The following is a 72,089-nucleotide window of genomic DNA, read 5'->3' on the forward strand; positions in this document are numbered from 1 at the left end:
ACAAACATGAATCACACACACACACACACACACACACACACCTATCTATATCTCTATCTATAAATGTTATATATAGATTGTTGTAATTGAGTTTGCTGACGCTAATGGAAATGACACAGTTGACTTCTAAGAAGCTCTTTGATAGGCTCCAGTAGGGTGGAGTCCATGATCTCTGATTCATATCAGTCTCGAGCTGCCGTTTGTTCTCCGTGCTGGAGAGTAACTCCCGTTTTCATTCATCCATCCATTCTTTTTGGCTTTATTCATATCCGCAGGGATGCGCCAAGCCGTAAACGCGTGTGCGAGTTTGATCTTGTGACTTCACTCTTCCTCATAGTTAATGGTCTCGCTGACGTCACCGAGGTGGAACGAGTTAAAGACGCTGCTGACGCCGATCCCGCCGTAGTGTGAGTCAGTTCACGTAAAGGAAAGAATGAGGGATCTGTCGTGTGATTTCGCCACATTAAGCCTGGAGCGCTGCGCGGCGTCTTGGAGAGAATACAGTGCATGGCATTCAAAAGTTTAGTTCTCAGCCCGCTATCATTAGCCCAAGATCATCACAGCATTTATGACGGCCTGTAAACTACAAGATCTTTACAGAACTTCTTTTAAATGAGTGCAATCTAGCAAGATAGCCGTTTGCGTTCTGATTTAGAGTAAGATGGTGGCGGTTTTAACTTGACAGAGAATCTGATGATTGCAAAGATGATTCATTATGGAAAATGTCGAAGCGGCCGGCACTGTTTGTCCTCCCTCGTCTCTTTATCTTGCTCGGCTCATGCTATACTTATTCAAGTGTCTGACAGGGCTGATTTTTTCTCTTTTTTTTTTTTTTGGTACTAGTCACTATTTTTGTGTGCATTTCTTTTCTATAAATATCCAGATGTGGGCAGTTTAGGTGGAGACCATGATTTGAGCAATGAGAACATAAATGTCAGCCCTCACCGCTGTTCACTGCCCACCGCGACACACACCGCTTATATATTAGTGTGTGCGAGTTGCATACATTTGTGTTATGTTTTATATTTTTACTGTAAAGAAACAAATTTATTGATCTGCCTTTAAGTAAAATATCTTAAAACAAGATAAATGTAAAGTGTAAGGTAATAAAACAGCTTAAAATTGAATTACATTTCTATTAAGAATTATTACACATTTTTATGAGATATTTAAGTATAATACATTTTAAACATAATAAATTATGCAAAGGTAACCTTGTGTAAAAAAAAAAACTATCAAAAAAAAAAAATAAATAAATAAATAAATTAATATATATATATATATATATATATATATTTTTTTCTCTAGTAAAATATCTAAAAATTGTACAATAATAAGTGTACAATAATAAGACTTACTCTTTGGAAATAATTTCTAAATTTATTATTATTATTATTATACATTTCCTGGGTGAGAATAAACTCAATTTGCTTAAACCACTATGTTATCTTATGTCAGTGCTGTAACGGCGTTTCTTCTCCAATTTAAAGAAAAAAGATATCGGAGCTCCTCAGAGATCTAAACCCTATAGGATATGTTCCTCACATGTCAAGTTAATGTATAAAGGAAGTGCAGTCAGCACACTGACCAATAAATCAGATCAAGATCAAATGTTATGGCATAAGTGTTAGAGTTTAACAGGAAGGAAGCTAGAACAGGCTGCCATACTAGGACTAGCCTTTTCTTTACGATGCTTACTTTTTGCAAAAAATCTCCTGTATTTGCGAAGTAATGATAAGCATTTCTTTAAAGTCGCAAGTAATGCAATTTCGGCATAATTTTTAATATTTTAAATAATAATCACTGTTATTATGAAAATGCAACGTGACATAACACAGGTACATACGTTTCAGTATATATATTGCATTATTCATACATCCATACATGATTTATGATTAATAGCTGTATATTACATAATCATTAATGATTATATTGGATGAATTTGTAATGCATTGTGAAAGACAATCAGATATATGGCCGGTTTGCTTTGCAACGCTGTATTGGCGCTTTATGAAGAAACGGAGTAGAAAGAATACTAGTCAAGTGAGCACCGTTGAGCTTTCTTGGCATTTCATCATTAAGTTTTTGTCTTTTAAAGGCTGTATTTCCGTATGACTCACTCAAAAAGCAAGTTAGTTATGTAGCGTGAAATTCACCTGTGGATTCAACAGCGTTGTGTTTTAAAGGGACTGGATTCTTTCCCATTACTCTAGTAAACAGAAAGCAAGCTACGCCGTTAATCTTTTTGAGGGATGTTTATGTCCCCCCCCACTTTTTTATTTTTTTTTTTCCACCACCAAAACAGAGTTGCTTTTCCAGACGCCAGCATCTGATCGTCGCAGAAGCTCTCGGAAAACACGGTAATGGGAATCCATGCTGCGGCTCGGCCTCCGTGTGTTTGCCTTAGCCCGTAGTGATTCGCCAATCTTAGCTGCGAATATTTACGGTAAGTACCTGTTATTATTAGCCTTCGCCGCTGTTTATTTTCTCAGCGCAGCTGAAAGTCATGCTGAGAAAAACTGCATAAGCGACCACACGTGAAAATTGCGTTTGATGGGTATTGTAGGGCAGTAAGACGAGAGAGAGAGAGAGAGAGAGAGAGAGAGAGAGAGAGAGAGAGAGAGAGAGAGAGAGAGAGAGAGAGAGAGAGAGAGAGAGAGAGAGAGAGAGAGAGCTGACCCCGGCCTCGATGGCTCTAGATGTCGTGGGAGAGCACACTTACTTCAGCAGTTCCCCAAACCCTTCAGAAACCACTTCAAACGTGTGCATGTGAAGCAGCAAGACTAGTCTCCATCCAGCTAACGTATGAAAGCTCGTCTTCTCTCTGTTTTTTTTGACAGCGTAAAGGTCAGTCGTGAAACAAAGAAACACTTTTTTTTTTTTCTGGCTAGGTGTAAGGTGCATCGCACTCAACTGCATTTTTGGCTTTTTCAGTAAAGGCTTTTTTAATTTTTTTTGGTAAAAATACCTCGCATTGTCAAAACAAATAATTAAATAATTTAAGTGTAACATACGAGTTGTCCCATCCAAGCACCCAAGAATTAGACAATGGAGGATATAATATTATTCTATATTTTATTTTGCATTAATCGTTTGACGGCAATAACACATTTTATACATTTTATCAATCGTATTGGATAAAAATAGCCATAATTTTTACCCCTACGATAATGCATTATCCCTTAAACACACAATATAAAATATAATTTTGATAATGAGGTAAAAACAAGCTTATTTTGCTTGATATTGATTTCTTGTTTTTGGAGAAACATATCATATTTTGCTGTACTACTATATTTAGCAAATAATAAAATATAATAATATTATTATAAAAAATAATATATATTTTTTTAAGAGTTTAGTCTATGTATAATAAAAAATTATATTAAAAAAATTCTTATTTAATTTTAAAAGTTTTATTTATTGTTAATTTTTTTTTTTTATATAGGTCTACTGAAAAACAGGCTTTTTTCCCACTTTCTTGATCCAAAAATAATTGTAATGCATTTCATGTCTTGTTTAATACGGCTTTATCATTTATTTGACTGTAATCTTCATACTGTTGACACATTCGTAAGGCCCCTAAGACGTTTACATTAGAGTTTCCCACCGAAAAGCTTTTTCCCACAGTGTGTACCGTACTCCTTCCCTCTCGCATGGAGCAAGTGTTTGAATCACTCCAGGCCAAGTGTTACGTTTATCCAGATGCGTTTTCTATAAAACCTCATGTAGGGATGAGAATCGGCGTTCGAGTCAGTGCAGGACCGGAGTCCATTAGGAGAATCCCAAGAACCGTTCTCCGGCGGGGGCCCTTGAAAAGTGGGCCGAGGTAGGGAGGGGGGGGGTCTCTGGAGAAACTGTGATTGGAAGCAGATGTTGGCCCGAGAAAAGCCATAGAGGAGGTGGGGAGGTTTCGGAAAATTCTCAGGCCTCGGTCTTCACTTTCTGGGCCCTGCCTCCGTCGGCCAATCGCAGGACAGCGGCGTCCTGTTTGAAGGGCGTAAGGAGCGTCCCGATTGGTCGAGAGGCCGGCCGTGGGCACAGGGAGCAGATGTCCTGGGAAAGGCGTGCTAACTCCCAAACCAAGCCCAGTAAACGAGAAGTGAAAACATTCGATGCGGAGCAGAGTTTGCGTTCAGCCAGCTGCGTTACATACGCACTTGTGCAAACATGCGCCTGGGATCGTACGTTGCGGTTTATAAATCTACGCGATGGCGACTGCATGAGCACATTTTTCTTGTAAATACCAAATATCACATTATTGATGTGGCTTTTGCAGGCGCTGCAAGAGACCGGCACTTGCCTTTTTTATAACCATACGAGCATAATAAATGCAGTTCATGGTGAGCGCTGACATGCTTTTAAAGCCGGAGTGTCAGGTATCGAATGCGCTGCAGATCTTCGGCTGACTTTTTGGCTCCGGCCCAACAAACACGCTCGCCTCTCATTGTACCTGTCTGGGGGTTTATAAGCCGCCGTGCCTTCTGAAACAAAAATCAATCAGCATTCTTGACGGAAAGTCCACATTACCATCTGAAGACGTCTCCATTTCCCGTCTCGAATGCCAGGTCCTCAGCTTTTGGCCCTTCGTGAATCCGGCGTGCCCCGGCGAGGGTGCTCTCATCCGGGCAGGGGTCCGTGTGAGTCGCCGGCTCATGACGGGAGACCCAGACAAGGACAAGTGTAATAAAAATGCAAATCGCAGGCAAAGCTTGGGCGACCCAAGCCACGACCCCCTCCCTACACCCGTATAATACACTTCCCACCGGTGGCTAAATCTGGGTCAGGATGTCTTCGCTCAGACTGAGGAACATGAGAGAGAGAGAAATCAAAGTGTCTGACTGAAATGACATTTTAGAAGCTCTTTGTTGTTTCCTCTTTAATCATATTTAAATGTAAAAACAAATTGGCCTCACAATAGGACAAAAAATAATATATTTACTGTGAATATAAATGAGTAGATTAACCCATAAATGTCCAATTTTTCTGATTTATTTTTATCTTTATTTATTTTACTAGTAATTTGAATGATGCACTTTTATTCGTTCATTCCATCAAATTAATTTAATAATTAGTTTGTTTGTAATAAATTGCTATGGAAGATTTATATTTTTATATATATATATATTTATATATATATATATATATATATATATATATAAAATGCAATTTTGGCCTATACCTAAATATTTATTGTGAACATAGATTAACCAATTAATGGCCAAAATTAAAAACAATTTAACCTGTGATTGTCTTAATAATAATTTTGTGCTCTGTGAGTCATTTTAAATAAGCTCAAAATATTATTTTGAATTGCTTTTAAAATAGTAAATATAATGCACACAATTTTAAACGAATAAATTAATTATATTAATAAGGTCTTTTATTATTTTATATTATTTACCAATGAGACCCACAATAGTGTAAATTAACAGTTTGCTTGGAGACACAAATGGAGTGGATTAACCCATTAATGCCAAAGGTTTGTATATGTATGTATTTAATTCATTTTTTGGCATTTCTATTCCAATTAGAAATATTTGTAATTTTTTTTTTTTATTTGCATTGGAACAGAATAGCTAATATCTGATAAATCAGTAGACCAGCACATTAATGTGTTAATTTTAAATAGATGACTACAATGATTTCCAATTGGAATATTTGATAAAGCAAACAAATCATGTGCGATTTTGAGTAAGTCAATATTTCTAGATGGGGGGCAGTTGGCACCTTCTCCAAAGGTTTACAGTAAATGAGTTAAAATAAAGATGATAATTTGTAAGCAGATCATGAGTCATCGCTGAAGCCATGAGAAGAGAGAGAGATCAGACACTGATAGTCCAATAGGATCAGTTATGGGGCCGTAATGAAGTCCCAAGACAGTGTTACTGATCCCTGGTAATATTGACCCGAACCAGATTCGACCGTTCAGGACAATGAGCCCAGAATAGAAAACTCTGTTATGAAGAGGACGTTGGGGAACCAGGAATGGGCTCGTATTTCACAAGCTCTGGCGTAATGGAACCAGTGAGAGGAGCTTAACATGCGTCATGAGGGCCATCTCTCTCTCCGGCTCCTCACGGGGATACATGGCGCATTTTGTGGGATGCTTTATCACAACAGGATTTTGGAGCGCATCTCCACCGACGGGAGCAGGCGCTAGTGACATGAACATCGTTCACGCGTTCAGCCAGATGTCGTTAGATGTGTTTGCATGCATTCGAAGATTCAGATTAAGTTGGCGTGATCAGAATTGGAGGAATCGATTGTGAAATTGTTCCTAGAGCCACGCAATGGATGCTGCGCAGTGAATGGGTGCCGTCAGAAACATCACAACACTTCCCATCGCTCCTGTCCATCCGTTTAACATCTTCTGATGTCAGAAGCTGCGTGTTTGTAGGAAGCGAGTCCATCAAGATGCGTCCAACCCATGGTTCTGTCTAAAATACAATTCCATAATCTATAATATGCTCTTGCGTTAAAATCCACCAACATATTTGTTTAGCATTGTTGGACTGTTTTGTGTTATATAGTTGTTCCTTGGAGTGCCGTGGATTGTTGTGATGTTTTTATCAGCTGCTTGGGCCCTCATTCTGACGGCACCCATTCACTGCAGAGCATCCATGTGTTCCAACAGACCGGGTGATTTATTCCTTTACCGTTTAACCTGAACTTTATTATTACAACTGCAACTGTGTTTTTTTTTTGTTTTTTTTTTATTCTTTCTTACTTTTCGACCATGCGTTCACCTGTTCTGGTTATGTTTCTAGTTGTGTGTGTGTGTGTGTGTGTGTGCCCACTGCTTCAAACTTTAAAAATAGTCATTATACACGCAATTCTGTTTGCTGCTGATGCTGCAGGATTTCACTCACTTTAATTTAGCATTTTGGGAATTTGTCTGCTTGCACTACGATGCAGGAGACAGCAATAGACTTTAACATAAATATTTGTGTTCAGACTCCACACACTCCTCCATCTCCTGCATAGGATGCTTAAAACTGTGTGTGTGTGTGTGTGTGTGTGTGTGTGTGTGTGTGTGTGTGTGTGTGTACTGGGTATTTATCACATTATGGGGACCAAATGTCCCCACAAGGACAGGAATAGCAGTAAATTTTGACCTTGTGGAGCCTTTTTTTAGGTCCCCTGGAGGAAACAAGCTTATAAAAGATACAGGATTTATTTATTGAAAATGTAAAAATGTGAGTAGTTTCCTGTAAGAGGTAGGTTTAGCTGTAGGACAATAACACGTACAGTCTGTACAGTATAAAAACCATTACACCTATGGAGAGTCCCCATAAAACACAATATGTGTGTGTGTGTGTGTGTGTGTGTGTGTGTGTGTGTGTGTGTGTGTGCGCGTGTACTAGAGAGAGACGGATAAATTCTTCAACAGTCTGCAGGCATAAGACATCACCTAACTTCACCACTTATGACACTTTTGCACTTGCAAAGAGTTTTTTTTTTTTTTTTTTTTTTTTTTCTCTCTTTCTTTCTCTGCATTTCTTTCGTTTTTTTCACTTAACCGTAATGGAAAATTACCTCAGTCAGATATGAAAATTACCCTTTTGAAATCCCCAACTGTAGGTGCCTTCAAACCCACAAATACACCGTGTTTGTGTAACCTGACAACCATTTTCAGCATTATTCAACTGCGTAGTGCTCGTCAAACACACGCTGAAAAATCGTGTTATATTTGTAATTACACGCATATTGAAGGTACCTATCAAAGGCATTGTTTTTAGCACCAGATTCTTTATGAATATGTGATCAAGTGCTCCAGTGTGTGTGTGTGTGTGTGTGTGTGTGTGTGTGTGTGTGTGTGTGTATGGGTGAAGTATGTGAAGACTGTTGCATGCACATCTAAGCAGACAAAGGTGAAGGTAGGAACCACCTGCAAACCTGAACCTGCTGAATGATGTCTGAAACACACAGGCTTTGAGCAGTGTGCGTGTGTGTGTGTGTGTGTGTGTGTGTGTGTGTGTGTGGTCAGCTGTGGACATTAACAGATTTCTTAAAGAGGATAAAACCTATAAAAAGAATAGTTGAGTCATTTACTCATCCTCAAGTAGTTCCAAAGCTGTGTGAAAGTCTTTGGTCTGACGAACACAGAAGAAGATATTTTGAAAAAAGTTTGAAACCTGGCTGTTTTGGTCACCATTGACTTTCATAGTAGGAAAACTGGGAGTCAGTGGTGACCAAAAACAGGGCTTTTTTCAAAATATCTTCCATTGTGACCAGAACGAAGACTTGATAAGAGGAATTTTCGTTTTTTTGGTCCACTATTCCTTTAAGGCAAGACACTACAGATAAAATCAGTTGTTTCCATAACTTTTTTAAATAATGCATTGCATTGCGTTGTTAAAAACATTACATGTCATCAAAATGAAACAATTTTGAACCATACTTTAGTTTTTTAGCTATCTGTTGTGTGTGTGTGTGTGTGTGTGTGTGTGTGTGTGTGTGTGTGTGTGTGTTCCAATTAATCCCAATTAAACTGCAGTTGGTACACTATGATTAGGATAAAACTAGCTCAAAACTACAAACTTAGTAACACAAAAAAAGATTTTTTAAAATGTATCCGTTTGTTTTTGCAAATACTAACTTTTCATAATTAGATAATCCCTCACTTGCATATTTAGCGTAACATTTGAGAAAATGTATAATAACAACAAAAACTACTGTTGTAGTGTACTGTAGAAAGCGTGGTAGCCTTTATAGGTCTTTAACGTGTTTTTAAAGAGATATATTGCTTATTGTTCGCTGATCTCGCTCAGGCCACCATTACTTTAAGCCCCATGATTTAAAAAGTATTCATATATAAAAACTTTTAGAATATGTATGAGACGAAGGATTTTGTGCCGACCAACAAAAACAGCTGGAATGAAAATGTGACACGTCATCAAATTGCACAGAATGCCCTGAATGTTTTATGTGCAATTGTCAAAGGCAGAAAGTGCGTACCGAAATACAATATGTGTCTAAACAGAGAATGCTGATTGGCAGAATATCACACCACCGTGACCGAGTAACACGATTTATCGACTCAGAACACAGACATTTCCAGACCTAGTTACCAAAAGACAACAGCGTGCGCAAGTAGTGCACACAAAATAACATAAAAAGTCTCTTTTTTTTTTTTTTTTTTTTTTTTTGACCTGTGCTCTGATTTTGCACAACCCACCAACTCTTTCTTTCCACAGAAGCGAGACTCGCATTTTAAGCTAAATTGTGAAATCTGTCACTTGTACCTGGTGAATCCCCGGCGAGGTCGACTTCAGAAAGCAGGCATGGACAACGAGGCACAAACCTTTGAAAAGTAAGAACCAGAAATAAAGGGGAGAAATGTAGAAATGTGTGTGACTCCCAATGGCACATCAATAGTCTATGTGTGTGGATGTATCCATGAACTACTCGCATATATAAGAAAAGGATAATTATATAACACTTAAATGCCTGATATTGTCTCTTTCTAGTCTCACCATGTACTCAAATGTACTTATTTATATATATATATATATATATATGTATGTATGTATAATGTATATGTGTAAATAAAAACGATGTTAAAAGGTCAACTAAATTGATTTTAAATGCACCCAGTGTACCTTTTTTTACCCCTAAAATACACATTAATACCCTTTAAAGATATTTTTATTAGTAGGTTTTGAAATGATTGGCCCAACCTTTTATTCTGAGTGCGTCGCCTCTTTTAGACCTGATGCTTTGGCAGTATAAACCCATATTTGTATAGTCAAGAAAGAGTCTTTGGAGCTTCACGGAGAGGACAGACAGGCATAAAAAGAAGAGACGGCCCTTGTAATTTGTAATTTATTGTGCTGAGGTTCCTTATGAATGGTCTCAGTGTGCCCGTCTTAATTCTCGCGTCAAAGGCCTTTATTCAGGGCCATCGCTGCGCAACATATTCCCGTCCCCTTCCTCAGAAGAGCCCGCGGTGAGCGTACGACAGCCAGAGATCTTTAAGTGTGAGAATCAAAAGCAGCGGCCTGTCTTTCCGTGATGCGATGATGAAGAACTGCAGCTGTGGTATTTATGATGATTAGCAATGAAAGAATCGAGCTGCTCATTTAACCAAGTCTCATAATAAACAAAACCACAAATCTGCCGCAGTCTGCAGCGCTGCAAGGTGACGATAACACGGTGTGTGTGTGTGTGTGTGCGCGCAACTTCATACCTGTGTTTGTGCAAGCGTCGGGTTGCTATGGGTGTGTCTTCCTTCTCACTTCTTTGATTCAGCATTATTGGCCAAAGATCCATTTTGAAATAACGAAGAGGCGTGCGAATCATTTTCTCCACATATATTTTAATAACATAACAATTTAAAGTACAATAAGAAATAGAAGCTACTGTTTATAAAACTCTCCAGCAGAACATAATGATGGGCCAGCATCAGCCTTATCTATACAGAACTGTATAAGCAGACAGGTCTTTGAATTCATTCCAATTTTTTTTTTTTTTTTTACTCTTATTTTATTTTTTTTTCATTTCTTATAAAAGACAATTCGCTACATTTTTTTGTCCTGCGCTACCTTTTTATTTATTCACTTATTTTTAACCCACGAAAGCACCAGCTGTCTGCATCTCATATTTCAAAGTTTATAAAATATAAATTATTGAAAAATATCAAAATGTCTGTGAACTAAATACATTAAAATTCTCATTTTACCAAAAAAAAAAAAAAAAAAAAAATATAGAAATATAAAACATACAAAATAAGGCAAAATTGTGGGGGGGAAATAAAAACGACACTCGTCGATACGAAAAAAAGTGTGTGTATCTGTCAAAAGTGTTCATTTTTCACACAAAATGCATCACTTTTGCAACTCTTACAATCAGGACAAAGACTGCGTTGTGATTTGGACCTTGTCAAATAAAACAAAAAAAAAAAAAGGCATGCCGCTGGCTTTATCAAGCTCCCGCTTATTCCACACAGACTTTTTTACCACTATATAAACTGCTTGTTTAGGTGATGTAGCACTTCAGCTGTTGTTCATGGCAGGACTGAAACCAGCTCATCTCTTACTCTGAGCTCTCACGAACGTGTTGGCAGTTTATCGCCATTTTATGAAATGTTATCTGTAAAAATAGACAATTCCAAAAGCTACGCCGATCGGGATGGGTAGCGTGTTCTGCCACTGTAAACAATACGGTTTGTTTTCTTAGAAGAGCGTGCTTTACTTCGGCTTTTCCCACGAGGTCTTGCGTACGAGACCCTTCCCACACAGAGAAGAAAACACAAACTGAATCCGACCTCCATTCACTGGTAAGACGTTTCACGTGCGCTGACTAAAATACTGCATTTATCGAATGGGAAACGCACTCCCACGTCGGATCGGGCCACTTTTCTGTTAGCCTGTCGTAGCGCGCGCCATCGTCTTTTAAAGCTGCCTGAAGTATCGGCGCGATCCGGTCCTTCCTTTCTGACAATAACACTTTCACGAACCACCTGGAAAATGGAATCGAGTCCTTCGTTTCCGCCGCCACATCCATCGGTCCAGACGCATGCCGAAGTGTGCGTTTGTTCGACGTGGCTAAGCAGAAGGCCTCGCTTTTATGGCTTTCGGTTGAGTCTAGCGCTGCCAGAAAACCGTTTGAGGCCATTTTTCTCCCACACCTTTCAGTCGACCTTGAGAAAACGCAGCGAGCTCATAAAGGCGGTGCGCTATATTAAGGCGAAACTTTACGAAAAAAACCATTCGCGTACAAACAAACCGAGGCAAGACATGTCTTTTTGTCTTGATACGAGCGATAAAACGACACCTCGTTCTCACCACAAGCGTGTCACCGTTGAGAAGCCAACGGCCGCTTTCATTTGCGTCTCTCACTCACACTCTCAGTTTGACTGAGGTACGTCTCTTTCAACTGAAAAGGGCGAGACTCTGGTATCTCTCTTGATCTGGTGATCAAAAACGGCGTCTTCGGCTATGGACACTGTGGTAAGAGCAAGCCATAACCGAGCGTGACCTTAAAAGAAGCGAGAGAGAGCGCACACACACACACACACACACACACACACTTCAATAAACCTTCATATGAAACGTACAAAACGGCGCAATCTCTGTCCGGACAAATTAATACTGACACATATAGATCTTTTTAAGAAACCATAAAAAAATAAAAAAACTTTTTTTTGTTATTTCGGTCCGGCTGAGAACTCATCCTCGTGGCTGGGTATGCAAGGAGACAGAAACAGTAAGCAACTCAATTGTAAATATTTCTGCGATTATTCCTCTTGTCTCTAATTTTGGCAACGTGTTTAATAACATGAGCGATCAGTCCGAGAAACGTCCGTCTCATTGTCCTCTGTTCCTTCCCGGTGTTTGTGCTACTGGGTCAAAACGGCCGTTCTACCTGGACCTTCCCGCAGAGCTATAAACAATACAGACGCGCAAAGTCTACGGATTCTAAACTTTGGTAAATGTTTTGACGCTTCCTCTCTTTTTTTTTTTGTTTTTTTGTTCTTTTGGTCCCTTGTGAGCTCAAGACTCAAGACTGGAGCACGACTAAGTGTTAAGATGGAATGCGATTGGGCCCAAAAAATGGACGCCCCGTTTTCTTTTCCAGGGTCTATTTTTCTATTTCCGGCGTTCTGAGTTTACTCGTCCGTGTCGGGCTTGACGTCTAACATGGTGTGCAGCTCTTCGGGAGTGTATCCCAGCAGGCTTTTCAAGTCACACACGAAGCGGTAGACGTAGCGCTTGCCGGACGTCTTGTGGATGATGTTTTTGTCGTAGTAGTAGCGCAGGCCGCGACTCAACTTCTCGTAGTTCATCTTGGGCTTGTTTTTCCTCTTGCCCCATCTGCGGGCCACCTACGGGTCAGAGAGACACGGGTCAGGCTCGTGAACACACACACACACACACACACACACACACACACTCACGCAACGTTCATAAAATCAATTGAGACTAACACGGTTCTGCTGGTTTACTTGGCGATTGTATCAGATACTACTAAAGAAAGACAGCTGATAAATGGCACTGTGTGGTTGATGTGTGAAGAACAGCAGCCAGCTACACACTCATTTAATATTTGCATTAACCCAGCTAGCTACCCTTTAATAACTCTATTTTCATACTTTACTCATGAATCGTTGCGTTATTTATAAACCGGTTATTTAGGAGTCGTCAGTGTCTAATAGGAACATTTATAAAGCCTACATAAATAACGAATACATTGTTAATAATGTTAATAAAGCATAGAGCAAATATTATGGTTAAGTCAGGTAGTTATAAAGCATTTTAGTAGTTGCCAGCCATCTGTTTTTGTGAGCTCTGTGTATACCATGTAAAGCATTTGTAAAGGAGATTTAAAGGCTCATTTTTCTTCCAAACAGAAAACTTTTTCCTCTGTAGATAAATTAAAAACTAACCTCTGCAATTTAATAGAAATTTAATTTAATTTAATAAAAAAATAATAAGATAATAAAAATAAATTAAATTAAATTAAATTACATTTTGTAATAAATTGCAAAGGTTAGTTTTTCATTTATACATTAAATAAAAAAATATATATATTTTTTTTTATTTAATTTAATTTAATGGATAAATGAAAAACTTACCACTAAAATTTAAGAGAAAATGAAATGAAATTTAATTTAATATTTTATTTAATTTTATTCAATTTTATTTTTTGGTCTAACCCTCCCCGACTGTTTAATGTGTACCGGCTCACCTCATCAGGGTCAGAAAGCTTGAACTCCCAGCCGTCTCCAGTCCAGCTGATGAAGGACTGGCAGGATTTGTCCGTCAAGAGCTCCAACAGAAACTGCCAGAGCTGGATGGGTCCGCTGCCTAAACAGAGAAACAACACCACCACTTAAATAAAGTCCCATGCAGGACGTTCACAACAAAATCTCCGCACCACATATCAAAGCAGCGGGTTGTCATTGCCATTCGAGATTTTTCCTACAGTATTAGTGCATTAAGTGTGCGTATCCCGGCCCGAGCCGAGTCTCGCATGCCATTAGCTTTATGTCACTCTGCACGAAAACAGAGACGGCTGAGACACAATGGAGTATTGACTGGCTACTGCTCAGACTGCATGTCCTGCTTGAGCTTTGGACTCTTTATGTGAATTCCAAAGCGCTGACATCATTTGGATTTTGCCCCAAGGCTAAATATCTGGCGGATAAATGTGTTTGATCACGCAGGCCATGATGTATATGTCTGCATGTCGCCCGGGTGTATCTGAAAGCACACATGTGTGTGATGTCGACATGTGTGTGAACGACTGTGTGGGTGTGAGAGAACGAAGCCCTTGGTGGACATCTGCAAACCGGGAGGCTTTTCTCACAGGCTCCGACAACGGGGGGGTCAACTTTAAAGACTTTCTGCACGGTCGCATATTTAAGGAGACATCTGAAATATTGCAAACGTGCATCTTATTGCATCTGATTGTGTGAAGCGCGGAGGGTTAATGCGGTCGTGTTGACCTACAGCGCGAGATCTATCCTGCAAGGGCTTCGCAGCGTGTAGACGGCAGCAGAGCAGCCTGTGCACACGTCTAGATAAGCTTTGCTTTTTTTTTTCTTCATCTTGTGGTTTGCGTGCATTAAAATGAACCGTCATTTCATATCACACCTGCTGCAAAACAAGAGTGAAGAGAGAAACAAATTTCCCTTGTAGAAGTCCTGCTAATTTAGGGATACACAATATATAGGTACCATATTGATTATCGCTTTACTTTTTTTTCCCCATCATTGGGCTTTCAATATTTGACAATTCAATTGTGCATGCTCATTTCCCCTATTTTTTACATTTAGAATACTTCTGACGTCATTTCAAAACAAAATCAGTATAAAAAAATAAAAATTATTTATATATATATATATATATATATATATATATATATATATATATATATATATATATATATATATATATATATATATAGTGCTTTTATGGGCTTTATATAAATAATAAAGCACAAAAAGAACAGTATTTTTCTTTTTATTCTGTATAATTCGATTAAACAAAGTTGCATGTAAAAATTAAATGTATGTATTTGTATGTATATGTGTGTGTTTGTAGTTATTGTTTGTTATTAAGTATTATCGGTATTATTATTATACTATAAAAATTTGTGTTACTATGAGGAAGTATTTAAAATTATTTTATTTTTTACATTTTAATTTAATTTAAACAGTCGTATAGCGCTTTGATTACTATCATGTTTCAGTAATCAGGAATAATAAAATAATAATAAAATACACTTAATTGGGCAGAATTTGATTATTAGTGCAACCCAAATTTTCAATTTTAGGGATTATTCAGAAGACATTGTGTCGCATAATGTCACATCATTACTTTAAGCGTAAACTGTATGCCGCATCTCTTCAGTTATATTATTCGGTTGGTGCTCTGGGCGGGAAAGGAGCGCACATGCAAAATACATGGCGATAACAGCAGGCACAATTCATTCTTAGTGAATTCCCCGCTGCGCGTTACATCCAGCTAAAAATATCTTGCTGATAATGCAATAAAACACTAATGCAATTCTGAAACGGATTATCTCATCAACAATTCAACAGTTCATTCCAACCCTCTCCCTCTCTGTCTGCCTGCCTCTTTTGGTCTCCATCTAAACATATGAATCACTAAAATCACTCGTCGGGATCAATGTAGTAATCTGTTTATGTAGGTAAATGCATTAAAACGCATTCCATAAGCTCGGCTACCGTAACACGCCCTCGTCAGACCCAGAGCAGCCCGGGAACGGAAAGCAATCAGTCTGTCCTCCACACGCCTGAACCAAACCCTCAGACTGACAGACAAATCCACCGCCGACTTTCAGCGGAGCTTTAAAAGTGCATTAAGGCCACTTTGCTTCACGCGAGTGCACGATCGCAGCAAGCGAAGGCGAGGATTTCTGAAAACGACTCGGATCGCTAACACAGAGCTTAAAAGGAGTCGTTCCGGACCCGTGTGACTTTTTTAACGATGTCTGGCAGAACTTTCGCTCTCGATTATTAACATGGGTTAAGAGGAATGAGCACCTAATACACCAAATTCGTTGTTAAAATCGAAATGGGCCTAAGCTAGCATTGATGCATTACTATTATAAAGTGCTACCAAAGCAGTTATGCTAAACGGCATTGGTTCTCGAGCGTTTTACGATCGTAATGTTTCAGAAGGGCCAAGCACAGTCATGTTTATAGTTTTTTTGAGCACCCAGTCCCTTCACTTTCACTACACGAAGGGGAAAAAAAACCAGCACGAGCTTTCTTCTAAACGTCCTTTTGTGGTCCACGAGTAAATGATGACAGAGTTGTATTTTTCTCGTCGCGCCGTCCCTTTAATGTGTGCGCGCGTCTTTATAAGGAAGTTAAAAATCAGCCGTCGCTGAAGAAAGTGTGCTGCGGTGCTGCGGTCGCGCTGCTCTCCTCACAGATCTGATGGATTTGTACGTGCGTGTGTGATTAATGATGACAAACACGAAAACCTCAGAGCTCTGCGAGCGAATAGATCTTTTTTGTCACTTGCTGTCTTTATCTGCCTCATCTCTGAACTCCGAAGGCCGTTGCGTTGACGCCGTGGCAAACGCTCCTAGGTTTGTCCATTATAGACGTGTGTTTCGCAGTATTCCTCGTGCATGCGCGAAACATGACTAGTACGTAGAGCTGAGCATGGATGGCATCCCACTCAGGTACAAGAATAACGGGTTCAAAGCAACCTTAGCTTCCCAAAATAGAAATGCGCACGTTCCTTTACGGTAGGGAAGCGTTTTCGGATATATACGTTTGAGACATATGGCACAAGGTTAAAAAAGCCCCTCGAAGATGGGCCGATAAAGGAGCTCTCATCTTAAGTGCACAGGGCTGCTATCACTTGGCGCTGAACCTTCTGTTGCCAAGACGACCTGGGAAATGGGTTGAGATGTGGGCCGCAGATAAGCAGCGCGAGATGAAAACAGCAGCAGAAGAAACGGAGAGCCGGAGCGCGTGTTTTGATGTGAAGAGGCCGGGGTGTGGCGTGTTTGCTGGTAGACTTTCTTACAGTCGTGTAACAAACGCGGCTCTGCGGTTAGCAGGTGCAGCGATGCCTTCAAAACTGGTGCACGACTCCCGCATGCAACCGTGAACGACTCCAAATGCTTGCCGATTCCTTTCTTTCATCATTGTCACTGTATGCTTATTATATGGCATGCTATCCATATATGGAATAGCGCTGTATGATATTTGATATTACATGGAATATACCTGCAATATGACATGGATACGATTTCTGATTTAAAAGACACGTAACATAATGCGATATGCAATAACTCATCATATGTTACTTGGTATGATATGTAATATATGGCATGTAGCATGATATATAAATATGATATGGTATGCAATAAGATATACATTATGACTTTTGATATAAAGATAAACGTGTTTTTTTATATAATATGGTATGCAATAAGATTATGACTTACAACGTTGAATAACATTCTTCGATATGATATAATGTAAAGCGTATTGTATGATATGCGATATTTAAAATGTGATATAAATAACATCATATGCTGTTTGATGTGATATGAGCATCACGCAGTTTTTGATATATACGGCATATGACGCAGTGTGTTACATAATATACAATAACATGTGACTTCTGATATATGGATTTATTTGATATAGTGTATAATATGAGTTTTTTATATCATACGTTCATGGAATTTCATGCACTTGCCATGGTAATAATATGATATCCAAAAATAAAAGTCAAACTTTAAAGAATACCAACATTGTAAACATCGCCATGCGACGTAATGCAGCACGCTCGTCTTTTTTAATAGTATAACAGGACTAACGTCACTTCAGTTGTTGCGTATGAGTGAAACTACGTCTGAAGGCACTGGCTTTTGGTCTTGTGCTTGTTTGAATTCTGACTCATTTAGGTGTGTTCATCAGTAGGTTGTGTGACGAGTGAATGCTGACCTGTGTAGCCAGCGAGCGCAGCCGCGGGGATGACCGGTTTGTCCTTGCTGAGGTCCGAGCGCTCCCGTACGTAGTCTTTGAAGGTACCCTTTGGTTTGTGTCCGTGCAGTGCGGTGGGATAGTCCTCCGAGTCGAAGCTGTCGTACGAGGGAACTCTCTGTAGGCTGTTGAATGACGACTGACTGCTCCAGGACTGCGTCAGTCTGTCGCAGCTCTCGAAGCTGTCAATGCTCTCAAACGAATCTTGACCTCCCAGCTTACCTGCGGTGGAGATTTCGATGGCGTTAAACATCATTCATAGTCAAGCTGCTGCATGCCACGCAATCAAACAGACAAGAGTTTAGATCTGATGTAGTACGGAAAAGAGGAGCATGCGCATTCTCCTAAACATAGAAAATAGATATAGTGTGGTGGCTTTTAAAACCAAAAGGCTTTTCCTTCAAAATATCAGCGTCCTTATTTCTAAAGACATGCATAAAATGCTCAGTTACAAAACCAAAATAATAAATGTAAGTCGATGTACTAAAAAAACGAAACCTGGAAATAAATGAATCCATATAGTCACACACAAAACAAAATGAATATAAATCACACATTAAATGTAATCATAAAAAGTGATAAATAAATAATAATAATAAAATAATATTATTATAATCTCAACTATGCAAAGAAAACACTAAAATGTTCCTGAATTTGAATGTACAACAATCTTTGAAATGTAAAAAAAAAAAGTTTTGAAATATGCAGGTATTCAATTAATTTCAGTGACGTATTTAATGCAAGGTTGACTGTTTGCAAATATATTATTATTAATGAATATTACCTTGCTACACATTCGAACATTTTCATATAAATTTTGGAATTTATAAATTACGATTTCTTCTTCACTTCTTGCATAGCATGAATGGACTTTCGGATCAAATCAGATTGTAAGCGTGTTTTATAAATGAGGCCCCTGGCCTTTATTTCCACCTATGAACCCGGGGTCTTTGGTTACAGAAGGTGCAAAGTTTGGCAGCTACAGCAGCCAGAGACGTTCACAAGCGGTCTACACCCAACCACGTGGAAAAATCCAAAACTGGTCCACACCACACTATGTTTCTCTTACACGATTTCCATGTGGAAATATTTGGGTTTTCTCTAATTGGAAGAAAATCAAAACAAATTGCTTCTCTATTTTTGGCCAAGCAGGAGATAAAAGGCCGGTCTCGACTGAACGTCAATTACAGAATGAAAGATAATACAGAGCTGGGACTGATCCTGAAATCCTCGATTGAAAAATTGAAGCCACATGCGAGTTTGGTGGCACCGCAAATACTTTCCCACGCAGGAAAAACACAGCGCCGTTGCCAAAGCTGGGATTTACGTACCTAGAGGGCGAAAACCCAAATCTCTGCGTTGTTCGAAAATATACAAGTGACTTTAACCGAATCGCAATCATTTGTTCAGCTGCATGAGGGTTACTCGGGAGGGTTTATTCGAAACCAGACGTACGTGAGGTGAAGTTACTTCGTGAGAAACCGAAACGCTCGTTTCACGCTTTGCACCTCTCGCTCCTTACGAGAACCTCGGGTTCACAAAAACACCTCGTACCCCAGTAATGTAACCTCACGCGGACGCCTCGACACAAAAGAGAGCTACCAGCGCTCTGTGGCTTCGAACATCTCTCACTTTGAAGCAAACAGCTTTGTTTTTCTCTGCTTTTCCCCACCGCAGTTGAGAGCATCTCAAGATGTTAAGAGAGATCGTGTAAGATAGAACCACAAATAAACCCAACGGTCGGCTTCATTCCCTGGCAATGCATGCATAGCTGCAGTAATGCGAGATGAGAGCGGCGTTTTGGAGACCACACACTGCTGATCACTGCTGGGGTGATGGGGATCAATTTTAAGCCCCGATGGGAGACGGTAAACACGCATCTAAGACCAGAGGAATTAGCTTTCGCCTCGTTTATACCGTATTATATGTTCCCCAACCACCGTGACAGGTTGCCATGCAAAATTATCAAAAACTTCCTCAACTCTATTATATTTCGTTGTTATTATTATTTGAAATCATTGTTTGGGCTTTGCTATTGGTCAGCATGTCGGTTTTTGGGTTTTACAAATATTTAACCACTGAAAAGCATTCAAAACTAAACCTTCTAACACCATTGGATCCGTAAACTGTCAGTCAAACCTCAACTCTGCCCCACAATTTTATTATAAAAAACTCCCATTCTAATAATAGTCATCTAAAACCTTGTCAACTCCATTTGAGTATGATTTTCAGAAAGTAAGTACAAGTGTCTGATCATATGTAAAGCCAAAATACCAGCTCTGAAGATGCACATTATTACTGGGAGAGAAAAATAGTAATATATATATATATTAGGGGTGCAACGATTCGCGTATCGTGTATCGTACAATTCATGGTCATTTTCCAAATCATAGTGATCATCCCTATCCCCTTGTTAGGGTAGACTTGAGTGAGCAGAGCACATGCGTGTCATTATTTAGTCGTTTGAAATGCACTTGTCAAAGGGAGCGACGTAATTTCCTCATTATTTTCAGCTGGGATGTTCCCATGACAACGAGCACAGCACGATGTGAGTCATCACATGTCTGTTTATTGTTGTTACCATAACCGTAGCAAATAAAATTTTTATATTTATTCATTTTTAATATGCTAAAACATAAAAAACTAACATAAAATGTAATTTTATGCAATGAATCCATCCCTTAACGAATCCGCCGGTCGCACACAGTGTTGCGTTCGTTGTCATGGGAACATCCCAGCTGAAAATAATGAGGAAATTACATCGCTCCCTTTGACAAGTGCATTCCAAACGACTGAATAATGAGACACACATGCTCTGTTCACTCCAAAGTCCCCACTAACAAGGGGATAAGGATGATCACTTTGATGTGTATGTGTGTAATTAATATACATACACACATACATTTTTTGGTAAACCTTAGTGGTCGTTAAATTTTTTACATATCAAAACTGCAACGCAGATCTAGTCCTAGCATAAACAACGCAGTTTCATTTGCATCGAAAAAGCGTGACCTTTGGCTCATACTCACCTCTGCTAATGCGACCCACGCACATGTTGTCGGGTGACACAACTTCCTGTTTGACTGAAAAGTAGTCTCCCTGCAGCGGATTGAGAGGCGTGTCTCGCAGTATAACGCCGGGATACTCGTTCTCGTATTTGAGAGACAGCAGGTCTTCTGAGCTGATCGGGTGCAGGGTCTGGTAGGACTCTGTGATGAAGCTCGGCTCTGAGTATTCTGACGGAGGAACGCACTGAGGATGTTCAATGCCATAGTCTGCAGGAAGGAACGGCAGAGAGAGGACAAATTTAAAAGAAGAGTATTTGAGTAGACATTTTCCATAAAATGAAATAGAGACCAGACAGGGTTGGCACCAGGGCAATTATTAGTATTTTCTAAATTTTTATATATATATATATATATATATATATATATATATATATAATATATATATATATATATATATATATATATATATATATATATATATATATATATATATATATATATATATATATATATACATAATATATATATATATATATATATATATATATATATATATATATATATATATATAATATAAATGTGTGCGTGTGTTGTGTATATATTTATTACATGTATATAAAATTTTTACTTAACTTTTTTTTATCTAGTTGCCAAAAAAGTAAAATAACTAAAAACTTAATAAAAACTATAAAATGAGTCAAAAAAAAAGTCAAATTTATTTTAATTAAAATAAAAACAAAATATAAATCAAGCTATACTGCAAACTAAACATAAACAAACACTATTATATTATACCAATTGGTGTGCACTACAAAATTATTTCATTACTAATGGCCAAAAATAAGAAAAAATCGGATGCTTTAATGAATTAATTAACCTTTAGTACCGTGTCTGATTTCAGACGTGCATTAGAGGTAAGCATGATGTATTGCTTACAATATTGGCTAAAATCAGAGATTATTTATTGTATCAGTCTATATTAGATTTTTTTTTAAATTGTGTTTTTCAAGATTTATATCCAGGGTACTTCTCCAATCATCTCATTCTCTCACTGACAGTTCATTTATAAAACACTAATAACGCTGTCACTATGCAAATATATAAATATTAGTGAGTGTTAGAAAACACTGATACTAATACTTAATGTAAAATAAATATCTATTTTCCACACCGTATATATTATAATGATTCTTATATTCACTTATAGCATTGAAAACAACTGATTTAATATTTTTATTTATTTATTTTAGCTATTTAGACAAAATATTTAATCCCTAATAAATTCCACTCTTGAACCAGGGGTTCGTGCAACAACTTTCTGTATTAATAAGGTAAGAATTGAATGACGTAAGTGCTAGTTAATGCAGAAATTTTATGAATGAACTTTTCCTTTAAAGGAGGCGTTAAATGATTTCTTTAACTGCCTTCACTTCCAGACAACATCTAGTAGAGTCATGACTGAAGCGCTGACGCAAACCGAAAGAAAGGACAGATGCTCACTGAAGAAGTAGTCGGAGGGGTAACGGGATTCCTGGAAACTGGAGGTCAGGCTGTTGACAGGAAAATGCTTCGGGTCTTCTGTGTGAAGTAAAAGGACACACATCACTGAACCCAGGCATACTTTTAAAGAAGAGCTGGTTGTATAACAGATTAGATCGTGTGAGGCAGTGCAACAGAAACTGCTTTGAAATGCAGTGGAATTGACTCGAAATGTGAAACCTCATGCATGCTTCCAGTATTTGACACGACAAATCATAGCTAAAGATGTAAAGATTGTAAAAGTCTCCTTATGAATGACAATACAGCACGAGATTCTAATGGGATGATCTGTATTCAGAGTTTTGGAAATATCTGTCAAATTTTATATTATTATGTATTAAATTTATATTACTGTGTGAAGTTTCTAAGTTGAAGTATGTATAGTACTCTGTACACACACACACACACACTGAATAAATATGAATGTAATATATATTAAAATGAAGATGATGGCCATTAAAAAAGTAGTATTTTTCTTTTTAACTAAAACCGAAAACATAAAAATGCATATTAATTAATAAAATAAATATTAATAATATTGACGGTGTCTGTGAGGATGTCTACCTTTCTGCAGCATCTCTAAATGCTCCCAGAGGATGTCGCCTACAAAGTCAGGTGCCAGATCCAGAAACCTGTCTTTGCCCAGAGCGCAGAGGTTGGCTCCGTCCATGCTGAACTTATGGAAGTCCACGTTCTTCAGACTGAACTCGTTTACTGTCCAGGTCAACCATTCTCTAACATGGGCCTCTGTCCACTCGCGGGGGTCTAGAGAAGAGAAAGAGACAGATGCCATTTATATTTTATGACCTATATCGTGCAGGTTGCATCATATTAAAGAAAGACACAGTATGTTTCAAGCATGCCATGCCCATAAACTATCAAGACACTAATATAGTGTACTTGTAGTGCTGATGCATGCAATATTAGTCACAGGTCCAGCGGCTCGTGTGAAATTATCAGCTGATTCCCTATAAATGTGATGCCATGATGAGAGGAACTGAAACAGCTGTAATTTTAGCCTACAGACCCACACACTAACTCTCTCTCTCTCTCTCTTTCTCTCTTTCTGCTGTGCATGCTCCACTGCTACTATTTCCAGACAGATGCAGACCCGACACAGACTTCAGCCTCCCCAGACACAGCAAGTAAAGCCATCCTGCGGTCTGACATAGTTTGGGAAGCATAATTCATAACCTCTGCTGTTTCAGAGTGCCATGTGCCTATCTAGCAAGATCTCTTTTTAGGCAATCTGATTGTGGTCATTTCAAAAACAGCCTAGTGCTACAGAATACTGAGCCAGGAACTTTCCCTAAAAGAGAGAGAGATGCAAGTGCTGTAGAGTTGGACCTTTTGGGATGGAGAGCCGCTGTTGCTCCCTGGTGAAGCCGCTGAATGTGGCCAGAAGAGCCTGAGACATCATTTCTTTACTTCCTGGAGTCAATAAAGGCACATCCGCACACTCCAGATCTGTTGGACCAAACACAGAAACATATGTCACCACGTAGTCTGAGATTAACTGCAGATATACTGTATTATACCAACAAAAAAAAAAAACATCTGAAAGGCAAAAATAACTTTAGAAAAAAATTAGAAACAAACAATCAAAAAGTAAAATAATTGAAAAATAAGTCAAATAGAATCAATTAAAAATAACATATTTAATTAAAAAAAATAATTATGGTAGCACTTTTTTTAACCATTTAACCATTTTTTTACCATTTTGATTAATATTCTGTTGACAGTAACTTTCAGTAGAGTATAAGTAGACTGTCTGTATATTATCTCTGCTAAAAAAACTTATTCTAACCTTAACCCTACCAGTCTACTAATACTCTGTTAACACTCTACTGAAAAATAGTTGACACGTTGACACTACGTTCCAAGTCAAAATCCAACAACAAAAAATAAATACATCCTACGTTCCCAAAAATGAAATAAAACCCCATTTAATTTCCACAAAATGACTCTCAAGACCAGACGTAAGTCAATCAGTGTGAAGAATGACATCAAATACAGCGAGAAAACCAGCAGCGGCAGCATCAAAACACTCAAAACGTAGTTATCCTGCAGGCCTACACACATCAACCACCTCCAACCTGACCTCCTAGACCGCTGCTCAGAGCCAAGGACAGCGTGCAAACACCCAGGTCAGATGCACCGATGACCACCTTCCCAATCCCTTCCGCCCAGCAAGCCGCCCCATTTCCGTCTCCAGCCGCAGACAGATGGGCCTCTGTTGGCAGGGGTCAATAGTTAGGGGTCAGAGGTCGCGGCAGAGGGGTGATGATGTCACAGCAGGCCGCGGGCCGCCGAACAGACAGCTCAGTGTTTAAAAGCTCGCCCTCTTTGCTCGTGGGCACCCGGCAGGACACAGAGAGGGCTTTGATGAGTTAAACAGTGCCCGATGACTTCCACTGATCCAATTAGGACTGCCGGGGTGGTGGTTCGAGAGAAAAAGAGGGGTAGGAAAAAACCCTGAGGGTTTGAAGAATGTCACAAAGCCGAGCGAAGAATTCGCTGAAGGGACAGTAATGCGATCAAACACAGAAAGGTGCGGGGTGGTTCTACTATTACTGGTGGCTGTACTGTGACTCAGGCGCGATGAATTTGTCCGGGAGCTAAATGCACAGTCCAGACTGTGGAAAGCCAACACTTTGTGTCTTTTCTTTTTTTTTTTTTTTCTTCGCCGTCTGTGACTGCTTTTCTACTGACACCCAGATGTTCTGGCATCTCCGCGCGGTTTTGAAACTGCCAGCCCTGGGCGCCGTATGGGTTCGCGTTCGCTGTTGTCGATCCACATCACGACATAACCCAGCCAGGAATGCACAACAGCTGTCCCTCCTAACCTCCTCCCGATCTGCAACCCCGCTTGGCTCAAACAGGGTAGGACTTGCGGTGATGCATTACGCCGAGCGTCTAAATGGAGAAGAACAATGCAGCGCTCTCGTGTGATTCGATTAGAGCGAGATGCTGCAGTCTCCATTTACAGTGTTTAATTGCGCATTAGAGAGGCCATTCTACCAGCTGGACGTCAGCGGCTTCATTCAATGCAGAAGCGAGGCCCATTTTCACATTAGATGATACAGGGCCAGAACTGGCGAGACAGACTCCGGAAGATGCAAGTGCAAACGTTCCTTTTTTCTTAGCAAAGAAAGCATTTTTTGTTCGAACACAAATATAAACACACAAATCGTGAAGGTTTTTCATTAGTGACACATGCGAAGTGCTTTCTGAAAAACCTAAACCAAAAAACAGCCTGGTAATTTGAAATGGTTGCTTATTTAGATGAAATTAGAAGTCGAACGACAGCTCATTCAGTGCTTTCAGGGGATTCTATGGAAATTACGTATCTTTCTGTTAATCTATAAAGTATCTGGTTCACTTGCATTATGTTGCATGCTCACTTGGAGAACACCGTCTATCTACAAGGACACCTGAAGCGAAAGGATGGTGAGCTGTTTTCAAAGAAAAGCTTTACATCATCAGATCTAATCTGCATGCTGCATGTACCGAAAGAGATGGAAGATGCATTCTGCGAGTGCGGACGTTAACATTATCATTGGCCAATCACAGTCAAACATGCTCTGCCTGCTCGCATATTCCACTGGAAATCCAATTCATTTTATTGAATCTGTCCGTTCTGAAGGTTCATGTCGATAAATTCATTTGATCAAATAAACAATTCACAAATTCACTGATTCGTTTCAACCTCTGAAGATAAATGAGTTTAATGTTCAACACAAGATTTTTACTCGAAGCTTGTGTGTAATGCATTATCAAGGGTTATTAAAAGATAAAACTAATTATAATTATCATACTACAATGTGCACTTTAGTATAAATAATTATAATCAACAATGAATTGATATTAATAATCTCTCATTAGATTATAAATGGAATTACGAGGCTACAAACTACTTTTATAGTGCGTCAAGTATTAATTTCAAGAGTTAAATCCCTTAAATACCTGAAATGTAGAAACCCTTTTTTTTTTTTTTTTTTACTGTAGCTTGACTGACGTCTGTAAATGGTGGTTAAACTTCAAATCAGCTTTGCACGTTTGATCACATAGAAATTTCAACATTATGTTCTTCTGTGAAGCGAATAAATCATTAGCTCGGCATGTGAGGTTCGATGAATGAAACAAGCATTAATTGCCATAGAAATCAACTAAACATCGCCAATAGCCATAGATTTCAATACTTGATAATTCTGTCTACTGAACCGCGTTAGGCAGAAAAATATTTGGTCCGAGCCGTACAGTCCCACACGGAAAACCTTCTTATCGTACGGAAACAGTGCAGGTGTGTATTGGGCGGTGTGGATGAGCGCAAATCGTCCCGTTTCAGCTCTGTGCATTAGTCAGGGGGCTGTGAAATTGCGATTATGGTCATGAGGCCCTGGTGGTCTCATGGAGTCGGGTGTGGCGGGGAGGGGTCGGCTGATTCACTTATCTGTAATGTGAGAGCATCCGAGACAACATGAATGGAGTCCCTGAAGGGATGACATCACTGCTGGCATGAGCACAGGTCTCCGCCCATCCAGTCCATTCAGTGTTTTCCATAACATGTTCAGTGATTTAATGACATGCGCGCATCTAGCCAGGACCGTTCTACTGCCTTACAGATCACACATTGATGATAGTGTTAATAGTCCGTTCTAAGATTAGACACACTTCAAAGAACTGTGTGTCTGCATTTATGTGTGTGTGAGGGGTCTGTCTTAAATGCGTGAGAGACAGCGAGTGGGTGTGTAATAAAAGCCAAATAGCTCATTCGAGGCCCTCAATAGTCTGGATGGTATTTGAGCTTCTGAATGCTTTCTTGTGCTTGGTGTATTTGTGTCTGTATGTCAAATTAACATATCTTACCCCGCATGCGTTTCCTTTTTTCGCTTGCTTTCTCTTTCAGTTCGAAGACGCATATGCCATCAAATTCCAGTCTGAAAATAAAGTCATTTGAGAATGTGGAGCTCAGTAGAAAGGACAAAAAAAAAAATCCTCAAACCCCGCAAAAAATTATGCACGGTCGCAGCAGGGTGTCAGGGTGGCCCATAAAACACCTTCAGTTCTTTATCTCTTGCCCTATCTTTCTCAGAGCGTGTGACAGCGAGACTGTTAAACCTGGCCCGCATGAAGGAGGGCCATTCACGCAGAAGGTCCACGCTGAACAAGGCACGGTCAAGGGTGGGGGATCCAGTGAGAGAAGTGCTTGTTCTGCCCACTGTTTAGATTTCCATCTGAAAGCATGCAGACCGGGCCGGGCCGAGACAGGAATAGCAGCAGCCCACGATCGAGCTCCCAAAAGGCAGCGCAGAGTCCGTCCACCCTGCCCGGGTCACGCTTCGGGGGCTTTCCTGCCCTGGAACACTGTGGCTATTCTTAGAGACCCAGCCAGTGGGTGCCCCGGGTTCACTAGATGGTCTCGCACACATCACCGTGTCACATCAGGCATTTAAACTACAATTACTGAAAGCTGACTTTAAAATTGGCTATATTTGCTCATAATATCACACTATTGTACCTAAATCTGAAGTGTTTGTATTACCACAATCTAGGTCTGATCAATTGTTCTTTTTTTCTGCACTCATGCCCGCAGTTGCTATGCATCTCAGATATAGATATAGTGATGCTACCATGCATACTGCAAAGTAAAGTGGAGGCGTTTTGCAGCATGCAAATTGTGAGAACATAACTACATTGCAGAAGTGAACACCTCTAAAAGACCACGAGTGCACTTGGATCAGTGCAATCATACTGTTTAGATTTCTGAACAAACAAATGCTCATCTTGACAAACAGTTTACTCTTTCAGTGACATTCTTCCTAGAAACCTCCAATAACCTCCTGTTAGTGTACCTGAAATTGCAGCACTTGAAGATGGAGGGTGGGGTGGGGGGGCATGTTTCCAACAGTAGATATAAATGCGTCCAAAAGAATTTTGATCAAAGCAAATTCATACATGAGCAGTCAGTCATGCCTGAGCTAAGTTTATGAGCAAGCAGCTTTCAGTATCAGGGAAATGAAGGACGGAAAGCTCTGCATGCAATTAGCAAGCTAATGGCTAATGGTTTCTGCTATTGTGGAACCAGCCGATGGCCAACAGATGCATTCGCGGTAAATGAATTCCCCACAGACCACATTGTTTTTATGTATCGTGCCACACATTCCTGCCTTGTTTTACGGTCGCTAATGTGGACGGAATTTTTGTGAGTTTGTTCTGTATTTGTGACCTAAAAACCAGTGTGCCTTTGAGTTCAGCTCTAAATGGACCAATTACACAATTAACTGTACGTAGAGAAGTACCACTGCTGTAGCAATGAAAAGAGTTCACAAGCCCAAAATAGATGAATGGATGGCTGGAAAAGATGATGCACAATTGTTCTGAAATCCACATCGAACCGCACAGCACAACGGTGTGCTAACACATCATCAAAGTGACTAAAGCGACACATCATTTCAGTACAATCCTCTATGGTGACAAATGTCAACATCAAGTGTGTCAGAAAGCAAAAGCAGAAAGGCATGCCAAAATTAAGTAAGGAACAGTTTAAAATGCTTTAAACACGGTTTCATTTGCACACTCTCACAAGCTAAAAAAAAAATCTGACTAAATATGGTTTTATGAGAAAGGGGTGAGTTGTCAAATCCCCCCATGCACAACTTTTTGCAAGTGAACAATGTCAAAGACTGGCCCTCATTACGACCGCCTCTTGGATCTGATCCAGACACCTACACAACGCCTTTAACTGCTCTCGTCTCTAAATCGCCTGAGCAGAGCCTCTCTGTCAAAAAAATGTAGATAGCAGGGAGAAGGTTGAACGAGAAAGAGTCCCAGCTGTGGCGGCTCTTGTGACTGCCAAGGATCGTGTGCCTTCTATTCAGCTGTACATCAAGTAGCACTCACAAACCGAGAGAGACGGTAAAGCTAGCCACAGCCAAACACCTGGACCTCAGAGAACAGCTTAAGATCTCACATGTAACCTGACTGGTAGCCAAGAGGCGTTCAGTCAATGTGCCTCTAAGGTAGGAACTGTGTTCAAAGAGGTGAGACAAAAGTAGGATAATTACAAAACCAGCTCTGACTACTGAGCCCTAAAACAGGTGACTTGGTGAAAGCGCATACACCGACGGGAGACTGGAATCTGGGAACAGGTCTTCCTCTACCTCCCTGAGTTGTGAGACACATAGCCAGACCCAGTCGGGATGCCGCTCTGATCTCAAAAGCAGATCTGACGCCACCCTCTGCGTTGTGTTTGGTAGACATCTGCAAAACAGCCACAGTGAAATACAAAAGTGGCATGGAAAGACAGGCACCGGTCCGGCTAGCTTACTCACCTCAAGGGCCTCCCACCACCCAGGAGGCGGTCTAGAGCCCACCAGAGAGCCTCGGAGGGGCTGGGTAGGGCTAATGTCTTATGGGAGGAGGGGTGGGTGCTGGAGTCAGCACGGCAGGGACTGTGACTCAGTAATTAGCCTGTAGCACGCGGCAGGGATGAGAAGACAGCACTAGGCAGACGCCACATCAGGGGCCAGGGAGACGAGGCAAGAGCCCATGTGGCCCGCAGACGGTAGAGAGACAAACGCAGGGAAAAAAAGAGACATGGAACACAGGGGAGAAAATGGGTGCTGTAAAATGCTGGAAAAAAAATACACTGTGGTTGTTATTTCTTCCCTGCTTTGGGACATGCTGTGTCTTTTGCTTTTGTTTTGGTCTTTTGAAGTTCAGAGAAGCAGGGCCAGAGATAACTATTGGGAAGACTTTAAACTTCAACACAGCGAAGTGGGTCAGAATGGCTTTCACAAGTATGCTACAGTGCTGACGTACGGTTCAATCATTCTGACGCATGTAACGATTCGGAAAACGTTTGTTTGTGCCATTAGCTTGTGCCAATAACTCGAAGGAATAAAGGCTAGGACCTCCCTTCACCCTTTGATGACTACACTTTAAAGGGAACAATAAAAACCTGTGTTCACCAGAAAGAATTTTTGACAGGGGAGTCATGTAGCCAGTGGACATTCTGCAAAGGGGGAGTCATTCACAACAGTAGGCAAGACACTGTGATCTAACTGTGTTTCATCGTAGCCTCAAGGAGTTAGTCTGGTGAAGTGTCAAATATGAAGTTGTTTCTATACCCTACACCTCACAATAGTAAATTCTTTTCGAAGTGACTCATACACTGTTGAGCAAACTATAAAACCCCACATCAGACTAGCCTTGATTGCCAGGGTCCGTATTTGCACAGCTATCAGATAAGCAAGGCATGCTTAGGCCTGGTGAAATTGTGAAGGGTCTGACATTACAGAAACCTATGTGTTATGCAACTCGAGAATCCAGGCCATTTTTTCAAATACACCCTTGAAGATGACTGTCTGCTTGAATTATCATCTCTTCACACTTGTATACTTCTGCATTAGTGTTTAGTATGTGGTATCTAAAGCAAGGGTGTACGAGCGGAGCCTAGCAGGGGATCGGGATGAGAGAGAGCGCAGTGTCTTAATCAGATAAACGCCGGCAATGGGCAGCCCACCCAATCCTCAGACATTCCTGTCACTCGCTGAACCCTGAGACGGACACAGAGTGAGAGAGAAGGAGAAAGGGAAGACCTGATACCCTCATCAAGGGTTATTTCTCTAGGCCGAAATGAGTGGGAGGTGAACCCTGGCTGTCTCTCTTGTTGTTGCTGACTCATTTCACTGTGCTAAGTAGTCTTTGGGCAAAGATGAAAGGAGTGACCCCGTTGTCAAGCATTTTGACTACGCCCCTTTCAAAGCAAAGCTCTCAGAAGATGCTGAAGACTTCTGGCACAGCAAAAGCGTCTGGGTAGGAGCAGCATTAGCCATTTTGGTAGCAGATGTTACATGGGTTTACCTCTGAATCGTGTTGTTATAAAAGCCTTATGGTCAAACTTGTGAAGCAAGCTTTTCCTGCTTCCAGGCTATCTGTGTGTTCTTGGAGATAACTCCATACGCAATCTTATTTTAGCAGTTCCATTAATGAATGTAAGTGTGTTTATCGAAGCTGTCCTGTTCTTGTGTAGGTCCCATTGTCTCTTCATGCACTACATGTCTCCGGGGTAAATCAGATAATCTTGACTGAACTCTAAACAACTTTTGTGTGACTCTTGATTGAATTCAACCATTCATCACTTTTGTATAAACAGAGTCAAAAAGCAAATGGGGGTTGGGGGGTAAGGCGGGCTTGTTTTTGCACTAGCCGTTGTCTTCAAGACACAGCTTGCTTGTCTTGATTTAAGACCCAATACAAACTGGGATCAGGTGCTTAATGTCCACGGCCTCTCTGTATTAACGACGCGTGCACGCTAGAAACTATCATTCGTGCCAGTCTGCCTGAGCTTTACACTCCTACTAGCACTTTGCGCTGAACAGGGGACCCACAAGGTGCACATACCCATTCTTCCAGAAGACTAAAGCAGCAGACCAGCAGTAAACATGTCTTACGTGGATCGTGCAGTCTCTGCCAGTGCACTCCGTTCACCCTGGCCTGAACATTCACGGTTGACTGAACTCGAGGGAGCTCGTCTTGAGAAATTGTTTTGCAAGATAGCACGATATTTTGGCAACCCCCGCTGCAAGTATCAGCACTTTTTTTTTTTCTTAACAGCACACAACTGTTTTTCCATGCGAGGAGAAAGCTTGTGCATGTGTGTTGGAGAGTGTCTGCGCGTGGTCATGTGCCAGTGCATTTGTAAATGTAAACTCTGCGACTGTGTGTGAAAAGAGAGCAGGCCCATGCGCATGAGAGAATATGCAAGCGTGGTAATGATTCATATCACATCTTGCACATCACGCTGGAGTCATTATTTTTTAGCTTTCATTCTGACATGCTTGCAAAGGTGAATGCCTTTTTCCATGGTGTATTAACAGCTGGTTGTGTGTGTGTGTGTGTGTGACAGGTTGGGAGTCAGAATCCTGAGTATAACCACCAGCTGTGGTCGAAGCCAGTCAGCATTTTATCGTAGGGAAAACTAGCGGCCACTGAACTCACTCTGCCCTTCCGGGCCAAAGAAGAGGGTCATATTCTTAAAGAGTCCACTGGGCAGAGACATGTGCTAACATCCCACTTGCACGCCCGTTGCTTTTTTTTCCAGTCTTCAGGAGTACAGTGGGGGAGTGTGAGACTGCTGACTGCTTAACCAGCATGGCATCTTTCCTCCCTCTCTCCCTCCCTTCGCCCCTCCTGAGCCGGGCTGGGTCAGCAGTGGGGGTTAATGGATGTGGTATGAATGGACAGTGAAGCAGCATCATGACAAACTTCATTCAGTTGACACTGACCACTCTTTCGCCAAAAGGGAAATTCCCTGCCATGACATGCATGTGTGAGATTGCACAAGCACACTCAAATCAAAACACAAAGAAAGAAAGAAAGATGAAACTTTAATCACGCAGTAACAAGGAGGCCCGTAATATTCGCATAAAAGGACAGAAAGCCCAGGGCTCAGCCAATGACCAAATAATGAACTTAGACTAAATGCACAAGAACATTAGGATGACGCAATATTCTGAAAGTCAGCTTGAAACGAAAATAATCGCTCTTGTAGTTAAAATTCAAGCCTGCTGGTCATGCATGAAATGAAACACGACTATGTAAAGCGGTAAAGTGTGTCATGTCATGAGGCCATGTGTGACAGTCAACATCAGCCTGGCGTCAGACTCATGTACAGTATTCGCTAAACGATTGCATTGCTCTCATTCTTGCACCACAGCAATAAAAAGTCTGCATAGCTCTTCAACCGACTGAAAATACTATACGGTCTGAATACACTAATGAAACGACACGGTGCCCCTTTAATCTTGCGGGTAACATTTGTGACATCAATTTTCAGAGTTGTAAACTATAAATAAAAATGAGGAATGACCACATTTCGTAAGAACATTTATACATGACTGGTAGAAGTAGTCACATGACCAGAGGTGTTTCATTCCAATCTGAATGCTCCATAAAAGCAAGAATGTAAAACATGTTACAATACAAACACCGTTTAACTCTGATTTCTACAACGCATTAGCGCTGTCTCATGATCAGAATGCATGCAAATATGTCTGTGGTCATATATGCGGCCAGTGGGACAAAAATAAATGATCTCAATATGTATAACATAATAAAAACAGAGGAAAAAGGAGGGTCACAAATGCAACAAAGTAAAATGTATGCATTCTTGTATTAATTAATACCCTTTCCCACAACTGCCGGATAATACAACATTGTCTCAGTCTATTGTATGCAACTTTATGTTGGGTCTGACTGAACAACTAAGCAGTTTTCCCTCCCTCCTTGAACACATAAAACGTTCACTTACTTGGCCGAAAGGCTAGAAGTAAACTACGTGTGCTCACTTAGCTGTGTAAAAACCAAATAGGTTAGAATTAACATATTACATAATAAAAATTTTTTTTTGTATAGCATCGATTCAACGGCTGGCACATCTGGAGCGCCGCGTGCAGGCTGTTATACCTGTCTATCACTCGCTGATCAAAAACATTTGATGTTGCAACGAGTTTCGCCTCGAATTTCTGCCTGACATCAAAACGATGACTGCAAGCTACATTATTTCGATTTCAGCGCACAGACGTTACCTCAGCGTGCACAAAAGTTACTCATAACTGACCGGACAAGTGACGAACGCGCGTTTAGCAATCATCTGAAATCAAAACAAGAAGGGTGAGAAACGACCGGAGCACTTACCGTCTACTTTTTCAGATTTTATTATAGTTAACGGCTTAATATCGACAGCTGCCGTCATTGTCACGCATTCAATGTGCAAAGTCTGTTTGTATGTTTTTAGTCCCAAACGTGTCCTCCAAAGTCCGTCGGTGCGCTTTGAGTTTCTTAGAAATGACACAGGTTTTCCCTTAACAGGATCCGATCTCTGAAGTATCGGAGCGTCTCTTTTCCTCCCTCTGTCTTTCTCCGTTCTATCTCAATCACTCTTTCATTCCCTCCCTCTGTTAGTTACCCCGGTCCAGGGCGGTTCTGTGTGCGGCGCGGAAGAGGCTGATCCGCGTAAAGGGGCGGCGTTACACGATGCTTCAATTCAATTACGCTCCGCTCTGCCGTCTCTCTCTGGACGCGACCGGTGACGCGACGCACGCGACGCACGCGACGCCGGAGCGTTACAGATGCGCGTCGTTTCTGAACGTCCGCTGAAGCAGCTGTGAGCTCAGAGCTAACAGGTCAGCTACGGCAAAATGGGTGATAGACGTGTGTGTGTGTGTGTGTGTGTTTCTCCATTGATATAAAAATGTATGTATCTATTTGCACATACACATACATTTACACACACACACACCGTACAACTAGTCTGAAACAGCGTTTATGTATGTAAAGATTACCTCTGTCGGTAAGATTCCACTTAAAATTGTATTTTATTAAGCAAAATCATTCATATAAAATGTATTATTTAACAGATCGATTTTATATTGGTTATGTAAAGTCTTCCTCCCTCAGAACCTAATGGTTTTGCTTGTTAAAATAATGTTTTATTCAAAAATTATTATGTCAATTTGTAATAATAATAATAATAATAATAATAATAATAATAAACATTTTATAATGACAATAATACATATTTTATTATTATTATTATTATTATTATTATTATTATTATTATTATATTCATATGTAATTATATTGTTATATATAATACAAAATTATTTTTATTTTTATTATTATTTTTATTTTTATAATTATTATTATATTCATATGTAATTATATTGTTATTATTATTATTATTATTATTATATATATAATTATTATTAATAGTAGTAGTAGTAGTAGTAGTAGTAGTAGTAGTAGTAGTATTCATTTAATTTGCAAAGATAGTGATAATGCACTTTGGAACAGATGCCCCTTTGGTCTCGGTCTACTCTTTTTCCTTGCACTGTATGTTTAAGAGCCAGATGAAAATTTACCAGTCATTCCAATCAGCACACACCTTCTTGTTTTCTATTGGCTGCGCGCAAGACCTCGGTACACGGTTTCCCACGATTGTGTGTCCTATGTAAATACAGTTATGCCACAGCTGAAAAATCAGTGTAAACACTTCTCAAATGTGGCTTTTGCATCCCCACCCCTTCTTTTAGCACCAATGAGAAGGAGCGTTGCATTTAAGCGTTCGGTCACCAGGGATCACGAAGCTGTGATTACGGCGGACCTGGAAAAGAGTCTGGTCATTTCTTGGGCACAGTCACCACTTGAATGGTTATGGGAACTTCCCATTTGTTAATTTCGCTTACCGTTAGGGGCTTATTCAACACAGAGAAGCCCAAAGAGAGCAGTTTCACAAAGAACGCATCTCGTCCATTATCTGTGCGAATAGTCTTGAGCAATTTCTTTAGACTCAAAAAAAAAAACCAACACACATGTTGCCTAACTGCACTGATGCAATACACCGCTGAAAGTGTCACATCACCATAATAGCCCGCAAACACCCATGCACTCAGATGTGGTGTTCTTCAGCGATTTCAAAAGGTGGACGCAGGCTGACCTCCAAATGATAAATACGACACACCTCACTCTCTCAAGGAAAAGCTGCCAAGGGCAAGAAAACTATTCAGTCTATTTAAAAACACAGATAAACAGTGTAATCCGCGCTGGCTCGTGTTTTAGCATCCCATTCGTCATCGTGAATGGCTGAAGCTACGCTCAGCTGAACTCGGTGGAAGCAACCGAAGACGGTAAAGAGACACGTCTCCCGTCTGGCTAATAGTCTGCAAATGATCTGAAAGTAACGAGTGCTCTCATAACCTCGACCCAGCCCTCATAAACACCTCAGCGTATTTCCTGCCCACCTTGACTAGATCAGTAAAAACCCAGCTTTGGACTTTACAGAGGATCCACTCGCCACACCGAGCCCAACTTTCAGACACCTCTAATTAAAAAAAATAAATACACTTTTTTTGCATTAGACAGCACTCAAACGTCAGCAAATGCGTACCTGGTTGGTTTTGATTCGGGTTGTGAACGGTTCAGATTAAACATTTTAAGTGAATCAACTTGAGCAAAGACTGAATCTTTTTGTTTCATTGATGATTACTTAATGTTTTTGAAAGAAAACCGTTATGCTACTAAATACTGAGGTTCTTATTCAGCATCGATGGTTCCATAAAGTACCTTTAACATCCATGGAGCTTTTCTATTCTAGGTTCTTCTGATTTTTCAAATGTTCTTCCCGTTAATGGCTTTCGGCTTGAATATATATTTAAAATGTAAGTTTGCTGAATTTTCCAATCAATCCTTCAGAAATCATTCTAATACAATAAAGGTGCTTCACGACACCATAGAAGAACCTTTTGGTCTAAATGGCTCCATAAAGAACCTTCAACATGTTTCGTAAAAAGGTTATTTGTGGCGAAAAATAGTGAGAAAGAGATGGTTCTTTTAAAAAAACATTTGACTGATTGGTAAAGAAAAAGGTTTATTCCATAGCATCGTTGTGAAGCACCTTTTAAGCACCTTGAACCCATTACCGTGAATTAATATTGGTGCAAAAGTGTATTGTATATATTAAAAAAAGGATACGAACAATTCAAATCACCCGACTTGTGTATTTGAGCAAAGCCTGTCTTCAAAGTCTCTTCCGCTCACCAAAGCAGCAATTACTTGATTAAAAATACCGTGAACATCAGTTTATGCGAATAGGCCTATATGTTAAAATGTAATTTACTGCTGTGATCAAAGCTTTCCCGATCTTCATTGTCACATGAATCATTCTACTATGCCGATTCGCCTCTCAATTCTAATTAGCGTTTAAAGAATTTCACTATATTTGCATTAAAGCGACTCGAACGTATATATCTGGTAGCTTCGACTCGTGTTGTGAACAGCTGAAATTCAATTTCAGAAATCGAATCACCCTACTTACGGATTTGAGCAAAGATTGACTCGCGTCTAAAAGGAGGTGAATGGAGGCGGAGGGACGAGGGCCTGCGACTGCGTTAACTTAATTAGTTTCCATGGTAACAGATTGCCTCTGCAATTTTCATGCGCGGATCAGCTCGTTTCCTAAGTGGAGCCCAACGGTTTTGACAACTGTGGGAACGGTTGCCTAGAACACTTAGCTACGTCACGGGCCGATTCGTGCGTTTCCGTAAAACTAATTCTGACCTCCCGGATTTTCCACAAAGAGCTTCGGCGATGGAAAGCTGAGGTAAGAAACGCGACCAGGCCAGGTCTTCGCGTTCAGAATAACCCTATTAGCCGGGTCAATACCGGGCTGCGAGCACGGCTCTGCACATCTGCGAGCGCCGCTGAGAGGCCGGGGAGCCAGCGTTATTGATTAGCTATGGATTTTTAAACAGGGATTCTTCAGAGTGTCCATTAAGCTGTCTGGATAGTGTTTCATCCGACAGATATGAGCGATTATGGAAATGGCCGAGCCTTTATGGGGCTTCTGTGGTCGCAAGAACCCGTCAATGAGAGCTGGGAGGGGGAAGGGATCTTAATGGAAGGAGGAGATCTTGCACTTCTCCCCCTTCTGTCAGTCACTCATTCACTCGTTCTCTCGACCCCCTCTCACTGCTCCGCTTTGTTTTAAGTCTTAATGAGCTCCTTGTATGTACTTTTAAAAGGACAGCGCAGGCTCCCTTGCGCCCAGAGGCGGCCATTAAGACTAATGGGGTTGCTGACTAATATCAGAGCCAGAGGTTGCTGAGTGGCCCTTTTTCTCCTTTTAAGAAAGGACGCCTACGTCCGGCCTGCAGACTGTCACGGTTTTGTTGCTTTCTTTTCAGTTTCATAATCTGTTTTGGCTCTGTTGTATCATGCGTGATCGGATGGGTCTGTTTTCACATATATTACACTACTGGTCGAATAATTTAGGATTTGATAGAATGCAAGCAAGCAAACAAAAATCATATATTTTGTGAAATATTATAATAAAAAAAAAAAAAATATATATATATATATATATATATATATATATATATATATATATATATATATATATATATATATATATATATATATATATATATATGCATTTTAACACATATTGACATAAAAATAATCCTAAAAAAATTAACAATATTATTGATTTTACTGCATTTTTTAATCAAATAAATGCAGTTTTTGTAAACAGAAAGCACATTTAAAAAATTTTAATTATTCTAACTTTGTCGAACACATCATTGAGCGCTCAGTGTGTATTCGTCATGGTCTTGTTGGCCGCCGCATTATAGGATGGAAAACTGTTGCGTACAAACCGGCTGGGATAAGTACCCAAATACCAGCTGGAAGGTAAAAGGATTTCTCAGAAACCTCCTCGAGGTAGCCAGCGCTTCTGGAATTATACGAAATCCTGCAAGAACACGGGGGGAGTCTTGGTCTCGATTCATAAAATCGAAATTCATTCATTCTCCAGCTTGTCGCAAGCAACATCAGAAGTTGTTGACTCCCCAAAACAAGCAGTCTCCAGGATACGGTGAAGGAAAAACACGTCTCTCGCTCCCTGGCCCGTCACACTTACTGGAAGCATGTGCTTTGCCTCAGAACTGTTCATAGTTGTATGGGAATTTACCCCGAGGAGGGGAATCAGGCTGTGTTAAGGAGTTCATTATGCTGGAGGAAGACCCAGCTTCTCTGATCGCTGCCACTGTGCTGTTGTCATGGTTTCGGTGGTTATGAGGTATCAGAAGAGCTGAGCAGCGCAACATCTGTATAACGACATCCATCACGAATCAAGCCACGGGTGCTAACAAGATGAGTTTGTGCTGGGAACGGCCGAAAATACCATATCATTTATAAATAATTCATATCGGTCACAGTTTGTTTCGCCAAAAGTTACCAAAAAAAAGTTTTAAATATCCATTCCTGTTTTTGGGATAATGCGGTACATTACATTTCAATTTGTTAAAAATAAGCTGTAATGAAGTACATTTTTTAAACTTAGTTTATTACATTGATTTATTTCATGTAATAAATAAAAAAGTAAAAACAAAAGGAACATTTTAAAATTTGATCAAATTTGTTAAAACGGAAAATATGATATCGGTAGTAAATATCCAGTATCTATATCATGATAAAAAAAGAAAAAAAGTCCCAGCTGAAACATTTCGGCAAAATAAAGTCACACCGAGGGATTGTTACTGACTTTCTCACAGTGATACTGATCATGAAACAATGTAACATTCACACATCAACACACACACACATAAACATGTAGCAGACACACTTGTCTTTGTGTATTGCTGGTGTGTGTGTGTGTGTGTGTGTGTGTGTGTGTGTGTGTGTGTGTGTGTGTGTGTGTGTGTGTGTGTTTGGTGAATTAATGAGGACCCTGGACAGCAGATGGGGGTTTACCAGCGGCGTCCCAAACCGGTGGGGAGGGGGACTTCTTGAACAAAAGCTAAGCTCTTTCTTATCAATTAGCACTGCTAAAAAGCACATCTCTCTCCTCCATTAGCTCCACCACGTGTCTGCTATTCACCCCATTGTGTGGCAAATTAAATTACATCCCTCCATCTCGCCCTCTCAAGTCCTCCTCTCTCTTGGCGTCTCTGCCCCCAGTCGTTCTGTCCTCACACACACACACACACACACACACATGCACGCACGCAACAGGCCACATGCTGCTCCTCAGTCCATTGATCTGACAGGTCAGAGGCCGCTGGCCTATTCAGTCCATCATATACTGCAGGAATGCCGCAATACACGGGCAGCGTGCATTCAGTGTCCTGACCCATGTTATTCCAAATCTGTATGACTTTCATGGTTCTGTGCGACATGTAATGAGAACTTAGGCAGAATGTCCGAGACGCTCTTTTCCATGCAGATAACACGGACGGGGATTTAGCCACAAGTACGGCAGCCCACAAAGGGATTTACTCTCACGTCTTACGAATCAGTTACAGATGCCTCAAGCGAAGTTTCACACGAGCCTTTAAGAAAAATAAGTGCACTGTAGCATACTTAAAATACTTACACAAATAATATATGCTTAGTTTCAAAAGACAATTCATTTCTTGTCATTTAAAGTTAAAGAAAATGCATTATAGTTTAAATGCATACTGAATGCAGTTAGTTAAACTTACAGTAAAGGTGTAAGACTTTAGACATAAAATACTTTCAGGGCCATAAAACAGAGATCAAGTGCTCTTAGATGTCATCAAAATATCTTAATTTGTTGTCTGAAGATGAATGAAAGTTTTGAAAAGCATGAGCAAAACTTTTTTTATTTTTTATTTTGGGGTGAACTATCCCTTTCAGATCTTTTATTTTCTACAGATGGACAAAATGTCAACGTTTGAGTGAACTGTTCCTTTAATTATGCAAATTAAGAATGTTCCTCTTGTGTAATTGTTGCCTATACATTTGATTTTGTAACACCGTAACATGGATCGCCTTTGCGAAAAACCGTAATGAAGAAATAAAATGATCTGGAGGGGAACTGAAGTTAGTTTCGACACTTGACCTCGCAAAGTGGAGCTGTAGTCCTAAACTTTCACTCATGCGCATTTGCGGCTAAAAATGCTCTCTCTCTCTCTCTCTCTCTCTCTTGTTTTGTTTTACAGTTGGGGGAAGTGTGTGCAGGACTGATTAGCATCACTGTTTCCTCCTTTCCCATAACCCCCAGACCCCCGTCAGTCGTCTGTTTATTTTAACCCAGAAAAAATGGGCCTTGGCCCGCGAGGACGTGCCCCTCATCAGAGACAGCGCTCTCCTCCAAACACACACAGATACAGACTTAGCACACACACGCACACACCGAAAGGTGCTTCCACACAACGTCATACACACACTTCTCAATATCAGCTCTGCAGTTTCTCCTCAGTTCAACTGTCCAGTTGTCAAATCACGTAAAATGTAAGCCAGCAGTGCCAGAGCTGCATAACACAGCTGTCAGTGAGTGTGTGTGTGTGTGTGTGTGTGTGAGAGAGAGAGAGAGATGTGGGAGTTTACAGAGCGTTTTTTAATGGATGGAGCTGTGAGAATGTGTATATGTATGTGCAAGCATTTATGTCATTGGGTTTTCTGTATGTGTGTGATTTGAGCAACGAGGGTAGCTTTTTTTAAATATTATAATAAAACGGGGGAAGCATTTTTATTGTAATGCAAAGGGTGGTCATTCATCCTCTCTTTCCTGGACGTATGCTGGCTAAAAGGACTTCTAAGTTGGCTAAAATGTTCATTTTTATTATTTTCTTTTTGTTGACACACCCTCTACAGATCTCAGACATTTTATGTGCAAAAGTGCTTTGACTGCTTCATGCAGATCTCAAAAAGTTCAAGTTTTAGCAAATGCAAAGTGAAATTAAAAGCCTCATGCTGAAGGAAGTGCCTCTGCGCAAAGCGATTGACTTATTTGAAAAAGCAAATCTATTCAAATTAATGAAGGTAATGTTACTTTACTAGTAACTTGGAAAAAAGTAATCTAATTAAATACGTTAATTGTAATTACCTTTCTTGCACAAACTGAATGCTTCTCTTCATAAGACCATACTGTATTAACTTTGTGCTCTCTATCCAGCTTCCAGTGGCTTTTTCACATCGTATTATTTTAATGTACCGTCTTTATTATAAGCACACTGGTTTGTATTGCGAGCAGTTTTACTGTTTACTGCACCTTCATGTCCTTCCCATTCTTTCCCAATAGTAATCACAATTCACAGAAAACAGCTTACTTCCACGGCGAAAAATAAGGTGGATATGCTTCTGTTTTTGACGTAGGTGTGAACTTGCATTTTATGAATCACAGAGCGCCACAGTTTCAGCTAAAAATACTGCTCTAAAAATATTCTGTATTGTCCTACTGACGAAAAAAGTCACGTAAACGAATTAAAACTACATTTTAGAGTAAAGCATCCCTTTCAAGTGGCCTTTTATATCAAACATAAACTATTAAGATACAAATGCGCAATTCAGCATGGTTCTTTTTAACAAGGACTGATGCTGATAAGAGTGTAGTTGCCTGCTTTGCTCAGTTTAAAGCATTTTATCGTTGTTAAATCTCTAGATTTCACTAGAATTTATGCAGAAAATGCCTCCTTATTGCATAATGGTCGCCGGGTTTATCTTTGGAAGCGCACCGTGATAAGCAGCATTCACATCTGGACTGTAGAGAGCTAAAATCTGCTCTATTCGTCACATGACCGCATGCATGCTGAATAGAGCAGTACGCATTCTTCGTGAAACGGGACAAATAATTACGATGAACCTGAGGAGCAGCAGCGTGTGACACGTTGAAGTAAACTGACAAAGGTCCCATATGTGTCGAACGCAAAAGCCGTTTACAGTGTGTCTCTGGTTTAACTGCCTGCACCTGCGCCGACAGCATCCAGATGCAGGGCTGAAGCCGTCTGAGAACACGTGGGTGTCTGCTCGCGTCTATGTGCGTTACGGTGTGTCGCGCGGCACACCTGGAAGCCAAGGGCCGGCCTGCTGCTTCTAATAGTCACGGAATAAAATCCACCTTCATTCGCACCAATAATGCGCCGCTTCGTTAAACATCATCAGCTTTCGCACGTGATCGGGCGGTATTGAGAAAGGACAGAGGGGAAAAAGTGACGTCTGGAAAGCCAAACAGAATTTTAGTCAGCCTTTTCATTGGAAATTACATCAGGAACTAAATTTGGTCACATCTTTCCGAACGATTTTGCTGTCGTGAAAAGGGATGGAAAAACAGGCGTAATCCCGAAACCGGAAAACAGAGTCTGTCAGCTCTGAGGTAACACTTAACATCGTAAAGTCATGTACCAAATTAGTAGAAAAAAGCTTGCGAGGAAAGCTGCCGGTCCCCGATCGCTCTCCATGGAAGTTAATCAGCAGGTTGTGCGAGGGATTGGTTGTAGAGAACAACAAAAAGTTGGGCCTTATTGCAAATCACAGATATTGGCTGATTTGAAAGTAATACCTCACAAAAAAAAAGAAAATCCTGTAGAAGAAAGTTTGTAACCAGGCTGTTTCGGTCAACAGTGATTGCCATAGTTGCATGATTTTGGGATTTTTTTGGCCGAAGTAGAAGTAGAGTGCCTTTTTATGTAGTGTCATAATTACTTCTGTCGTCTCTGAAATATGGTTAAAGTACTGACAAGCATTTATTATAAACTTTAATATACTTTTTTGCCATGTGTTTTAACACAAAAAAGTGTGTTTAAATGGCAAACTGATGGCCAGCTGAGTGCAAACTACGTATAAGTTTATTGAGTTTGCTTCCAGCGAATACTCTCCAAAATGCAGCTGAACGGAGGAGATGAATTGTTGAATAAAGCAGGACCACGGTGGACTATTCTTACGACGTCTTTCATACTTTTTTAGGCCTTGACAGTGTTTATTCACTTGGCGGCCAAAAGCCTCCATGTTTTCTTCTAAAACATCTTAAATTGTGTTCTGAGGATGAACAAAGCTTGTACGTGTTTGGAGGTAAGTGGTTAATGACAATATTTTCATTATGGGCCGGAGTGACCCTTTAAAGACGATAGTGTCCCCATTTACCTGAATTCACCTCTACTCCTTCCAAAAAAATGGAATTAAATCAGATAAATTGGGACACTTTTGACATTGAGATGACTGGGAACGATGTCTCAATTCTAATTCTAATAATAAGCTTCAAAAGAATATGCTTAAACGTGAACTGAACGCAAAGAAGTTACGTAGAATTGATATTAAATGGAATTACATTGACCCAAGTAAGTAGGATGTCATATGTAGTTTCATTCTAGACTCGTTTCATCGTCTATGACATATGGTTGAAGTTACTGCTGAATGTACTGACAAACATTTAATAGCCTTTCTATTGAAACACGTGTGCTATGTATTTAAATGTATTTGTAATAGGCCACAAAAATGAGAAGTTGAGCCTCTTTTTAAGTTTGCATGCTTTCAACTGCTCTCACCTATGTGCTTGATGACTTCAGATCAAAGGACAAGGTAAGAAGTCACACTAACTGCTCCAGATGAGATCTTCGGGTGACAGGAGGGCGGCCTGTTTCATTTTGACTAGCAGCTGTAGCAGTCCAACGGTTTTTGCAAGCGCTGGCTTGGATGGCAGTTCAAGAGTGTGTTTTGAGGTTACCGTCTCACACAGGCGAGATCTGACTAAACCGTGCCTCACCCTTGACTGAAGAAACGGTCTCTGGATCCTCTCTAAACACACGGCCCATCGTATTAAATACAACGCCAAACATCAGAGCGCTCACATGCATCACCTCCGAGGAAAGAGTTCAAGAGGTCGTTCTTTTCCAGTTGACGTTGTTTATGATGGTGCAACGTACTCGGGCCAAGCTGGAGGCTTTCAGTGAGCGGCTCCAGCAACAAACATCAGCAAATCCCATCAAACCCGACCCGGCCCGGTCCCCCAGGGGCCCTGAGGCTTGGGAAAAGGACGGCCGCTGCTGAGCCCTCGCGCCCTTGTACCCTTGTGGCCTTGTGTCCCGTTTGGGGAGGTGTCGAGATAGTTGGTGCCACTGCTGGATCCGTCCCAACACACACACACACACATGCACACACAGATGGCGCATGTCGCCGCTTTTTCTGGCATTTTTCGAAAAGCAGGGAGGCTGATGTCAAACACTGGGAGGAATGTTCTCATTCTGAATAAACAAAAAAAATGTCCTGGACGAAAAAATCCAGAGCATGCAGTCACCTCCTCCATTCAACGTCACACACACACACACACACGCACTGAGTGTGGCAGAAAAAACATTGTTCTCTGGGGGACGACGGGGACATTGACCCCCAATGAGATGCTTTTACCAGATGCCTCACAGTTTCCTCCTCCACAAATCTGAAGTGTGTGTTTGCGTACATGCACATTTCACAGTCTCACACACACACACACACACACGCATACACGAAAAGGTCTCAACATTTCATTGTGTCAAGAGTATATTGACCTCATTTTGAGTCATGCATTTTTTTCTTTACTCTACAATCAACTGCTTGCAACTAGTTTTGCCTCTCAAATATGAGTTTTCATAAACTTGCGGTTTATGGGACTCTCTATAAGCATGGTGTTTTTTTATACTGTACAAACCGTATTTTACACCAAACCTACACCTAACAAAAAGCTACTGGCAAGGTTTTATTTCATAAAACACCATTTAGTGTCCTCCATAAACCATGTTTATATTATAATACCCATGTCATTATACACATTTGTGTCCTCGTAAATCATGTATACCAGAACACACACACACACACACACACACACGAGTGTCTTACCTCCGGGGCCGAGCTCTGGTCCGTTGGGCACCTCCTGCAGGGTGAAGTGCTGGCCGTACAGGGGTCTGGGTGGAGCAGGGTTTTGTGGGTAACACATATGAGGAGGCACAGTCACCGCCATCCCTCCACTCAACCTCTACACAAACAAACACAACACACACTGCTGAAGCCAAAGCTGGAGATGTTACTTAGAAAAGCTACAGTGATGACTGGATGAATTGAAGAGCGCTTTAATTGCAGAATATGTGAACCCGTTTTGTGGCAAAGGTCTTTTGTCTTTCAAGGGGTTTCATTCATGACCGCTTACCATCGGTGAACGGCTAAGATTTTAACATATGAAATTCCCTGTGTGGCCCGAGGCAGCTCGGGTTTCTCTTGAAGCGAAGCGCTTGAGAAGCACTTTTATTCTTTTGATCTCGGTGGGACTCTGACGTCAGGCCAGGAGAAGGGGAAGTCAGACAGGCAAAAAAGAAAGAAAATGAAAGAGAGACACTAGCAGAGGACTTTGCTGAGTCAACTGGTTCCTCAACAGGGTCATACCGCTATTTATTTTATTTCATTTTTTTAAGATTTTTTGTGAAAATTGCTTATAATGTTAATAAACACTAGCACCAAAATAGCCATATGCATGCCAGCAAAAAAAATATATATATATATATATATATATATATATATATATATATATATTTTTTTTTTTTTTTTTTTTTTGTGCATACCTAAATGCATGTATATATATATATATATGTGTGTGTGTGTGTGTGTGTGAGTGAGAAAAAAAAAACTATTTGTTTTATATTATATTAACTTATATTCATAACTTAAGCACTTAAACTATGCTCAGAACACATTAAAACACACTGAAACATCAATCTGTGTTCTGGAATCAGAGGTCATAGTTTGAATATGTTTTGCTGAAAGAAAACTGATCCAGGATCAACTCTGACCTTTTAATACCCTCAAAAACAAGATCCGGTAAACACACGGAGGCATTAGCCACTCAGTCTCCCAAATCCTCCTCTGAGATCTCTAAGAGGCCGACAGATCCACGGGACGTTTTCTGAGAATGCCTCATTCTGAGGGAAAATACCTCTTACAAAACAATTTGTGACAGATAAAGATCCATTGAAATAGCCAAATCAACTTCCTTTGGCCGAAAGCACATGCCATCACTTGCAATTGTGTAGAAGACGTGCGTGCGCGGTAAACAGGCATTGTCCTCGGCTTGTTGACCATCTCGGTTAACTTCTTGAAAAGAATGCTTAAGATGGATGAAACAATGCTGTTTTTGTGAGCGGAGCGTTGCGTTTGGAGGAGATTGTTGTGCTCTCTTGTTTTAGAAAGCTGATATGAAATCTCCAGCCGCACGCATGACTCAAAAGTGTCCCATTTTCAGTGGGGTTTTGATTCGTGTCGTGATGCTCACTGCTGGTGCAGGAACAGGTTAACTGGTATCAGCGTATCTAAAGCATCTTTGCGGTGAATAAATCAGCATTAATGCAGGGCGATCGCATGCGTCTGCTCTAGATTATCTCTCTGAAATGTTATCTGTCTGCAAAAAAAAAGAGAGCTTCTTTCCATTTCGAAGAAGCTGCAAGCTCTCTTTGATACGATTTATCAAGACTAAAGTGTTGAGCGTGGCTGGTTGTGGCGCAAATAATAATTAGTTGTGTGACTGCTACGAATTCATTCAGAGCAGCTCTCGTGCTTTGTGAAGATAATGTAACTGTAAAGATAAAGTGACGGCCTTTTTTTGTTAGTTAAAACAAAAAGCTTATATTTTAATAACATACATTATAGCGTGATAAATATTATAACTTATGCATAATTAATTCAAAACATACTCTTTATAATTTCCATAACGTAAAATATTTGAAAAGATGAGTGGAGTATGTTTTACAATCCTTTTTGGCTTTTTCTGCTTCCATATTTTATATTTAATTCAATGTTTGCTTGACGTTTTCTTGTAATTGTTTTTAAAATGTAATATCAGTGTGAAAATTGTTTCTAATTAAATCACACACCAGATTTAGTGCATGCACAATAATTGGACACTGAAGTAAAAAAAAATTAAATTACATTAAATTACATTAAATTCAATGGTTTGGAATATAATAATTAATTATATATTTTATTTAAAATGTAAACACTACATATTTTCAAAGTATATACATTCTTTTGTATTTATGTATACCTAATAACTGTGCAAAAACACTTGGCTTTAAAAGATTTGAATAATCTCAACTTTAATAACCTCGTGCTTCCGTGACTCGACCGCAGTTTGAGCTGAACTTTTAACGAATCGTTTGATTAAAAGCAAGCTTCAAAGAGTGATTCATACATCTACTCTTCATCAGCTATGGCGAGGTTTTCCATGAATACCCACAAAGATTTCAATCACAAAACTAAGAAATGGCGTCAGAGGATTCGAACTACAGCGTGCGTGACTTTCATTGGAGCTCATTTTGGAGCTCGACAGACCCGGTTCACTACACCTGAGCGCAGAAGAGATTTATTTAACACTGTGCGTCTGCAGATTATATTCCCTGCATGTGACCTGGCTTTGCTGTGGTGACCGAAGCTGCTGTATCTGAGCTACTGTCTGTCTGCCCATCTGATAAACCTGCTGTTGAGTTAAGACCGCGGTTATCAGCAGAGTCCTGGCAGCGCTTTTATAGAGCGGAGCTCATTGGAGGATGGTGTTTAACTGTCTGAACGTCCCTCGCCGGAGTCATGGGGAGAGCGGAGATGAGAAGTCGAGAGAGGAGAGAGATACGGATGATGACGGAGGAAGTAAGGAGGACGGCTGGGATTTATGGGGTACAGGAGGGTCCCGTCCCGTGCAAAGGGCAATGCCACCCCTGAACCCGCTGACATGGTTAAATCAGATATATCTGACGATGGGTGCTACGGCATCGGGATGGAAAAAGAGGAAAGATGCAAAGAATGTGATCTGATTCATTCCCCCGCTAGGAAAACCTTCAAAACATAAATAGTTACAAATTGTTAACTCTTTTTGATCTTAAAACGAATAAAATCCGTGTGTATTTGAAAGCATGCATCTGTCAGATGAAGCAAGCGATAACATGGTAATGTTTATTGTTTTTATAAAATAATGCCGATAATGCATGGAAAATGAGAATGAGCTGATAGGAGTCGTTCACTCATTGGATGACCCTGGTTGTGTTCTTTGAGTTTTGATTTATTTAAAAGAACCGACTCGAAAGAACCGAAGAAGAATGGACGTATAAACCTCCTTCATTTTCACTACTTTTACTGTAGTTTTTCTTAACTCGTTCGTTCTGGGATTAAACAGTTTTTTAATTCGTTTAAAGGTACTGACTTCTAAGAGTCAACGCTGTTTGATTCACTAAGTAGAATGGACTCGCGTCATTTGTTTCTAGAACTTAAAAGAATAAAATGTTATTTATTTATTCATAAAGAACCAGCTCAGAGTTTTGTTCGTGAATTGAACTGCACCGGTTGCGCCGTACGTGTTTTGATTCATTGAAAGGAACTGACTCGTGAGAATCGTTTGGTTGGGAATTGGATTTCTTTCTTTAGATTTGGACTCTGCTTCTTTGCACATCATTCCTTCTGAAATCACTATAAAAGTAATGACTCGCACAAAAAATCGCTTGTATAGTAACGAGAGTGCAAATGCAAGTGGATTTCACAATGAAGGGAATTTTTACAAGACGTTTAAGCAGACACGGTAACACCAGGCGATCTTCTGGTTTCAGTGCGCGGTGCTAATAGCACAGGCTGAGTTCGGTGGTCTTTTCTTCTTCGGCGCATGCAAATGAATGAACCGGGAGGGAAGCCCCCTCCGCGTAGCCTTTGACCGCGGTGGGAGACGAGCGTCTCGATTTCAAAAGCCACGAGGCCACCTGAGCAGATTATCTGAGCGCCGAGTCCCTGCGTGAGCATTAGCATGCGACCCGCTAACAGCCCTGTCTCTGCATACTGATGCCCGAATCTTTATTAGACACCTTTGATTCCGCTCTCACCTGCGCCGAATCCCGATGTGCCCCGGACGACTCCTCGCCAGGACCGTTAAGATCTTCTCTTTCACAAGCGCTCCAACAAACTACCTTAACCCCTCTGACCCCCGAGACGGGGCGGATGGGGGTTAAAAGGAGGTAAATGTTTTTCCCTTTACGCATTCCCATACTAATTCTCCCCCTGCCTCGCGCGTTTATTTAAATTGAATGGAGAAAAAGCTGTAGCTCCGGAGTCGGGGACGGATCACTCGAGGGTTCGCATCCGTTCAATGCCACTGAATTCACATTGATATTCACCTTTGCGTCTGCTCAGATAATAGCAAAGGCGTATGAAACACCTGGACGCAGTGACAGAGCTGGAATATCACGCATTAACTATAAATAAAATAAAGGTTTCGGCTGAACGGTTTAAAGGGACGCCACGATAGGCCTATGTTTAATTTTTATTTAAAGGCATAGTTCACCCAAAAGGAAAATCCTGTCATCATTTTCTCACCCTAAAGTTGCCCCAAACCTGTATGAATTTTTTAGGGGGTCACCAAACGGTTAGCATTAACACACGTGGATAGACAAATAAATAAATGCATGGATGTCGATGGCTACCGGCAGCTGTTTGATTTAAACTGTGTTCAGCAGAAGAAAAAAACTGCATTAATGATGACAACGTTTTCACTTCTGGGTTTAAGCTTTAGTTTATTAAACTGATATTCAAGCTTTAATAATTTAATTTTAGCTAAGTAATGAATTAATGTTACAATGAGGGACCACAACAGTTTTAAGAGTTTTATTTTACGCTAATAATTCTTTTTTTTTTTCAAATAAATACTTCATAAAACTCTTTTTGCATTATATTAGTTGTATTTAAATTATTAGCTGTGTATAAATCATTTAAATTATTTAAATGAGTTTTATTTTATGCATCGTTATGCTTTGATGGCAACAAAGTAAAATGTTGTACAAAAAAAAAGATCTTGTGGCTATATACTTCCAAAACCATAGGTATCTTAATGCTTAATGGGTATTTTTTAGATGTAGATGTTTTTTATATCAGTATTTTGGAAATTAATTTTTGCATTAATCAACATTATGCCGCACATGTTGTTCCCTGAGCTTAAAACTAAAAGTGCGAGTGAATATCATGCCAACAGATTGTGGGGCTGAGTGTGTTTTCACTTGTTTCTTACACACGGCTAATAGGCAGCTCAGGCCAAACAGAGGTGATTTATAGTGGAAGCTGGAGGTCTTACCATTACACCCAGACAGTCGGGCGGTTGAAGAGCTTGACAGGAGGAAACTGGATCCGGGTAGTAACTCATTCTACGAGCTGGAGCTGCCGTGACGGAGGCCTGCGGACAAGACACACACACACACACACACACGCACACACACACGAGAGGTGAGGACCTCAATCAATCTCACACTGTTTATCCCAGAGACGAGCTCTGCCGACCGGGATTAGAAATAACCTGCCACTCATAGCTAAAGATGACACGAGGTGAGCCAAACGCAGCAGAAGGGCGGCAGCCGATGGTGAAGTGATAGAGCCTGCTTCTATTGCAGCGTTTGGTTGCTTAAGTGTGTGTTAATTAACCGGACTGGGTGGTGATCAGACAAAATCAGTCGTCGTACATTTTTACATTTGCATGACTTTAAAATAAAAGACTTTGACGTGGAGAGAGAGAGAGAGAGAGAGAGAGAGAGAGAGAGAGAGAGAGAGAGAGAGAGAGAGAGAGAGAGAGAGAGAGAGAGAGAGAGAGAGAGAGAGAGAGAGAGAGAGAGAGAGAGAGAGAGAGAGAGAGAGAGAGAGAGAGAGAGAGAGAGACAGAGAGAGAGAGAGAGAGAGAGAGAGAGAGAGAGAGAGAGAGAGAGAGAGAGAGAGAGAGAGAGAGAGAGAGAGAGAGAGAGAGAGAGAGAGAGAGAGAGAGAGAGAGAGAGAGAGAGAGAGAGAGAGAGAGAGAGAGAGAGAGAGAGAGAGAGAGAGAGAGAGAGAGAGAGAGAGAGAGAGAGAGAGAGAGAGAGAGAGAGAGAGAGAGAGAGAGAGAGAGAGAGAGAGAGAGAGAGAGAGAGAGAGAGAGAAAGAGAGAGAGACAGAGAGAGAGAGAGAGAGAGAGAGAGAGAGAGAGAGAGAGAGAGAGACAGAGAGAGAGAGAGAGACAGAGAGAGACAGACAGAGAGAGAGACAGAGAGAGAGAGAGACAGAGAGAGAGAGAGAGAGAGAGAGAGAGCTGGAGCCCAGCTGTGAGGACTCTGTTTCTGGAGCCACTTCATGATGAGCACATGGACAACAACTGAGGATTCTCCTCAAACAGCAGCGTGTGTGTGTGTGTGTGTGTGTGTGTGTGTGTGTGTGTGTGTGTGTGTGTGTGTGTGTGTGTGTGAGAGAGAGAGAGAGAAGTGAACATCTTGAAGTGCTTAGAGAGTGGCAACTGATGTTGTTCTGAGTCAAAGGTTGAGGTGACTGTCACAGATGGATCTTCCAGAGGTTATCATAACACTCTCTCATTCAACACAACCAGCATCACTGTTCCAGATTACATCAACACAATTCAACTCATTTAAAATAATAATAATGATAATAATACATCCGCTTTTCTGTTTGTACAAGCTATAGCAAATAGTTTCTGTCATTTTTATCAATATCAATTTCACGCAGTTATAATTACATTTTAACCATATAGAACGCAGAATATAAAACTCTTTCTTTCTGTCTACCTTCAGAGTTAAATAAAAGGCTAAATAAAAAATGGGTTTAAAAGTCATATTTGAGTCGATAAAGTCGCAAAACATCCCAAAATCCAAAAGTTTCAAAACATTCCACAATCCGCGCGTCATAAAAAGATCGGTTCCTCGTCACTTCTTTCAGTCCGCGCTCTAGAGAAACCCGCGAGATTCTTCCTGGTCGTTCCTGATCGTTCCTGATCGTTCCTGAGAGTTCCGAGCGTTTCATCGGTTTACGGAGAGAAAGAAAGTTGTTTCTTACCGTGATTCTCGGGAGTCTCCGAAGGCTGCTGCTGTCAGCTGGTGTTTGTACCTGGCTCGTGTCTGGAGAGGAAGGATAAAGCGCACTTGCTGGAGTCCCACCCTCTCTTCTGATCCCTGCGCTCCTCCACATCCAGCAAGTGTCCAGACAACTGAACTGAATAAGAGATGAGGTGTCGATCAGTTGCAAAAAAGAATTTCCATGACGATGATGATGATGTGTGTTAAGTGTAGTTTTAATATATTTATTTATTTATCAATAAGTTGTATTTTTATATTTATTTAAGCTACTGTAATCTAGTGCTGTCAAACGATATGTATATATATATATATATATATATATATATATATATATATATATATATATATATATATATAAATATAATAATTAATAAATAATAAATACTCACAAAACACAAACATATAGGACACTATAAATAATAAATACTCACAAAAAAAAAAAAAAAAAATATATATATATATATATATATATATATATATATATATATATATATATTAACATTTAAACATTGAGTAAAGCTACTAATAATACATGTAGTAGTAGTAGTAATAATAATAATATAATTTAAATAATATAATATTAAATATTTAAATATGTGAAGTTCCTAGGTGCAATATTTATATTTGTGTTGGTTTCAAGCACTTTTTAGACTTTTACACCATTATACCATTGATAAAATAAAATAATTAAATGATTAAAATAACTAAATCAATTACAATGATAATAAAATCTAAAACACACATTTCCTATTTTTATTAAATTATACTAATAGCAATGACAATAATGTAGTAGTAATATAACTTTTTTTTTTTTTTTTTTTTAACAAATTCATTTGACAAATGAAATACATTTTTCGCGCGCATGACGTGAGATGCTGTAAGTGTTTTTCTCGGTCATTCACGCTAGCCGTTCCTGGACCTGACCGCTTAACAAAGCCTGAAGAGGAAGCGGAGCGAATGAGTTTTCCCAGCTCTCGCTCTGATTCGCTCAGGCTCCGGAGGAAAATGTCCATATACAGAGGAAGAGGAAGAGCGCGGCCGATGGGGGTCACAATGAGTGGATTTCCTCCGGTCACGTCTGTCCAGCAGGTTGCCGGGCCGTGGAGAGGAGGAGAGCGTCAGGGAGAGGTTTAGGGAGCGGTTTTTGTTTGGAAATGCCGTCCAAGGTCCGTCTTTATGCTGCTGGTGGGAGGAAGGCCGTTCTGGAGCGGAGCGATGATGTGCTGCTGAGTTAGGATGAGTTTGGGATAGAAAGGAGAGGAGAAAAGAGGCTATTTATCATCCGTGCTTCCTAAATACAGCTGCAGATGAACAAAAAAATGACGAGGCCTGGGTGGCCATGACCTGTGTTTGTATAATCATGTGTGTTTCTGAGAGAGACTCCACCTGTGTGTGACAGAGAAAGACTGGATTGAGTTCTTGAGAAAACAACATATTTACTCGGAAGAAGCAGTTGTGTTATCATATATGTATATTTATAAAATATATATATGTGTGTGTGTGTGTGTATATGTATATATATAAAAAAAATAAAAACAAAAAAATTATATATATATATATAAAAAAAATATATATATATATATAAAAATATATATATATATATATATATATATATATTTTTTTTTTTTTTTTTTTTTAACTAAACTAAATGAAAATTTAAAAAAATAAATAAATGCTTACTTGGCAGCTAACTACATTTTTTTACTTTTTTTCTTTACATTTTTTGTAATATTTATTTTATTTAAAGTGACAAAAATGTATACGAATAAAAATATAATACAATTTTATTAATTTATTTTGACAGTTTACTCATTGTATATCACTCATATATATATGTGTATATATATATATATATATGTGTGTGTGTGTGTGTGTGTGAGTTACATTTTTATTTCAGTTTTAATTACATTATCAGGTTTATTTAATGTTTCGTTTTGTTTTTTTATAAATGAAATGAAAGATTATCGGAGTATGTAAGAAAATACTATTTAGGTCTTGAAGATTTAACGTGCGTTACTTGCCCTTTCTTTCTAAATAATTGTGACATTTACTGTCAATTTTTTGAGTGAAATTAGTTTTGACGCGATTTCTTTCCCCCAGTAACATCCCGATACACAGCATCGCGTCTATGAAATTATTTTCCAGATGATTATGTCCTTATTTTCTCAAACAGGCCGCTCGAAGCACTTAGTTTTTATCAGCGGGCCATTCGCATCTCGTCCGGAACGCCTTGCGGGTGAGTGATAAGCCCTCCGCTCTCATTTGTTTGAATTAGAAAGTGCGTGGTCAAAGATCCTCCGCGAGGGTCCTTGAAAGTAAATCTGGAGGTGCTTTCAAGTCGAAGGTGAGAAGCGTGAAGAAGTGGCATGTCAGCCTGCGCCGTCTGGGACGGGAATCTCTCTGAAGCGATCCCGGAGGGGCTCGGGAAGGGGCAAGAGGGGAGCTGCGTGACTTATGAGCATGTGCTGAGAGAAACGGGAGAGAAGAGAGATAGCTGGGGTAAGACGTGCCCCTTCTGATGAGCCAAATTGAATAAAAGGCAGCGAATGTGATCCAGATCTTCTCCGTGTGCCCACAATGCTGTTTCAATTAGCATGATGACGGCTTCAAAGAAGAGGCCTCGACGCTCTTCTGCTCCACATGATCTCCTCTCATCACCTCCTGCAGGCCTCCTTATCGCTCCAACACCTCTCCTCACGCCGTCAAAAACACTACACTTCACTCGGCCGCTTCTTTCGTTTTAATCGATTCAAGTTTAGAATTCATCGCAGTTTTAACCCTTTACTTATTGGTTTAGCATGTCAGGTTAAACCTGATGAAAATAATAATAGTGTTTCCTTGGCAGCTACCTAAATTTGAACACTTCAGCATTTTTTTACATTTTAAAAAAATATATTTATTTATTTATTCATTCTGTTTATTTATTTATTTTTTTTTGGCAGAATTTCTGTATTTTAGATTTGAAAGTTTTAAACCTAGGAAAATTCTGCTTTTCAAAAACTTTAAAATTGCGTTGCCTGTGTCTTTTTCTAACCCGGTCCAGTCATCGTCAGCAGACTAAACATTCTGTATTTTATACACGTTTCTTCCTCAAAATGAAATGAAATAAAATAAAAATAAAATATATAAATTGATTGCAAACCCAAAAACTGCTGCCGAGGAAATGCATTATTATTATTATTATTATTATTACTACAATATTTTATAATTAATTTTCTTGCGTCATAGTCACATTATCAAAACTGTTGTTTTTTTAGATAATATAATAATAATGATCATATTCATATCATTTCAATGTTTTTTTTTTTATTGTTTTTTTAAATAATTACATTTTTGTGCAACTTATTATTAGCATCTTATTATTTCACCATTTTTTTCCCTGCAATCGTGATTTTATGTCTCATAATTCTTCTCGGAATGACAAAAATGACAATTTTATGCATTTATCTCTCAATTCTGAGAATATTGAGAAAATCCCTTTATTTACTTAATTTTAGATAGATAGATGGATGGATAGATAGACAGATGGATAGATGGATGGATAGATAGACAGATGGATGGATAGATAGATGATAGATAGATAGATAGATAGATGGATGGATGGATGGATAGATAGATAGATAGATAACAGTGTTTCTTGTTTTCTGTCAGTGGTGATTTGTGAGTTTTTGGGAAATGGTCATAGAAAATATAATTTCTCCCCTCTTTCTCCTCCTTTTTCAGTCTCTCGCTCTGTTTCTCTTCCTCTCTCTATACATTAAAGAGAGCGTCCATCACTCAGTGCCTCGCTGCTCGTGTCCGTCTGCTGTCGTCACACTGGATCACACCTCACACTAAACTGTGGGATAATTGGCTTTCCGAGTGTTAAACCAAAAGAACACGGCGACCTTGAAGCGACGCCGCCAGACCTTTTATTAGCCATCAAATGAGATGATAAATCAGAACATCAAAGCCTCGTCATCTCGCAGAGTCCGTCTCTCCGTCCTGGCTAGTTTCGCTAGCACATCCTCCCAAAGATACCGCCGGACAGCTTTTATTAGAACGGTCCCAAACGCTGCAGGTTCTTCTAACGTTTGCGCGAGAGAAAGTCCTCCCACTCATCTCTCGGAGGAGACCTCCGCTCGCTTTGATTCACTGCCCGGCTCTTTCCCTGAAGAAACTGCCCCACAGATGTTGCTCCAGCGACTACAAAGAAGGAGGTCTTTATGAAGACCGAGTCTATTTTAGGCCGCAGAGTTTCCGAGAGGTACGGGGCCGATCGTTTTCTGCTGAAGCCTTGTTTTTATTTCTTCCTGAGGTATTTTTAGATAAAAGCCGTGGAAATGATGACAAAAGAGAGCGTATAATGCTTCGTGACACTATCGGCTCTTGATCAACCAAACCCGAGTTTAGAGCCTCAAACAAAAGATCTGGCAAGCATGAGAATGAAAGGAAACGTACAGAAAAGACACCGCAGGTTTGGTCCTGATGAGGATATTCTTCAACCTAGGTCCATGAGAGATACATGCCTCTGCAGAAACTGAAAAAAACATAAAAATGCACCTAAAATGAACACGAGTGGCCCTAAAACTTCATTTCCATGCACAAGTGTGATTTGCAGGTACATTTTGGATTAATAACGAATCATTTTCACACAGTTACTTGCAGAATGTTATGTTATGACCATTTTAACACAATTCGAAAACTGCTAGTTTTACCAACGCAATAAAAATGCGCCACGGCCCCATATTAAGCGTTTTTTTGGACATTCTGTGCAGTAAGGTACATAATTACAGGGCTGCAGGAATAGAGGCATTATTTCTAATGAGCCTGGCTTGATATTCTTAAAGTTTGAGAAGCTGCGTTCTTCAGCGTTAGCCCTTGATATTATCTTTAATTAAGTCCCCAATCCCTTTTACGAGTTGCGCAAACAGCCTCTAAATAGGCCTTGTAAGTCATGCAAACATGCCTCGGAAAATGTGTAGCTTTCTCCAGATGTTTCAAGTTTCTCGGAGGTTCTCGGGCTTCTGCCCTTCCATGAGGCTTCGCAGTGGGCCTAACTAACCTCCGCCGCGCTCCCCGGTCGGGACACATGGGCCGGAACTCATTCTGAGGAGCTTTGTTTGTCCGAGGCGACCTGGGTGTCTGGGAGCAGGGAGTGTCGCTCGGCCGCTGCTGACCACAATCGGATACAGTGTTACTCCGTAGAGGTGTGAACCTCGGCCAACAGCGAGGAAAGGTCAAAGCGACTCGAGTTGAGGAGCCTGAATGGACCGCGCACGGTGTGTGAAACGTCCGGTTTCTTACATCTATAAGACACAGGTTTTTTAACACATCATCCGTTTGAGTGAAATATGCAATCACTTAATTTAGGAGAGTATTCAAATATTTATGTATGAATTATTGGAGGAACACCAAAGACTTGGAGGTACGCCTGCAGCCATTTTAGACACTTCCAAAACTGGGAGATGGAAATCAATTTCTAAAAACATGAATTATGTTTCCATCTTTGTTGCCACAGTGCTTTTTCTGTTCTACAGATGGGGATCTCCCAATACTTTTGTCCATATGTTTATAAAAATGACCCTGTTCAAAAGTTTACACACCCTTGATTCTTAATACTGTGTGTCGTTTTTTTCACAGTGGAAAAAGACTTCTTCTGCGAATAAAAAAAGTAAGTTGTTTGTGTTTATATCTCACAAGTCTCTGCCCTTATTTCACTATGAAGCCGTTTATTTTTCGCTTTTTATTTGTACCATGTTTGCCTTATTTATGCATCATATACTTTGTTTTCCGTAATTGATCGATAGATTTTCATACATCACATATTTTTGCATGAGCTTCAATCAGTTGCATTTGTATTTTTAGTTTCGAATTGAATAAACACGTTCATAGGTTTAACGCGGTCTCGCCTCAGCTCCGTTGCACCGGGTTTTCGTCTGTTGCATTTCACAGGTGTTTCACCTCAGAGTGTGTCTTTAAGGAGATGGATGACAGCAGAGTTCAATGTGTGCCAGTGGAGCAGATTGTCTGTTGGAAAGGAAGAAAAGTAGATTAAATATGAGGGCAATCCAGCGATGAAGCAAAAATTAATTTTCGCTCTTGATAAGATGCTGAGCCCTGGCCAATACAAACAAGCCTCAACGTCCAACAGCACAGAACTTCTCTTCATTAGCGATACAGTATCTGACATTTAAAACACACACACACACACAATTAGGAGGGATAAGCTGTGTGGATCATAGTTTTACTCCTCTTTTTGCAAGAGGAGGTGCCAAATACAGATTCATATGAGTGCACTTTTGTGTGTTTGTGTGGCCTTTGAGAGAGATGTCCTCAGGACGGCCTGTTTCGTGTGTACTGACGGGTTATGGTAAGAGTTGAGTGACTCCAGCTGTCACGCTCTCTGTTTATAGCACAGCTTTCATGGCAAATTAGAAAGTCACCAAAAGGATAAAAGACAAACTGTTCCAAAACTCAGTTAAGTTTTTTTTACTATTATTATTTGAGCTGTTTTTAACCAATAACGAATTTTTGCTTCACATTAAATTTGCTAAACGGCCCGTTTCATTTCTTTTTTTGGTAAGAAACGTACTGTAATTATGATATTCTGACGTCCTCATAGAACACATAACAGCTTCAACTCTTATTTTGTAATTACAGGAATTCTTCTGATGCGAAAACACCATTAGTTCCCGTCCTCACATCCGATTGGTCGAGGAGCTTTGCTCCACAGGATTTTTCACTCCACCTGCCCGCATTTCCAGACAGGTTTGAAAAAGAAAATAATAATGACGCTCTACGTTGTTCTGTGATGAATTTTTTTAGGCTTTCTTATATTTGTAGCAATCCCCATATGTGTGTGTGTGTGTGTGTGTGTGTGCGTACGGACTAGTCCTTTGTGTATAAAGGTCCCCTTGAGGAGTTCCCATTGGTCTTCCTCTGTCTGTTGTTTGTTACTTTTGGTTTTGATCATGTTTTAGTCTGTTTAGGTGACCCGTTTTAATGGGCCCAGGCTTGTCTTTTGTTTCAGTTTTAATATTTAATTTGTAGCTTTGTTTAATTTTAATAAATCTTTTTTGTGTGTTTGGTGCTTACACTTCAGTCCCATTGATCTATCATTTCCTAAGATTTCAAGGATTACTCATGACAACAAAATATGTTGACCTAGGAACACATCTAACTCAGGAATCATCTAAATCAGGAAGTGCAAAAACAGCCCGCAGCCACTGAAAAGTAGATGAATTCCGCTGAAAAATCGTGGACTTGGCAACACCGCTGTATGTTGGTAGTTGAGTTTTTTGTTGTGGCATTGCGCCTGCAGGTGGCGATAAATGAGTCTTTCTGAGTGAGTCTTTGACTCATTCGTTCAAATGATTCATTTAAAACTTTGATTCATTTAGGAACTAAACAAATGACTCATATATAATCTTTGAAGTAAACACAGAATTATTCACAAACGAAACACTACCGTTGCTGCTGCGGATTCATTTTGAACTACCGTTGGCAAAAACAAAGTAACTGCAATATTGCCTTTAAAATGAAAATTGCTCAACAGTAACAGTTTATTCGCTGAATGTTTGCAAAAATAATCATAAATCATTTCGCCTTTTCAAAAGTGACCCATGCTGTTGTTTTTTTTGTTTGAAAATGTAATAATGGAGGCAAGGGCAGATATTTTGAAGATATTGATTTTATTTGCATACTCGTTCATTTAAAGCACGCCTTTTGTGGATTTTTAAAAATGACCTTAAAGGGAATGAAAACATCCTGCAGAGTTTAAAAAGTGCGCCATATATAAAATGATTGCCTCTCAAAAGAAAGAGTCGACTACGAATCACTGAAATGAGTCGTTTTTAAAACGAATCCCAAGCCGTTTCATATTGACGTATTTCCACATTCGGAGCAGTAAAAAAAAATAGCGTTTCCACGGGTGAGGCTGTACACAAAGCAGCACTTCAATGCTGCTTCATCAGATAGTACATGCGTGATGAGATTAAAATGACTACGAGGGGTTTGGGAGTCATTGATCAAGTAAGATAAAAAGAAATGCATATTGCTTTGACCTTGCGTACATGCTGACCTATTGTCGGGGGGTCACTAAAACTAAATATGAACCTTTCCTTATCCACAATAGGGACGCTTTACGTGATACATCACCCTTGCAAAAGCGTCATGACTGTATATCAGCACACTGAGCTGCATGACCTTTCTGAACAACAATCTTAGGCCCAAAGTTGGTTTCCCATTGCGTGGTGTGCGGTGCCCACCTACTACATCCATCAGTGCAGTTCCCACAATGCCTTTCAGGTGTTCAAGCTCGTATTAGAGTGTCACAACCCGCAGACCATCTTGAGGCTGTATTTGCTTTTTCCAGATGGAAATTGAAGGGAGATAGAGAAGATCCGGGTGCAGCTGAAGGGGGCTTAGATTACAGCCACATAAATAATCAGCCCACGTTCCCATCAAAACTGCTCTTTAAAATGGAACAACTCCCAGATTCTCACACACACACACACACTAATGCTAGCGTGCTTATTATGCGCAGCCGAACAGACAATAGCATGACCACACACACACACACACACACACAAAGTACACTACCCCTACCACGAAACAACAGGACTATTTATAGACGTGGTTTAAGGATGTAGCGTCTATCCTGTCGTCTGATATTCAACGAGGAAATGGAGTAAGCTCCGCTCCTCTTTCATTCTCCCTCTCTTTCTCTTCGCCGGTGATTAAAAATCCTTCTTTGCTGTCATCAGCAGAACATAGCTGGTGCCTACCCCAGGTTCAATCTGAGCTCCAATCGGCGCCCCCACATTCAAAGCAGGCAGAAAAGCCTCTCGTCCCAAAGACCTCTTCAACCTCTGCCCACGTCATCTGCCTGCTCACGCTCATTTATTTAAAATTTATATGATGGAATTAGATGATAATTGCGGAAGATAGCAGCAGAGGCGTCTTGCGTGCATTTTTTTTTTTTTTGCAGCTAAATTTGACTGCCAGTGATTGCTGTGTGTTTTCGTTCAGCTGTGACATTTTGATAATAACTCGCTTTGTGCTCCATGAAAGTCATCAAGCAATATGAGGGTGGGAAGGTTCGCTTCAAAGCGTATCACTTTTTCCATAGTAAGATACTTTCAGTTTAATATTCGCACGAGTCAAGGCCAGACATTTTAGCAGACGAAATGCATCTCCATCTATATTGCGACATAAGTTACTTAAGATGTAGGTGAGAGATAAAGGCAGATACAGGTGCTGATGTGAGGGGATGTGTGTCAGTGTTGCTGTGAAAACACGGTGTGTGGGCGCAGTGTGTTTGCGTTTGCCTTTTAGATGTATTTCTGTCTCTTTTGCCAGCTCCGCTTGTCTGCGTGCTTGTGCTTGCTCTCGACTGGAGAGGCTGTCGAGTGTGTGAGTCAGAGCTTTTCGTGCTTTATTATCGGATGTTACTACAAAGAGTTCAATTATAAAAGACATCGGAAAGTTATCCGCTGCCATTAAAGGCCCGTAACAGGATACTTCACACTCTGGACGTTCATTCTTTGAACGGCTGCCGTCAGGAAGACAGTTACAGAGTAAACAAGGACGCTAGGACTAGTAGATTAAAGAACTTTTTTTGTCCTGCAGTTAGCAATGCTGCTAAAACATGCAATAATAATGCATAATAACGACATGCAATAATAATGACAGATTGTATGCTGTGGGTGTGTTTTATTAATTTTTATTTTTTTTTATACTGTTTTAGCTGTTTTTATTTTTTTATTTGTATATATATATATATATATATACAATATATATATATATATATATATATATGTATAATATATACACGTCCACCACAATTTCAATATGTGGCAATAATGACAGATGCTGTGTGTCTGTTTTATTTTATTTTATTTTTTATTTTATTTTTATTTTGTTTTTATGTGACTGTAGTGCGCTTATATATATATATATATATATATATATATATATATATATATATATATATATATATATATTTATTTTTTTTTTTTTTTTTTTTTTTTTTTTTTTTTCAGTGCTGCGGCAATTTCAATATAATAGACAAGTTTTATACTGTGTAAGTTTGCATGCAATAAGAGATCGTGGCAATAATGGCAGATTGTATGCTGCGTGTGTGTTTTATTATTAGTATTCAGTTTTTTATGTGTTTGTTAATCGTGAGTGATGCACAGATTAGATGGCACTTTAATTTTGTCGCACGCGTTACAATAAGCAATATTATACAACGGACAAGTGTATATACATAAAAATAACGCAATTCTTTGAACTCATTTGTTAATGTACATTACTTAACGCATCAACTAACAACGAACATCATTTTAAAGCTTGTTATGTTTAAAATGTTAATGTTAGTTCATCTTTACAAATTCTGATCTTACAAAAAATGTGTTAACAAACGACATTAAGATTAATAAAAGTAATTCAGTGTTAGTTCACGTTGACTCATGTAGCCTTAGATTTATTATGCTTGTTATATTTAGATTTCTTCTTAAATTGCGGTATGCTTTGAGAGGCACTGACTCTTCCGTTCGTTTTGGCCTCTTCCGTAGCTCAACTCTGCCCTCTATCAGTCGGTGGAAATTATTACGTTGCTTAAAGTCTCACGTCTATAGGTTTAAGACAGATATGGAAAACAAAAGGCTGATGCTTAACCCTGAAGCATATTCCAAAAGCAGTCGGTGTGGGTTTAATATACGTGCATGTGTTTCACAGACGCGCAGCTCCGTCACCGAGCAGAAATGTTAACCTAAAGTGATGTGTGTGTGTGTGTGTTTGGCATGAAACCGCAGAGAATGTCCTGTCTCTTTAAGGATGAGGAAGAATGTTGAAGAATGCTGTGGTTTTTTTTGCCAGGGCGTTTAGAGCGGTGCCCCTGCAGTCAGTCACACATGCAGTTTTAGGCCGGCTCCCTGTCTCCCTTTTACCGCTGGCTTTCCCGCTTCATCCTTCCAGACGGGCGTCCCACGTCACGCGTGCATCAGATCGTTTGCTCTTTAGGTATTTCTCTAGCGCTGAATGATCAGTAAACCCCCCTCACTCGACAAACAGAGCGTTCGAACGTGGCTAGGTCTGTTTCCCGTTTCATACGTTTGTTTGTCGCCCCGGGGAGCAGGAGAGAGGGAGGGCTTCCCAAGTGCCTCCCAAGAAGGTCTAACAGTGCACACGAACGTATGAGGCCTATAATGTGAATCTGAGCATTCAGTGGGGTTCACATAACTAATAATAATAATATTAGAGAACAAGAGTGTGTTTATGCATTATATGTATACACACACGATACACACACACACCCATTTATATATATATATATATATATATATATATATATATATCCATCTATACCCAAGATTTTAGAACATGACGTACAAAAAGACATCGCATACACGTCACACACTTGTGTCTTTTGGCTCTGGTGTTCTTGTCCTAATCTTGGCTCATCTTACCCCCTAGTGGTGGAAAGCCACCACAGCAGGCCTCAGTGAGACAAGGGATCAATAGTATCCTGCTTTATTGGATCCAGATTTGACCGTCGGAGCCACAGATGAATGAGTTTTGTAGTCTGGTGAGCGGCTCACGTCGAGTTCAGGCTGTCAGACACGTCTGGTGGGGGTTTAGGGGAACGGAGAGAGGCCCTCAAAGCGAATGCCTGAGAAAAAGAGCGTGGCACGGTAAACCTGAGAGTCCTGTCCCACTTCCCCGGGAACAAGACGCTCTCTCACTGGGCCTGCCTGTGGACAGAAATGAGAGGTGACAGCGTATTCATTTCAGCTGCTGCTTTTCTTTAAGGGCCTGCTAAAAGCCTGTTGAATGATGAGTGGTCAGAGGATTTATTGAGGGGAGATGATTTAAAATTTTCTCAGACGAGGTGCGCAGTCATATGCCTTGACTTGCTATTTTCCACCAACCTTTTTTTTTTCCTCCAGGCTAGTCTTAAATGTTAAAGACTAATACCCAAGAGTTACACTGAAGGTCGGCGAATGAAATGAGAACAGATTGATAACAACTGTGACTTGGTGGTAGCAGGTCTGGGTAAAAATGTTGATTTTCAGCCCCCTGAAAAACCAATCATATGCAGATCTGTGAAAAGTACAAAGGGTTTTATCACTGATAACTTGTGGAGAGAAATAATGCAGACGCTGAGCAAAGATGAGCGAGCGTTATTCATGCACGCTACCAAATGGTGTCAAATAATAAAGGCTGTGCATGCAGACACTAGCGTTCATGTCAAAAACTGCATCGTATTATATATTTTAGGCTCTTCAGCTAGTTGCACAGTTTGAATCGTTTGTTTGGCAAATGGTTCACTTTTTTTGGAAGCGCTGGCAACGCCGCCCGCTGGTGACACCTACTGGTCAGGATGGTGTAAAAGCAATAACAACTCAGCTCAAACGTGCAAAAAATAACTGCAATTCTTTACAATTAATAGATCGTTCCAGTACTATTAAATACAAAAGACGCATGCTTAATATATGCAAGGTTATTCAATTGCAGAGCTTGGTTGATCAGGCCAACGTGAGACTAATAACTAGAACCCTTGCCCTCGCGTTTTCACAAATAAGTGTTAAAAATATTGAGAAAAGCTATCAAATCAAACCAAAATCAGGTAAAAACCATATAGAGATTGGTTCACAGAGATTTCGAAATTTCAAAAAGCGCATGAACTCGAAACAAATGATTTCGAAGCAAAGATTTCGAAGGGTTTCAGAAGCACGATCAAAGCCGAAATAATGTAAATTAGCGCCAGGAGTTTCTTCGCTTTGAGATATTTATCGAAACACGACGCAACCGGGGGCCAAACAGCTCTTAAGAGCCCGTTCTTGTCAGTGAATTTGCGCAACCATTAAAGGCAGAGTCCCTAAAAGAACGAGTCCTATTTATGAGCTGTTTTCTTGAACGACTAGTCCAAATTCGAATCGGCCTAAAAAGCCATACTGTATAATTTACAGCCTTAAAGAGAGACTTTCTCCTGAGCATAATGGACATTATTCAGTAACTAAAATCCCTATAGTCCCTAGATGGCATGTAAGGATGTGATCTACTATGCAATTTAGTCGTCTCGCTTCATAGCTGGCAATTATTTCTTCGCACTCTGTAGTTATAACTTATATCTTTCTGTCTGAAATCCAACCTGGGGTCTGATTAAACCAGACGTATGGCATCACCGAGAGGTCATCCCTTGCTTCGTTTGGACGAAGCCAACAGCCGCGATGATTGGTGTCTTATTAGAGGTTCAGCGCTTTACCTTTATAAACGCTCTCTTATAAACCAACCACAGCGGTTTAATTTCCCTTTCGCAGATTCTAACGACATGCCTGAGCGTTCTGCTGTTTGCATAAAGATACGTTTCCAGATCCGGTTTCACCTGTCTGTGAAATTCATATTACAAACCATGAATCTAGAGAGTTGATACCCATGCGAGACTTAGCGAATGAGGACAGGAAAAAACAGACCGCCTTCTCCAGGTGTGGTTTTATGAGGGCTAAGGGAGCAGATATACGTGAGATTATGAGTCGCACTGTTTTGCCGAGCGTCTTCCGTTCTCCCGCGCTGACGTCGAGTACGGACGGGCTCGATGGAGCTTCGGTTTTGGTAAAGCCCTTGGGTTCATCCTGTTGCGTGTGGGCCTTGACGGGGTTAGCGTGAAAAGAGTTGCCCTGCCTTCACTGGTGCCGGCGTCTCATTTACGCGTCCCCCTTGAGAACGTGGAGAGATGTGGAAAATGAGCTATCTCCATCTCTGCTGCTCTCTCGCTCCTCCAGTTAAATAAATAAGACATTACGCCGGAGGACCCCGGGCCTTCATTACTACGTACTCGATGTAATCAGACACGTCTGTACGTTTCTGCATATTCCTAAATAGACAGATATTAGAGAGGTCCCACGAGGTGGAGCTGGACCTTTGAGATAAGTCTCTGCCGCTAACACTAGCCGCGGGGGCTGATCGTAGATGACGGATCCCACGGGAGACCGTTACGTTTTTGAAGGAGACCGATAGGGTTCAGAGCTTCTCTTTTCCCTCTAACATTTCGATTGCTTCAACGTCGTTCAGTCCTGATAAATTCTGAAGGTGTAGCGAAACCAAGCCACGCGTTAAACACGATCCTTTAAACACAACACAAGAGTTTTGGGTCTAGTTTCCCTCTTGCTTGAGTTTGTCAAGACTGGACAAAGTAAGTGTTTCGAAAGGCACTTTTGCAACGATGCCATAGTTCGGCCATGTTGGTTTCCTCATAGAACCTTTGAGGAGTTCTTAAAAGAACCGTTCTTACTATAAAGAAGCTCTAATCTACTGGAACAGTTCCGCTAAAGAACTTCTATTATGTTTATTTCTGTGATCTTCAGGTTTCGTTTCACACTCGTCTCTTACTGTAGTTTGCTTATTACTAAACTCGATTACAGTATCAGCTTTGAAGCGACGAGACAATGGAGAGAAAACAACCACAACAGCCGGTTTCTGAGAACTAACACCAGCACCGTTTATTGTTTCTCGCTCCTTTCTAAAGGCGTTCGGATGGAAGTGCGTCATCCAGCCAGCGACGTGTTCTCAGTCCCGGCATCTGTAAAAATCCCAGGAGCCCCTCGGAGGCAGACTGAGAAATAAAACAAACAATAATAATAATAACACATACAGGCGTAGACTGTAAAGCCTTTCTACGTTGGTTAAAGAATGTAGAATTTAGCATTTTTAAATGACATTCAGCCACTGAAAATAGTGCCTGTTGTCTTCGGATATGTTTCCCGTCCGGTTAAGGTGGCAATTTCCTGCTATTGTTCAAAAGAATTTATGCATGTGATCTTACGGGAATGTGGCGCGCTCTTCCAAATACCAGTTTACTCAGGTTGACCTAAATCGATCAGGTAGATTTAGATTCATTGGCGGGAAAAACTATTTTGATTTCATTTACTTTATTTTATATATGGCCTTTTTTGTCACATTTTTCCATGCAGTTGGCTATGAGCTCAAACTAAACTGTTCGATAAAATTGCATTCGCACAGACACACATATATATGTTTTTTGCAAGATATTGTAACACTTTTTATTGCTGCACCCCGCATGTTGACATTTTCCATTGCGTAAACGTTGATGACAGTAGCCAGGACGTTGCAATCACGAGCAGGTCGCATATGATACGTGTTCGTTGTTCACGTTGATCGTTGTATTATGAACGCGACGCGACGCGACACCGAGCCTGTTGATCAATGGTTTAAAAAAGGTCAGAGCTGATTCGAGAGCTTCAGATCGATGAGGGTCTTTATCGCTGATGTTCAGACGTCGCGCATCAGCACCTTTCCCGACTGTAAACCTGCCGCTGGGTCTTTGAAGGAGTTCTCGGCTGGAGGAAATGGAGTTAGTGAAGTGAACAGGGTCAACCTAACAGGAAAGAGACGCTCAGGGGCGACGCGTGGATGTGACAGGAGCCCACCGGGAGGCATGGCTAAAAGAAAAGAAAAGAAATGCATATATCCAATCAATAAGCACTATATATATATATATATATATATATATATATATATATATATATATATATATATATATATATATATATATATAAAGCAACAACTTTTTTTGCACGAAAAAAAATATATATATATATATTTATATATATATATATATATATATATATATATATATATATATATATATATATAAATAAAAAAAAATAAAATATATATATATATATATATATATATATTTTTTTTTTTCGTGCAAAAAGTTGCTGCTTTTGTATTTTGTGCTCTGTAAATGTCACGAATGAACGAAATAAGTGAACTTTCAATTGTCTATATATATATATATATATATGTGTGTGTGTGCAGAAGATATCCGGATGTTTTCGAACACCCTCTTCCCCCTTCTCTCGTTGTTTTATGGTGCTGTGCTCATTTCAGTCAGATTTCCCTTGTTTCACGGTTCAGTGGATGTTCAGGGTGAGCTCGTGCTCCCTCATTGGCCAGCGAGCCTCTGCTCTCCCATCTGACTCTCACACATCCCTCCTCTCCTCCTCTCACGCCTCCTCAACATAACTCACACTTATCCATGACAATCACTTTCTCATAGACGGGACTAATTACTTAAGACTGGAGAAAAGAGTTGAAAAAAAAACACCCCCAGCGACTGAAACGAGACAGGTGAGTGTCCCGCGTTTGAGGTCCGGTACGGGTCAAGCGGCGTTCTTCCCGTCGCTCTTTTTCCCGGGCATGAAAACACATGCACGTGGAACTACTTTTCATAGGAGTTTCTTTCCGCTTTGGTATGTCTCTCCGTTGCTCGCTTCCGACGTGCTGACAGTCTAGAAAGACGCGTTTGACGGATAACGCGTACGCGCCGGGTAAGACGCTTCGAGTGAAACACTAGACGCTCCCGGTGCTCTCCGGAGGAGAGGCGATGCAGTCGCTTAACGGTCCTGTTGAGCCTCCAGTCACCTAATTGGCCGCAGATGCGGAATTCTATGCTCTTTTGCCGTTTAGAAATTGGATGCATTTGGGAAAGTTTATGAGGCGAGCCCAGCTCTCGCCCGCAGGAGCCCGGGGTCTGACGCTGCGAATATAAATCGAGCGAATTATAAGTCTCCTGATTTATTCATCGGGGTCAGCGTGTTCAGGTATCGGCGTGACAACATCTCATTCCTTATCGCGATGGCGGAGAGCCTTCCGACGTTCCTCAGTACTAACGTGAAGCGCGTGTATGTTGTCGCTTTACAAACGGATCGGTTACAAACTGTTATCGGCCCTACATGTAGGACGCTACACCTTTAAATCGCTTTACATTGAAAGCCGCATTGAAAACCTGACCGGAAATAAATAAGCCTGTCGTAAAAAGTGTCTCGACGCTGATATTATTTTGCAGCTGCACGATGATGCACGGGCCGCGAATGCTTTTAAAGTGATCGCACGGTAAACTCTCCGAGAAAGGCCTTTTGCTGTTCACCAAAAACACACCTTGCAAATAAAAGCGTTAAGCATGCACCACAATGCACTGTTATTTCGATGCCCTTATTTAGTGGTCAGCCTGGCCGACTAAACGTTAAGGCAACGCGCAAGGCGAGGGATAAAGTTGTGTTTTTATTTTCACGGCGGAGAGGAATGTTAAATAACGCTAGTGCCAGTCTGTAATTGCACGCCGAAGGAAAAGGCGAAAGACACCGTCCCCGAGGTGCCCTTTCACCCGAGACTTTGTAAGCTACACTTATTAAAACGAAAAGTGTTTCAATATGCGTCTGCTCTGGACGTGAAGGGGGCTGGGCCCGCGCGCTCGACGAATCGATTCATATATATAGCCTCGCGCTGTAAACGCGGTCGAAATACCACAGATTGAGAAAACGTATCTACGTTAAATGTGAAAATTATTGATATTGTTATTCTGCCTGCACTGGTTAGAATATTGGGCCTGTTGCAACCAATTAAAAAAAAAACAAAAACAACGATTTTGAGTCTCTGGAGGGATGAAAGGTATATGCTACGATTCTTGGAGGAATAAATGCGGCTCTGTGCTCCGTTCGTGCCCCTCGTGTACGCTCTTGAACCAGATCTGACCTCTCTGTTTAGATTGCTGGATGCGGTTTAAATGGAAACCAGCGCGCCCGAATTATTCACGAGCTTTACGCCACAGAGGACGCAGATAAAGCAGCTTTATTTTGTTTTATTTATTGCTGTTAAAATGCGGAGAAATGCATTTCGTAGAATCGATTTTGAGTAGAACCGGCGCGGCGAAGGAAAACGCGTTCAGGGAGGAGAAATAATCAAAAAATAACGAAATGGAATGCGCTGGGGCTGATTTTTGGGAGGTGGGAATTAACGAATGGCTGGAAGATAATCGACGAATTCGTTTGTTCTTTAAAATGAAATTGAAATAAAGTCGAATTCTATTCATCTGGGACATTTGCTTAGGGGCGGAATTAGAATTAAGAAACAATTTGGTTAAATTAGCCTTTTAATTATTGCTGTTATTATTATTATTATTATTATTATTATTATCATTGGCATTTAGCTTATTTGTTAGGTTTTAGCTAAACTCCAGCTTCCTCTTTATTATTATTATTATTTATTGATTTTGTCATTATTTTTTAAAGGGGCCGTGAAGTGAACGCGACACATTTCTGGGCTCTCTGTCCAATGAAAATGTTTCAGACCGTCCCCGACACGTCGTCTTACGTCAAGGTAAGACAACATCGTCACTACGAGCAGGTAATGTGAGAGGAAACGAGCCCGGAGCTTCTGCATCGCCCTCTTCCTCTTCCCGCTTTCATCGACCACTGATGGCTTTCCAAAGCGCGCTTTTCCCGATTCGCCATATCTGACTTGATGATAGTTTGACCAATGACCGGGAAGAGAGAAGCCTACACTGTCTAACTTAGTCTTAATTAATTTCAAGCCATCGAACGAAGGGTCAAGCCATCTCTGACCTTCACAAATGTTACTTATGGCGCATTATTGCATTGCTTTCTCTCTCTCTCTCTCTCTCTCTCTCGACGTGGTCTTAAAGAATGTAAACATTGCAAATGGCAGACATCTGTTTTTGCATGAACTGGCTTCGACCAACCACGCGCAGAGAAGTTTCCACACAGACCTCGAACTCTTTGAGGAACCTCTACAGACGGGTTTCGGGGTCCACCGCGCAAGCCCTCGTGGCTCGCTTCTTACAGGCTGCCTCTTTATGAAAGGCGCGTATTATCACTCCGTTCTTTTAGAGGCTGAAATCTACGTTGGCATATTCGGATGGTTATTTATGGCGAAGTGCCACGGCAATAACTCGAATGCATCAAAAGGCTTAGCGCACGGCGGCGCAGACACAGCCATGAAAATGAAGTATTGTGCCTGCTAAAGTCATTCATTATATCTTTACAATCAGCATACTTTCCAGAGCGGGGCTGTTATGTTATGGAGACTTATTGCCCCCCTGCATAAGGGAGCTTTTCATGCAGACGCTATAGTTTGTGTTCCTCCGCGGAGGGGCTGCGTTTCGCGAACAGTCCTCGATTTGTTTCGAGACATTAGCAGCGCAGGAATGCTGAGGGAAAACCTTCTCTTTGAAATCCGGCTTTCTCTCCGCGCGCTGAATAATAAATAGGGCCACGTATAAACAACAATAAAATGGAGCAATCTCTGGGAACGCATCTGTTATCACACTGCATTCAATTTTTTTTTTGTTTCGGTCAAATATTCAACAATATTTTTCCAGAAACGCCCCTCCCCCTCTTTAATTCGCGCGCCGCCGACGAACGCTCGTAATCGGGGGGGTGTTGTTGCTGGCGGGAAGAATTTGAGCGGGAAAGGGGATTTACCTCAGCGCGCCCCGAGAAAGGCCGGTTTCAGAGAAATATTCAGCTTCATTCAGGCGAAGCCGCGGGTTAAGGTTTTTTGTTTGGTTAAGGC

At 40.4% G+C, this 72,089-nt stretch overlaps 1 protein-coding gene across 3 annotated transcripts; it reads right to left on the reverse strand.

The window, feature by feature from the left end:
• Positions 1–10,301: 10,301 nt before the first annotated feature.
• Positions 10,302–52,816, reverse strand: ets1 (v-ets avian erythroblastosis virus E26 oncogene homolog 1). 3 transcript variants are annotated; one of them, XM_043264692.1, is made up of 10 exons: positions 52,687–52,816; positions 50,954–51,052; positions 45,706–45,841; positions 23,878–23,997; positions 23,095–23,295; positions 22,492–22,566; positions 21,013–21,258; positions 17,945–18,205; positions 13,693–13,811; positions 10,302–12,829 (listed from the first exon to the last, which is right to left on the reverse strand). In XM_043264692.1, the coding sequence occupies exons 2-10, from the start codon at positions 51,020–51,022 to the stop codon at positions 12,614–12,616; spliced, it is 1,443 nt and encodes a 480-aa protein (XP_043120627.1). In that variant the 5' UTR covers positions 51,023–51,052; positions 52,687–52,816; the 3' UTR covers positions 10,302–12,613. The 3 variants fall into 3 exon arrangements, with proteins under 3 accessions (XP_043120627.1, XP_043120626.1, XP_043120628.1); XM_043264691.1 differs by having other exon boundaries at positions 22,492–22,569; XM_043264693.1 differs by lacking the exons at positions 45,706–45,841; positions 50,954–51,052; positions 52,687–52,816 and adding an exon at positions 34,234–34,500 and having other exon boundaries at positions 22,492–22,569.
• Positions 52,817–72,089: the final 19,273 nt, after the last annotated feature.

The sequence above is a fragment of the Puntigrus tetrazona genome, chromosome 18, assembly GCF_018831695.1.
Source record: "Puntigrus tetrazona isolate hp1 chromosome 18, ASM1883169v1, whole genome shotgun sequence".
NCBI lineage: Eukaryota > Metazoa > Chordata > Actinopteri > Cypriniformes > Cyprinidae > Puntigrus > Puntigrus tetrazona.

Bases quoted from the DNA above. Each gene is read 5' to 3' on its own strand.
- ets1 (XM_043264691.1), bottom strand. From the start codon at position 51,022: ATGAGTTACTACCCGGATCCAGTTTCCTCCTGTCAAGCTCTTCAACCG. The intron at 23,998-45,705 runs GTAAGACACTCG...TTGGTCCAACAG, and splicing joins ACCAGAGCTCGGCCCCGGAG to ATCTGGAGTGTGCGGATGTG. The intron at 18,206-21,012 runs GTGAGTATGAGC...TCTCCACCGCAG, and splicing joins CGTGGGTCGCATTAGCAGAG to GTAAGCTGGGAGGTCAAGAT.